Here is a 60,948-nt window from a genome sequence, read left to right on the forward strand (position 1 = left end):
CTGTTCGCTCACTGTCTGGTTTTCATCTGCAGCTTCCTTGGCTTAGCTCCTTTTTGTGAGAAGGGTCCGAATGACCGTCCGCTCTGCCAGTGACCTTGAGCAAAGGTTGGAATGATATCAGAAAGGAGATTTAGAATCAGGAGCCATGACATAGAGTAGGCATCTGAGTTCGTGGGGGCCCGGCTGCAGGAACAAATAGGGCCGTTTAAGGATCCCCCACAACTGGATTATATTCCTACCAGATAAAATGGAAATCAGCGGTCTATTTGATTTCTGATAAGTCAGCCTCACTGTCCACATGACCGAGCAAGGTAGGTCCAGGTCCGGGGCAGGGCTCCTCTCCCCACCACCATTCAAGGCCACAGGCTGAGGGCAGCTCTGACCTCTTTAACGGACGACTTCCCAGACCGCCAGGAAGGGGAGCAAGGGAAGAGTGTGGGCGGGGCATCTGGGAGGCGCAGCCCCGGGAGTGCCCCACGCACAACCTTCCCTCGCGCTCCGCTGGCCAGGAGCCGGTCACCTGACCGTGCAGAACTGACCGTGTGTGAGGAGTCATGGGAAATGCCTTCCACCCCGTGCCACAGGGAGGAGAAAGCTGACACTGGTGAGCATTCACACATCTCTGGCAAACGAGAGATGGGGCAGGTGGTGAGGGGTCACAGGCAGGGAAGTTAAGGCTAAACCAAGAGCTGCGTCCCCACGACAGCAAAGAGGCAAGCCTTGCCGCAGCCCTTGTCCCGGGGGAGGGTGGCAGACAGGGGTGAACAGCCAGAGGACCCCTTCTGACCCATCAGGATGTTCCGATGGGCTCAGGACGCAGTTTCAGAAGCAGGCAGGTGATGGAATTAAAGCCAGATCCACTTTGATCCTTCTTTCTTTCAGTATGTATTTCTAGTTAATATTTTATTGATTGACTTGAGAGGGAGAGACAGAGAAAGAGAGTGGGGGAGAGGCATCAGTCTGTTGTTCCACGTGTCTGTGCATTCATTGGCCGATTCTTTTTTTTTTTAAACATCAGAAGCACTATTTTCTCTTTTTTTTAAGATTTTATTTGTTTATTTTTAGAGAGGGAAGGGAGGGAGAAAGAGAGAGAAAGAGAAACATCAATGTGCGGTTGCTGGGGGCCGTGGCCTGCAACCCAGGCATGTGCCCTGACTGGGAATCGAACCTGCGATACTTTGGTTCGCAGCCTGAGCTCAATCCACTGAGCTACGCCAGCCAGGGCCATTGGCCAATTCTTGTACGTGCCCTGACCAGGAATCAAACCCACAACATTGGTGTAACAGGACGATGCTCTAACCAACTGAGCTACCTGGTCAGGAGGATCCATCTCTCTTCTAAGTATGTGACTCTGAACCAGGTATTTCAATGAGCCTGAGCTCCATCACCTGTAAAATGAGAGAAGAGCAACGGTTACTTTCTATGATATCCCGGAAGGTTGCACCATATAAAAGATGCTAAATTCTTAGCATGGTGCCTGGCGGGGGGGGGGCATCCTCAGCAGGGGGTGACCGCTGAGACTGTCCCCATGCTCACCGCCAGCGCCTCTTCTCTCTGGCAGGGGTGCCCCTCTCATTTCCCACCCTGTCCAAGTTCCACCTTCTCCAGGAAGTCTCTCCCTGTCATATGGGTGCCAAGGACTTGCCTAAACTCTCCGCCACCCAGTCGAGCGCTTTATGGAAGTTCTCCCACTAGGAATGTAGGCGGCGTGAGGTTCGGGGAATTACTTAGCTGGTCTATGCGATGCGTCCCAGAGCCCAGCCCCGGGCTGGACACGTAACAGGTGCCCACTATGACCCTTCCTGAGTGAACAGCCAGCCAGTCCGGGACTCGCTCACGGCAGAGGGGCTGATGAAGGAATGGCCTTTCGGGTCGCAGAATCGCATCGCCCAGAGGTTACTCTCCAATTTTCCGTGTCAGTTAGTCTCGCCTTCCTGATGAAATTGACTTCGCAGGTAGTCGGAATGATCTTTTTAAAATGTAAATTGGATCCTTTTATTCCTCTGTTTGACCCTCTGCGGAAACTCCCCATCACCCTTGAGATAAGACCAGAACTCCTCACTGCAGCCTGCGGGCCCGCCAGACCTGGCCCTGCCCCCGCTCTGTTTTCCTTCCCCCTTCCTTCTCCGTCACCGCCCTCCGGCCCTCTAACACACCAAGACGGTCCCTTCTGACGGGCATTGTGCTCGTCACCCCCCCACCCCGCTTCCCGAGATGCTGTCCCGCAGGACACCCTCAGAGCTGGGCCCTCCACCACGCGGGCGCAGCCCAAACACCGCCCTTGCAGACTGGTCTTCCCGGGAAACAGCTGAGCTCATGCTCCTGCCTGCAGCCACTGCCCGCCTGGGGCTGGGCTGTCCAGGCTGTCCTGTGGCCCCAGGAGGGCTCATTCCAGCCCGCACCTCGCAGCCGGCCTCTCGGTGCGTGAACAAGGCGCCGCGTGATCCTCGTGGGCCCCCCAGGGCAGGTCCCTTTCCGCCATTCTCGCTGGTCTCGGACCACCAAGCGGGAACTCAGGACTCCTGAGGGATCGGCCCACCCCCGTCACAAGGTCACGGGGTCCCCTATGCCACCCCCGAATGTGAGACGCCCTGAATCCAATCACAGGCTGTTTGTAGAGTGTGTCTTCCTCTCCGGCCTGTCGAGGCGCTGAGCAGAGCCCGGCTGCCTGGGCTGGCGGCAGCTCTAAAGAAAAGCAATCTTCTTCTCTCTGGGAAACCCTGGGGGAGTCGCGTCTACCAGGCTCCGGGCGGCAGCCGCCCAGGCTGTGTTTGCGGAGAGCCGCGTGAGCCCGTTTGCCGGTGTTCCGGCTGTCGGTGGCCAGGGAAGCGATTATGGGGGGACGCACGGCACCAGCGGCCCTCCTCCCTCCCACGGGCACACGGCACAGGCCGCTCCCTCTCCTGGGACGGGCCGTCGCCTCTCATTAGACGACATCAGGACCTGGGACATTTCTCTGGTACGAACCCCAAGGGGCCGCTTCCGGCAAACTCGACTGTGAGCTGGAAGGCTGGCTGTGGGGCGCTTCAGAACTCTTTCTCTTCGGGGCTTAGCATGCTCATCCAGTCTGACTGCTGGAGAGGAAGTTCGCTGCTTCTTTAAAAAGAGAGACGGCGAGGAGGAGTGAGCGAGGAGAGAGGTTTTCTCCTTGAGACCCCATCAGCACTGAGGACCGACTAAAGATGCTCGTCCCACAGAGGTTCCAGGAGTCTGCGTGGGGCCTGGAAAGACAGCTGTAAGGGACACTGCTTGTGACTCTTCTCCATTGGGTCACGGTCATGACCTGAGATATTCGCACTTGATGTTCCTTCTTCTGGGACGTCCTTCCCTACCTTGAACCCCCCACTTCCTCTGGGCAGGCAGGTCAGCCTGCATTTCCCCAGACTCTGCAGGACCAACATTCTCTTCCGACAGCCATGTTGATTGTTCAAAGGCGCGGGGAGAATGCCCCGTGGGCGGGAGAACCCAAAGGCCTGCGGAACCGGGTGGGCTGCTACGTCCAGCTAGAGGATTAACAATATCCCAACACAGATGGTGCCCCTCTTATGAGGGGCGAGCTGCTAACTAGACCACTCCGAGGTTGTTAAGTCTCAGGCCAAATTGAAGTTCAGACACACATTAGAGAAGGGTCAAGTTCATATGTCGAGAGCCTCAAACTGGAAAATGAGAAAAACAAACCAGAAAAAAAAAAGAATGGAGAAGCAAGATGTCCGTGCCCGTATTCAGATCCCAAAGCGGTATCGTGGCGAGACCCTGAAACGCGGTTCAAACCCTGGTTCTGTTCTTCCTGGGTTTTGTCGTCTTTTTCTGCTTGATCTCCCTTCGCCGCCCTCTGTCCCTCCCATCGCCGACACCTGGTCTCAGGCCTCGGAGTCAAACCTGGAAACCCCTACTCCCCGCCGCTGGGAGATTCGGGAAAGAGGAAGTCAGTGGCGGAGAGCGTGCCCGGCACAGGCTGGCCTTTCGGTCAACAGCCAGAGTCACTGCCAACGCACCCAAAGGGGTTCTTTGCGTTTAGATTAAAGCGCATTGAATAATCATCTCACTATGCAGATCGGATGTGTGGCAACGAGCGGGTAATCGCGGGGACAGTGCCGCACGCCTGTGCAGGACCCGCCGCCCCGGGCTGCCTGCCGTTTGGTGTTGAACTTGGAGTTCATCTCGGTTTTCTGCCCGGCAAAGAAATGCCTCAAGTTCATCCACCAAGTAGACGCTACTGGGCACTCCAGGGGAAATTACCCTCCCCAGGATCTGACAGAGGTTGTACAATGTGAAAGATACAAATCACTCAGTGGAAAAAAACTTTTTTTATTTGCTTTTCAGTGAAGATGAGTGAGAGGGCAGAGTTCACGAAATGAATCCTCTTCTGCCCGTCACTGCTGCCGAGGGTCCGCCCGTCTGCCTTTGTCTCGGGCTGAACCAAGGTCCCCAGTTCTCGGAAAGGAGACCACGAGTGATCGATTCCATCGTAGCGCCCGGCGCCCAAGGCTAAACGTAGTATTGCTCACCGCAGGCCGACCCTGACCTCAGGATGAATGCCGTAAACCAGAGAGGGAGAAAACGTTGGCAGGCCCGCGGAGGGACCGGCTGAAGCCAGTCTCCCAAGAATTACAAAAGGGAAAGGCTGGCCCCTGCTGGTAGGAAGCAGAACGGCAGCCCGCTTCGGGCGCCCAGAGAGCCGCAGGTGCACGGGGTGGCAGTGGCGTTTTCATTCTGAGGCCCACAGTGGGCAGGGGGAGCTCTGTGGGAAGCACAGGCCTGGGTTTTCTCACGTAGGATAGGAGCTGCGTTTGGATTTGCAAAACAGAGACTGAATGGGAAGAATTTGTTTTGGCCCTGGGTGCGAATCCCCCAGGCTGGTTGCTTATGGACATCAATGCCCCCACCCCATAAATGCCTCCAAGTCTGTAGTCTGCCAAGGCTGGGATGGATGGGGGGTGCACACTGGCACCCCCTCCCCTCCCCTCCCCTCCCCTTACAAATCGGCCGCTCTGCTCTCAAAGCCCATGGCTTGCTCTCCCGCTGGAGCTCCCGCAGGCAGATCCCCCCGTAATGAGCTTCTTCATGAGCAGTGGAGGAGAACGCGGCACCCCTTTGAGGGCCTTCTTACAGCAGGAAAATGTAGGACTGGTGAGCCAGCCTCCGGACACTTGGGGCCACTGGGATGGACAGCAGGCGAGCTGACAGAGGCCATCGCCAGGGTCGCTTGAAGGAGCCACCTGCATGGCGTCCACAGTGCCGTCTGCCACATAGTTCTGGCCCCTTGCTGCCTGCACACACCCAGGATCAAGCCTTCCGCCCCCTTGTGGTGGGGCGGGGCCGTAGGAGTCGCCCCGGGCAACGCTCTCCCAGCAGAAGCCAGAGCCCTTGGCCACAAAGGTTCTTGTTCCACAAGGAGGAGCCCTCCCTGCAGCCCCTGACCCACAAGTGCCTCGTGCTGTAGCAGGAAAATAAAACCTGAGATGCAGGGGGGCTGTTTGTTACGCAGCACAACCTAATCCATCGTGACTGACTCGTCGTCAGCCAGGTTCACGGGGCGGAGAAGCTTCCTCACATTAGACGTTCAAGTCTAAGAGGTTTGCGAGGCTCCGTCAGGTAAGCCCGCCGAGCGGCTCCTTGAACCAAGCACTCAAGGCAGGTAGGTGCTGGCGCTGGTCCAGGAGGGGACCGCCCCCCCTCTCACACACCGTGGCACTGGCAGGGAATGTTCAGATGTGTGTGGCGCCTGGGCCAAGGACAGGGGAATTGGGGGCATCGCTAGACACTTGGCGGAAGCTTCATTTGTTTTCTTACCGTTATGGGATTATAATTATGCAAAGTGGAACACAAGGTTTTTAGAACACACTGATTCTTTAATCTGACAAACCCTCCATTTCAATGTTTTAATTTTTCATTAGGAGACTTGGGCTTGCTTTGGTGGAGACTCTTTTTTTTTTCACTGCGTTTTAGGCCTGAAACAGCCCCACGCACTTCCTGATAAAGACTTGAAGAGATTCGTGGTCATCGCGTTCAATTCTCCGTAGCGCCCACGACAAAACTTGTATGTACCGATAGTGATGAAGTTTTTAAATTACCTTGATGGCCATTCCAAAAGTGTTGAAATTATACTTAAAGAATCTAAGGGCTCTTTTGATGGTTAAAATATCATATAATGATGCAAATATTTTTTTAAATTCAATTCAACGTTTCCACGGCGAGTATTTCCAAAGCGGTGAAACTCCAATTTGCAAAACACAAACGTTAGTCGTCCCCCTGCAGCCGGGTCGGACGCCACTGAGACAGACTCCTTCGCCACAGATGGACAGACTTGCCCAGGATGATGGGTGCTGCCAGGTCGGGGGTTCCACCTGGGGCCGTGCCCTCCCGGCACCCCGCCCTACACTCCTCCAGCCACCAGGTTCTTCTCCTAAGGAAAGCCGGACTCCCCCTGCCTGCAGACGGACTCCATTGGCCGCCCTGCCGCTGACGTCATCGTCCTTCCCCCTCCTGGCTCCACCCACGCGGGCCAGCTTTGACTGTCTCCAGGCCGCCCGGCTCTTTGCTGCCTTCCACTGGGGTGTTTGTTAGCTCTGCCCGGAACATTCTGCCCTCAGTGTTCACCTCCCTGACCCCTCCTCAGGCACCCATGGCTCAGGATGCCTCCTCTGCCCCCTGATGGAAGTAAAGCCTCCACACCCTCATTGTTGTGCCTGTTTCTTCAGGTGTGACACTGGAATAAAAATAAGGCTTGCTTTGAGAAATACATGTGATACAACACAAGGAAACGCCTGAAACAGAGCCTGGCCTGGAATAAGAGTTCACTGAATCAACTGTTGTGCTCTTTACTCCCCCTCTGTGGCCCGCAGCACAACCATAAACAGATATTTATGTATTTGTTCTCCACTAGATTCTGAACTCTGCAAGTCCAGAGAACGGGTTCTTTCTTTCTTTTCCTTTTCTTCCTTTTTTGGGGGGCAGAGGTCTGCTACTGAGCACCCAAGGCCTGGCCCAACCCTTGGTACCAATACGTATTTGTTGAACCAACAAATGAACAGATGAACTCACTTGTTGAATGACTAAATGAACCCATCCCATGAGCATGCACTTGGCCATGCAAATTCTACACAGCAGCGAATCCGTGCACCAGTCATTGGAGGGGGAGTCTGAAAACGCTTCAAGGGCTAATGTAAAAAAAGATTTGGCCTATTTCCTCCTGCTGCCCACCCACCGCCCGAGCCCTGTGCCGCCTTTCTGCCTCCGCCATTGTCTTTACCCCTTCCTGTTTCCGCATCTGCTTCTCTGGCGTGTGTTTCTCTGACCCGTGCGCAGCATCTGTTGGCAGGACGTGCTCGGTAAATATTTATAGAACAAAGGCTAGGATGGATGGGAGGGAGGGAGGGTGGGAGAGTGGGAGAGAGGAGGGTTGGCTGGATGGAAGGAAGGAAGGAGGGAAGGAAGGCTGGGTGGTTCAAAGGAAGGAAGGAAGGGAGAGTGGAAAGAAGGAAGGGTGGTTGGATGGATGGATGGATGGTTGGATGGATGGATCAATGGATCAAAGTTAGGTGAATGTGGTACCCCACCTTAGCATGAGGATGGATGTGGTACCCCACCTTAGCATGAAGGACAATTTTTTGTTGATTCAATGACTCGCTCATCCTGAATCTCCACCCCGATGCTTCCCTGCTCCAGTGGACCCAGAAGTAGACACTGTCCTCGTAGTTCCCTTAAAACCTGCACCCAGGTGCGGTTTGATGGGCCTTGGACGTGCGAGGTGCGCGCAGACCGGCAGCCTCTGCGTCCGGTCCTCCTGGCCAGCCCTGGGTGGAACGGCCTCACGCTCCAGAGGGGAGTGCGGGCTCTTTCCCTCCCCACACGGCAGGCGAGCCCCGCAAAGACGCTCTGTCTCTAGAAACAGGCTTCTCCACGTGTTACAGGCTGGAGCGACTCCAAAGGTCTCCGCCTCAAAGGGTCCCGCTGATGGAATTTACATGAACCTTTTTTTTTTCTTTTGAGAAGTGAGGAAACAAAACTAAAATGCTTCTTGGTTCTATGTCAAAATAGAGGCTTCTAGATAAAATAACGGCAGGAGAATTTCCTGCCACTCAGGAAAGTCAACCTAAATAGCTCAATCAAAGAGAGCAAAGTGTGGTGGGTTTTTTGTAGAAGAGTTGGAGGAAAACCCAGCTTCTCCTAAACTGTTGTCAAACCCTTAGCAACTGCTCAGGGCACCTCTGCTGATAAAAACCACCAGAGCTCTCTCTCTCTCCTTTGCATCAATATTGAACATTAAATATAACCATGTCTACCACAAGTTAAATATTAACTTATCTCATAATACCTCTATGGTGCTTCCAGAGCAAATTCCTTTGGACAGGGGCAAAGAGTTCTGTGCATTTCTGAAAGAGGTCGCCCAGGGAGGCAAACTCGGGAAACGGGCAAAGGGCCCACTCACCATTCTGTGTTTGTGAGAACATTTGAATGACACCTGACGTGCTTTCGATGCGGGCCACGTGGGGGAGCCAGCCATGACCTCCCGCTCCTGTTGGCTGTGTCCAGAACGTGTGTGTGACTCTGAATCTCCACGTGGGGGGCTCTCCAGGGACAAAGAGCCCTGGGGGTGCGGGTGAAGGCGCCCCTGGGGTTCTGTGTGGACACCCTGCTTGTCTGAAAGGGACATGATTTGTACTTGGATGATTGCCTTTCGTTTGGCTACCTGACGTGGGAGTATCTCTCTAGTTGGAGGAGACCCCAACCCCGCCATGGCGGCCGAAGGAGATGCGATTCCCCGCTCACCCATGGTTTGAATCTGGATCGGGCTCAGAGTAAGCGGACCCAGAGCGCTGGTCTGTAGCCATCAGCACAGACAGCCGTCACGGAGCCGAGTCCGGCGGTGGTGGGGAAGGGCTGGACCTCGTCCAGCTGAGGCAAGCCCCTCTTCCTAGCCCTCACGGGTGGCTAGCAGTGGTCCTGAATGGGGGGCTTCAGGTGGGGGCGCCAGCCACAGCCATCTATGCAGTCTCTTCCAGGGCCAGACCCTGGCTGTCCCCTCCCCCACCAGCCTCCCCTGGTCCCTGCCCCCAGCCTTCCTTTCAACCCTGGGAGCACCCCGTTGTCCTCCCCTGTGTCACGCTCCTGCTTCCATCTGCAGGGGTCAGCTTCTGTTGTTTGCACGCCCGTTGTGTGTCCAGCGGGTCCCTGACCCCTGACCCCTGACCCCTGACCCCTTCTTGCCAGCCAATCCCACCTTGCTTTGTCCAGACAGAATGGGGTGTGCAGAATTAGAAGGGTTAGGGTTGGGGGAGACTATTGCCCCATTACCCAAGTCATGGGAACCACTCTCCCCATACTGGTTTTTTTTAACAGACGGGGATGTTGGAGACCACCTGTCCCGGAGCCTTCCTTTGGCAGGTGAACCCCAGAGGAGGCGGTGCGTGGTCGCAGTTTGCCCAGCTAGTTACTAGCAGCTTCTATAAGCCCCTCTATCGCGGCTACTCAGTTGCATTGTCTCGGCGGGCACTGGGGTGCGGCCGGAATCCATACATGCGGGGCCTCTCGCTGCTCGCCAGGCTGTGCCCCAGCGCTCACACGACGCCTTGCTGACATGCCTGAAAACCTGAATCCTGGCCTAGAAGTGAAACCCTGGTTAGTGAAGACTTGTGAAGACTCGAGAAGAGCGCCGTGAGCTACTTTGAACGTGAACAAGTTAAGCCCCGAGCCGTGTCCACTCGCAGTGACTGGAGTCGCACGGGGAGGACCCTGGAAGGGGGAGTGCAGGTGCGTGGAGGAGCAACGCACGGCTTGGGACGGTCACAGGTGTGCACCTTCGTCCTCGTCTTTGTCCTCAAGTGCTGCACAGACGTGGGAGAGGAGCCGGGGGCAGGGAATGGAAGGACTGCCCTGAGCCATCTCTCTGTTTTAGTGACTCAGTCGTCCTGACCCTGGCTCCCAGGAGGGGGCCGAGGAAAGAATGGAACCCCAGTGTGTGTTTCTGAGTGAGAAAATACATGGATTCGTGGGGATTTTTTTTTTAACAGAGAGGGGAAGGAAGGAAGGAAATGAGAGAGAAACTTCACAGGGAACCAAACCCACAACCCAGGCCTGTGCCCTGACCGGGAGTCCAAGCGGCGACCTCTCGCTGTGTGGGAGGACGCCCACCCCGCTGAGCCGACCGGGTCAAGGCCAGAAATCCTCTGGCCGCACCCAGCGCTCAGAGACACAAAGGATGGGAGGTTCTAGCAGAGGCCTGCAAAGAAGAGCTCAGAAGTCGACGCCCCTCCCCACACCCTGCGCAGCTGACCGCGCCGTGCCCACCCTTGGGGGGTCGGCAAACTGTTTCTGTAATGCGCCGGACAGTAAACGTTGTAGGCTGCGCAGGCCACAGAGCTCCAGCTGCTGGTTCCGCCCACGTGGCGAAAGCAGCCACAGACAGAGACGCAGGAGTGGGTGAGTCCCCATACAAGGACCCAGAAAGCACAGCGGGCGGGGTCTGGCCCCCGGGGCCGCCGTTTGCCAGCCCCCACTGCGGGGTGGGGCTGCAGCCCCCGGCAGCCGCCGGCTCTGTCTGTCTTCCCAGCCGCGCTGAGCTCAGCCTCGAGCACTGCCAGACCGCGACACCGCCTCTCAGACCCAGAAGGGGCAACCAACCGCATCAAGAGACCGCACCCCAGTTTTTTATAAGCAGCAGCAGGCGGAGAGCCGCACTCGCAGGAGGGCAAACCTCTCCGACACGTCGGCCCTGCTGACACCATCCTCGCCTACCAGGAAGACAGAGGTCCCGACCCCGCGCCCCACCCGTGGGTCCCGCCACCTAACACACGGATAACGCCTCGCCGCCGCCCACGGAATTGGCTCGCCACACCTCGTGGCCCCTCGCAAGCCCTGCCGCGTGAAACACCGGGCAGCAGCCTCCCGGCCACGGCAGGCGCGTGACTTGTCATCCCGGGAATGGTCTCACTGCGCGGAAGTGTCTGTCATCGCGAAAATTGGTCTCTTCCCTTTCAATTTAATTCGTCAACAACCCAATCGGAGCCGGAATGGATCTTCCAACGCCACGGCGCACCGACCAAATCCTCATTTAAAACGAACCTCATCATCCCACGATGAAGTGTTTACGTTAAAAACCACCCTCTCTTCAGTGGGGCTAGAATACATGCCAGCCCCACTGCCCCCCCAACACACACACACACACACACACACACACACACACACACCCCACGGGCACACCTGCAGCTTTGTGCAGCTAATTAAGGAGCTCCAGAAAGTGCATTCAAAGGGCCTTGGCAAACAGATGCATGCCCCATTAATTAAGCAAGCCCCACCGATCACCCACGCTGTAATTGGAAAATTGTGCGCCCCCCACCCCGTTAGGGCGATCACGGTTATTTGCAAATGTTTTCTGATAGTTTCTCAAAAGAGAACGTCTTCGAGCAGCGGGCTCCGGCCCCCTCCAGTAGGGGGGACGCAGGGCAGGTGTTCGGGCGAGGTTCGGGGCATGAGGCGGTCACCCGGCTTCACTAATTAGCTACTGTGCGCCGTGTCTCCCTCCAGAAGACTGTGCTAATGAGAAAAGGAAGTTTGGGCATTCGAATCTTTTAAAACAAAAGATTTTATTTATTTATTTTTAGAGAGAGGGGAAGGGAGGGAGAAGGAGAGGGAGAGAAATATCGATCCGTTGCTTCTTACATGCACCTCGACTGGGGACCTGGCCCGCAACCCAGGCATGTGCCCTGACTGGGAATCGAACCAGGGACCGTTATGCTTTGCAGGATGACACCCAACCAACGGAGCCACATGGGTCAAGTGGAGGACTTCTTATTTCTTGCAGCCGCAGGTCCCGTCTGTGAGCCGGGGGCGGGAGGAAGACACCTACTAGGAAGGGCTCCTGGAGACTAACGGGGCCCAAATACAAAACACTCCAGCAGCCACTTCTACACGTGGGCCTCCCAGGCCAACCGCCCTTCAGGGAAAAGACGGTGCTGAATTGCCTTTCTTGGCACAGGACTGTCTGCCTGCACCTTCCCGTCCAATCAGATGTGCCCAGTTCCAACCAATCAAAGTGGCTCTATTCTGACCAATCAGGATAGTGCCTTTTGAACCAATCAAACTGTTAGGATTTGGAGTCCTAATTTGCATGAGGATGGGCCAATCAGAGACCAGGGGTGGGACTTCCCTGTCCATAAAAGCCAGCTCCACCAGTGGCTAAGGGAATGCACTTTTGCTTTCCTTCTAAGAGGGCGTTTCGTTTCCCACTGGCTGAGCGGAAAGCCTGGAGATGTGTGTGATCAGGACACCGCAGGGCTCAGCAGAGCCGTGTAGCCAGGCCCGGCCCCAGGAGACGCCTCAGGCTGTGCCTTTTTTGCAGCCAGGCTGCATCCCACTTGAGCTGTTCCACTGGCGTGTTTTCACAGCCCTGCTACTACGCTAGGTAAACCCTTTCTCACCGCACCCCAAATTGGGGATTTCTGTTGCCACGGAATTGGCACCCACGACAGCAGTGGATACCCTCAACAAAACACACACCCAAAGCTTAACTGGGCGAGTTGCAGAATGACAGTTGAGCTGACTTCTCGGATTCGCCCGGCCTCAAATGGAACAGCGAAGGCACTGGTGGGGAAGGAGTGGTACCCCGCAGTTAAAATGGGGATATGTGGATGGACCAAACTGAGGGTGAGGACCCCGAACCCTGGGTCTTTCTGGGCCTCACCTGCACAGACAGGAGCCGCAGCACTTCCTGTCCAGACGACTGAGCGTGTCTCTGGACGACCCTGTGATGGCAGCCCCCCTGCTGACCTGCCTGGCCGCGCCTGTACCCCTCGAGACTTCCTCGGTCGTAGTTACCAACCATTGTAACTAACACAGGGACCCCTCTCCACCTACCCCCCACACTGCTGACCACTCCAACGCTGACCCTTCCTGTAGCGCTACCCCTGGGTGCTCCATGGAACACATGTATTTACACTCAGCATTCGCTGCCTGCTCTCCCACTGGACGACAAGCCTCATGAGGACAGGATACTGGTTTCTTGTTTCCCCTGTGCGCCCCAAGCCCCCAGAAGAGGGCTGCGGTGGGCGTTAACAGAGGCCGTGAATGGCCAAACCCCGGCCGTTTCGTGTGCTTGGAAGCGCAGGCATTTTGACGTCTGCCCCGCCCCCCCCCCCCCCCCGCTTCCGTTTCTCCAAGTCCGGCGGTCGGCCTCTGCGTGTCGCCCCTCGGGCCTGTGCGGCCTCCCTCTGCCCCGGAGGGTGAGTCTCCACCATCTCCACCTGGTTACTGCCCAGCATCCTAACTCCCTGTTAGCTCCCGTCCACCCTACGGACGAAGGACCCCCCTGCATCACTGCTCTGCTTTAAACCTTCTATTGTTGCCCTCACACTAAAGTCCAAACCGTACAAGGGACCACGGGCCCGGGCAGTCTGGCCCAACCCTTACCGTGCCTCCGCACCTGCTCATCCACTTCCGACGCACCCCAGACCTCCTCCCTGCTGGCCAGAACGCTCTCCTCTGCGCCTGTATGCCTGCTGCCCCCTTGGCTGAAAGTGCTCTCCCCTGCCTCTTTCACCAGCCTTGCTCCAGCTTATCCTTGGGGGCTTGTGCACCTCCTCCTCCAGGAAGCCTTCCCTGACTACTCCTCAGGCTGAGCGAGCTGCCCCTTCTCTGTGCTCGCACATCACCCGTGCTTTCCCTGTCAGCTTTCTGGCTTCGCTGTGAGACCGTGCGTGCCTTCAGGATGGACGTTCTGTCTTACCCTATAAGCCGTGTCAGAAGCAGCGCCTACATGTCATAGGTACAAAGTAAACAAGAAGGGAGGCCAGGCAGGCAGGGAGTTGAGGAAGAGAAGAAAACCCCTGGGTCCCAAAGGGGCAGCTGTGCCCTAGTGAACGGCGGGGCAACGTGTGAAGGAGTTGCACCTCCCCACCCAGCTGAGCTCGTGCACGGCCGTGTGACCTGCTGTGGCCCGTGAAATGTGAGTGTCGCTCCCCTGTCACTGCTGGGCAGAAGTGCAGGGCCAGTCTGTGGTCTCCGGGCTCTCCCGCTGTCTCCAGGGTGCCAGAAGCAGGTGCTGAGACCGAGCCCCTGTGGGCCCACGCCCTGAGTGGGTGTGGCGAGCGGAGGCCCAGCTGACCCGGAGCGGCCTTGCAGCGTCCATGGGAGGGATGCTCAGCCCTTTTAAACGGCTGAGCTGTTAGGGTGTCTGGTTAACCCCACACAGTCATGTCTGTCTGACCCACGTGGCTGGTCTGAGGCAGCAGGAAAAGGCTCCTTCTTAACCTCTTGCTCCCTGAGAACATCAGCTGACACCTCTCCTGCTGCGACTTTTAGTCCAATGTGACGTTTCCCAGGGCCTCCCTGGGTCCGTGCAAAGATGCTGTGAGGGGAACAGCTCCGATAACGTTATCCCGTCTCCTGCAAACTCGGAAAAAGTTACAGGACAGTCTCGCCTGAGATGCACTGGGGGGGTGAGGGGTGCATAGAAGAGCTCAGCCCGGACCCGGGTCGCTGCAGCCGGGCCCAGCGCTCACAGCCTGTCCCCAGGAAATAACACAACACGGGCCTAAACACAGCCTGAAGTTTGGGGCTGTGCCCCAGAAAGGACTCATTCTCTTGCTGCAGAGGAAATACGGCAAAACCGTTAGAACCGTGGGCTCCGGAGCCTGGCTGCCCAGGGACCCTCACCGCTTCTCTGTCTCTCTCTCTCTCTGTTCCCCCACCCCTCGGTGTGAAGGTAACAGTACCTACTCCACGCTCTCGCGGTGAGTGTTACGTAACCTCGTCCACGAGGAGAGCTTGGCACGTAACAAGTCCTCTCTCTCCGTCCTCATCCTTACCAGCCGCGCTCTGGGCGGTAATGCCAGGCTCACACCACTGGGTGGCACTGTTGTGTCTGGCCTCGCTTCCTTCTGGAGACACAGAAGCTTCATCTCCCAAAGTGCCTGGTTGGGCCAAGACGGAAGGTGGACCCATAGAAAGACGATAAAGTCTGGGGGCTCCGAGGAAAATGAAACACGACCTCCTTGTCACATCAAAGGTGAAAAACTGCCTGGTTCATTCATTGCTGCCCCTTCTTATAGCTGTGTCTCCACGCCTGGGTGGTCCTCAAGCTTCAGAAGAGCCTGCAGGGGCTGGAAATTGGGGTGTCGGGCCCCGCCCCCACACACCACGGTGGGGGGTGCGGGCAGTTGGGCCCGAGAGTCTGATGGGGGAGGGTGGTCAGAAGCCACCGCCATAGAGCAGGGCTTTCTGGGACTTCAGTGCACCTGCCGATCACCTGGGGCCCTCGCTGCGCTGCGGGCTCTGACGCAGCGGGTCCGGGGCAGGGCCTGGGAGTCTGCATTCCTAACACATTCTCCAGTGATGCGCATGCTGCTGGCCCGGCCACCACGCGTTGAGCACCGAGAGTCTCACGCCCGACCCACTGCCTGGCGAGTGGACGCAGCACGCGCTTCCAGTGCCAGGCGTGCGTCACAGGAGCCCCACGCGGCCAGTCTCCGGTCCCTGTTCTGCGAACGAGAAACAAGCCCGTCCCGAGTGTGTAACGGCCCACGGGCAGCAGAGCCAGGCGCCACGGGGCTCTCTCGCTGCATCGAATGTTCTTATTCTGTGTTGAATTAAACACGACCCAGCCTTACTCCCTCACTTCCCGAGGGAGAAAGAGGGAAGGACACTTGGGCAGCACAGCGGAGTGATGAGGAGGGCAGGTCTGGCTCTGCCGCTGGGGGGCTGTGTGACTCTGCTGGGCCGCTCAACCTCTCTGTGCCTATTTCCTTCATCCCCAAATGCGGAATAACAATGCCACCTAGTGCGGGGAGTTGTCACCAGGACTAAGTGAGGTGCCTGAATAAGGTGCTTCCCGCGTACGTGGCACTGGGTAAGTGTGTGCTCAGGTGTTGCCTGGGCCCGGGCTGTCCCTCCAGGGCTGTGAGAACAGCAGGAACCGAGGAGACTCCACTCTGGGCTTCCAGGAACTTACCATTGATCATTCATCTGCGTGCATCCCCCCAAGAATGTCCCTCCCGTGGACCCACAGAAAAATAACGCTGGTGGTGCCCCTCCCAGTACCTGGGCCAAAGTTCACAGTTCACGACGACTGTAGTTTGGTTCACTTCCCCCGGAAGAAGGCTGGACAAGGGAGTGCCTGCTACTACGTCCGCGCAGTGGATTGCAACTTTTGGAGGCCCAGAATCACTGGGGTGCCTGTTAGAAGTATACCTGCCCAGGGCCGCCCCAAACCCCTGCACTGAACCTGCAAAGGGTGGGACCGGAGCTCCCTCAATGTGGCCGCACTGCCCTGACTTCGGCTCAGAGAGGCCGGAGCTGGAGAACAGGCAAGGTGGAGAGGTCCCGTGTTCCTGGGCCACACACCTCCCGGCCACCAGCTGCAAAACCTCCGTGGCTTTGGTGTTATTTGTTCACAGTTCCAGTGGGTGGCAGAGTCGGGGCGCAGGTGGCGGGCCCCGGGCCAGCTGACGCAGAGGAGTTGAAGCATTCTCCTGAAGACAGTGAAGAAAGGTACTTCGGGGAGCCATTCCCTGTCCCCCTCCAGTACCCGCCCCCGCCCCCGCCCCCGTGTGGGAGGGGAGGGCACTGCTGTTCCGCACTGGCGCTTAGCATCCCGTTCCTCCACTTACAGCAGCCAAAAGAGAGCTCAGAGTCCCGAGGCAATTAATTCATCCCAGGTATTGAGCTCTTTCCTACCCAGCGGTGCGCTCGGTTGCCTGCAGGTGCCTGCCGAAAGCCTTTAGGTCAGAGAAAAGCGTGGCCAAAGGCAGCTGCAGCTGTTTGACCACTTCCTTCGGGTTCCCTCTGAGGTCCCCTCATCCGTGGGAGGCTTTCCTGGCGACCACACAGCACCCTTTCCTTCGCATCGCCCTCCGGCCCGGCCGTCTGCACCCGGGAGCTCTGCGTCCCCGGATTTCCCGGGGATTCCGCGCTCCCTCGGGCGGGCGCGGGTAGAAATCCCGCCGGCGCTGGGGGCTGCACTGCCGGGCTGCGGACAGCAGGTGGCGCCCCGGACCCTGGCAGCCGAGACCCAGAGTAACTGAGACTTTCCTAGAGAGAGAAAGTGTCCGGTGCACCGAGGGGCAGAGGCGGCGAGACTTGAACCAGGAGCCCGGGTGCGTGTTTCCTGGTGCTCTCCGACTCCTGGCCCCGGCTGCAGCGCCGGCAGGGGACCCAGGAGGAATTTGAGAACGTGTCGGCTGGAAAGGCTGGAACGGCTCCTGGCAGAAATGGGGACAGGCATCCAGGCACCCACGCAGAAGGGCGGAGCCCAGACCCCGTCCTGTCCTGCCGGGTCTTCCCCCGAACCAGGGCCTGCCCTCGGGCCCCCGGACCTGCTCTTCCAGGAGGGGCGCCTCTGTGGCAGATCCCTACCCAGGGGGCAGCGTCCTGGGCGCCCAGGCCCCCGCCGGGGCCTTCTCCACTGCGGAGTTGCTCACGCCGGCCTTCCTGGGTCTGCTCGCAGCGGCTCGCCCCTCGGGCTGCTATTCGGTTAATGTTTTTCTTAAAACCAACGCGCTTTTGTTACAAATAAAGAAAGAGAGAGAGAAGGGAGGAAGGAAAAGAAACCCCAAAGGGGAGTCACTTGCTCCCAGGACGGCAAACCAAGACTGACTGCTATTTCAGCCTCTGCCTTCAGCGTGAAGCGTCCTGACCCGCCACACCAGTGAGGGGACCCGTCCCCCCCAAGCACACCGCGTGCGCGGGCCCCGACAGTCCTGCCTTCTCCCCCGCTGACGCCCCTCCGCCCCACCCTCCGCCTGCAACGGCCCTCCCTGTGGGACAGCACCCGCGAGCACCCCGCTCCTGGCTGGGTGGGTGCCACCCGACTCACGAGTTGCTTAATAAGGTCCATTCGATCTTCAAACATGCTCCCCTCGGTTTTGTTTTTCGCTTCTTCAAGTGAAAAATAACGGGGGGAGGGGGAGGCTCGTCTGCGTTTTCAAACGAGGAACAGGGCTGTAAAAAGAAACACACGACAATGACGATTTCTTAGAAGTCTGGCTGTTTCCCCGAAGGAACTCGTCTGCCGCGCCATCGGGGGTGTACTTTCCACACTTTAGGCAAAACCGGGGTTCCAGTCCAATGTCGCACACACACGCACACATACACACACACGCACACACACACACGCACACACGAGTTCTGAAGGAGCGGAGGCCCAGGCAGTGATGGGGGAGAAGACGGGAGCCAAGGAGATGGGCAGCTGCACTTCCGCCCCGGGCAGAGCTGAGGGATGCTGAGTCGCAGCCCAAATTCCTGGACACGCTCACACACACTCTTCCCAAAAGGGCGAGCTCTTTCTTACCCTGGAAGTGGGAGGGGAAGGGCGGAGCCCCGGCTTCCTGTGAGCCTGGCTCCCCCAGCCCTTAGGAAAGCCCCACAGCTGGCTTCTCAGGGCCAGGCACGCCCCGGCAGCTGCCCGCCCGTCTCGCCCGCCCCCTCTCGGGGGCGTCCTCGTGCCTCTGCCCCCGGCCTGCTGCCTGCTGTGGAGGTGCACAGGGGCCCGTGCGGCTGGCACAGGGGCCGGGTCGGCAGAGCGGGACCTGGGGGTGGACGCAAGGGGTGAGGTGGCCGTTCTTCAGAAGGGGCCTCCGGGAGCCTGTGGTCAGAGGGGTTTGCCTCTGCTTCTCATCAGAGAGGGGGGGCTGCACGGGCGTGTGGCAGGGCCGGCTGCATGCCCTTCCCCGGGCTGTGCCCCAGGGCCGTGGGGGGAGAAGGCACCTCCTGGCCAACACAGTCTCCCAGAGCGTGCGCCAGTCCGTAACAGGTGGCCCAGGGTGTCGCCCCCTCCAGAGAATGCCCGGGGGACCGTGGCCAAGTGGGAGAAAGACCCTCGTTGCTGTGTCCTGCGACCCTGGGCTGTGGGGCGGGGGGGCCGCTTACGCCCTCTTGCCTACAGAGCTTTAGGTCCAGGAGACCCAGGGATCGGTCCCGGGAAGTCGCCTGTCACCGGAACTTCAATGTCTTTTCCTTGAGTCCACCTGCTGGCCCCAGAGCAGGCACAGGTGGGAGTTAGTGGAATGGAAAGAAAAAAACTAGTTTAATATCGACCGAATTGGCCAATACGGAGATGGAGAACTTACTGTGCTCTAAAAAAAACCCAACTCCCAACGGCGTGTGGGTTCGGGGTCACATCAGGCAAAATCACAAGACACCTGTGCATTCGGGGTCCGGGATTTGGGGTTCGGGGTCATGCCGGGAGCTGATTGCCTGGAGGTCGGATAAGGATAATGAATCATTTCTTCGGGTCTTGTGGATGGTTCGGAGGCCTCTCCTGGCGTCTCCCTGTCGGGTCACGTGGGAACAGAGTGGGGGCATCCTTCTACCTTCCGGCCCAGGAGCCAAAATGGAGCAGAGGTCAAAGGTTATCGTCAGAGGTTGGACCGTGTGACCCCTGCCCAGGCTCCGGTGTCCTGCCGCCTCCGGGGCTGCTGGCCGTCCAGGGGCACAGAAACGATTTCCAGATTTAAAACTAAATGTAATCGAAGTCGTAGGGACCCTCAGTTTCCCGCGGAACCAGCCTGGTCCGTGTTTGGGTACAGGAGAGTTCGCGTTCACCCTTCTGGTCTGCGGGCAGTCTTCAACCGCGCAGGCCCGCTGTGCCAGGCCGGCGGCCTCCTTGCCTAGTGGGGGCGGGGGGGCGGCGTCCGACGAGTTACTCAGCCTGCCTCAGTTTCAGTTTCCTCGTGTGTGTGGTGGGCGCGGTGCCCACTTCACAGAGTGGTTGGTGGGGGGGGAATGAGGTCGTTTGTGCAGAGGCAGTGGCTGGACAGCGCCCAGGACACCTGCCGCTGCAGTGCCTGGTGCATCGCCCGGCTCCTTCTGGGGGGGACAAGGGGGGAGGCCAAGCCTGCACGGGTGCTGGGAAGGCCAGACGCAGAATGCGAATGCAGGTGTGTGCGGGACACCTCCTGTCCACCGCAGCTCCACCCAATGCCCTTCCTCGCCCAAGGTCGCTGCGCCTTCTGCCCGCCCCTCAGCCTCCCACTGCTGGTGGCGGTGACAGCCTCCCTCCCATCCTGTGGAGCCAGGACCTTCCTTCTCGTCCTCTTCCAGAAAGGGAAGCGGGGGCCGCGGTCGTCACCATTGCCCTGCCCCGCTCGCCAGAGCCCTCAGAACACCCTGCCTAGGACGGGCGCTCACGCCCAGTCTGTCGTCTGGAACTCCCCGGGCTCAGACCCGAGGTCCCACAGTGCTCACAGCTTCTGTTTGGCCGTTTGGTCGTGAAAGCATCTCACCAGCCAGGGGTCAGGCCCGACTGCCGCGTGCACAGCCGAGTGCCTGGAGTCTCTCTCCAGCTCAGCGGCCTCCCCCAGGTGCCCGACCTCTGCAGCCCCTCCGCTGAGCTCCAGCGCCAGGCGACCACAGACAGGAAGTCGACGGCAAGGTTGCTGGAGCTCTTGCAGCTCTGCGATCTGGAGACTGTTCTGACCGAGGAGCAGTGACGACCTTCTCGTGACTCCCCAGCCCGTGCAGACTCAAGCTCCACCTCCCCGCCCCCCGGGCCCACAGGGGCCCCATGCTCGGGCCACCGCCCCCTCGCCTCCTGGCCGGCTCCTCTCGCTCACCCGGATCACCCAGCTCTCTGCCCGCGGGGCGCCTTGCTTTTCTGAAAACACATTGACACTCCCTCTGCCTGGAAACTCTCCCCCAAGCGTCCCCAGGGCTCCCCGCTCCCCCCAGGTCCCTGTTCCCACATCAGCTCGTCGGAGAGGCCTTCCCAGCAGGCGGCCTGTCTGAGGCAGCCCCAGCTCCCCTGCACTTTGGAATTCTCGTGGGGCTGGGGCCCGCTTCTCCTCCACTCTCCGTGCGTCTGCGTGGAAGGACACCAGCCCGACCCTCTCTCTCTTGGCCAGTCTCCCTACCAGTCACTCCCTAGGTGCTCCGGGACAAGTGTCTGGTCGATGAGTTTGGGCAAAGACACTGAGTGGGCTCAGCGCAGCCCCCTTCCCTGGGGAGCTGGTGCATCTGCAGAGGGCGTCTTCCTCTGCTCCTCCCCACCCCCACCGGCACCCGCACCTGCACCCCCACCCCCATAGGCGGGGGGAAGGAGAGGAGGCCTGAGGCGGTGCAGCTGCTGGCACCGGCCAGCCCACAGCTAAAGCATTAACGGGCTATGTCCAACATTTCCAGTTACAGATTTAAATATCTGTTCGGCTCCTCTGCGGGTCTGTCAATTGGTTACAGATTCAGATGTGTTTCTTTCTTCTACTTCTGCATAACAAATCACCCCAAACGCGGTAGCTTAAATTGACAATTTACTATTTCTCATGGGTCTGGGGGTTGACCAGATGGTTCTCTTTGCTCCGCGGGTTGTCAGCCAGGGTGCCAGGCTGGCTGTGCATTCCTGACCGGCTCCGTTCCCAGGGCGGGTATTGGGTGCTGGCCGCTGGGGGGAGCTTATCCGGGACCGGGAGCTGGGGTGGGGGGGCCCTCGGCTCTCCCCCCAACGTTTGTCTGGGCTTCCTCTCAGCCTGGTAAGTGTGTTCCAAATAGGACTGCTCCGAGTGCAAATGTTCCAAAAGGAAGGACGCAGAAGCTGACAGTCTTCTTTTCTTTTTAAATATATTTTATTGATGATGCTATTACAGTTGTCCCATTCCCCCCCCCCTTGATTCCCCTCTGCCCTGCACACCCCCTCCCACCCACATTCCCCACCTTTAGTTCATGTCCGTGGGTCATACTTATAAGTTCTTTAGCTTCTGCATTTCCCATACTATTCTTGCCCTCCCCCTGTCTATTTCCCCCTACCATCTATGCTACTTATTCTCTGTGCCTTTCCCCGCTCTCTCTCCTCCTCCCACTCCCCTGTTGCTAACCCTCCATGTGATCTCCATTTCTGTGGGTCTGTTCCTGTTCTAGTTGTTTGCTTAGTTTGCTTTTGTTTTTGTTTTACCTGTGGTTGTTAATAACTGTGAGTTTGCTGTCATTTTACTATACATGTTTTTTATCTTCTTTCTTAGGAACTAATCTTGGATGCCCTGGATTTGGCACAAATTAAACGGTGCACTCGCTGCCTAAAATCCCAGGGCGGCTTCCCAAGGCCCTTGAGGTAAAACGCAACATCTGTGACTGGCTCCTCCCACCGAGGGTGCTCCCCGCCCCCCCCCCACCCCGGCCCCAGGGCACACTGCCTCCACGGAAGGCCGCCTACTGGCCTGCCTTCCCTTCCTGGGGTCCTCCGGCTTCCGCCCAGCCGCAGACGGAGCTGACGGTCTGGTGACCACTGGGATGGACGTGGGTCAGTCATATCCCACAAACACAGGTAAAGCTGGCCCTTGTTCTGTGCGCGAGAGGGCCACAGGGCCCCCCGAGCCAGCGAGAAGGGCATTTAACTAACTCCTCAGAGAGGCCAGCGCATGATGTCTAGAGCAAGTCACCCTTGAACAGGGACCTGAGGGATGAGCGGGAGCTTGCGGAGCAGGGAAAAGACAGCAGGAGGGAGGAACAGCGTGTGCAAAGCCCCCGAGGCAGCGGCAGCGGAAGCCGGCCTGGCGGAGGGAGGAGGGGAGGAGTCAGCAGGAGTCGGGTCCAGCCAGGGCTGCAACCCAAGCTAAGGAGCCGGATTCTATTCTGGGCACAGGGAGAAGCTCCCGGAGGGGCTCAGGCAAGAGACTGGCTGGTGAGGTTTGCGGTCTGAGATGACGCTGGCCGCGGCGTTGATGTCGCGAATACCTTCTCCCAACACCACAGCAGTTGTAGCGCCCGAAATCGAGAGAGAGAGAGAGAGAGAGAGAGAGAGAGAGAGAGAGAGAGGCCGGCAAGAATGCGGGGGAGACCCACGACTGTCAGAGGGAGAGACAGCGGCGGCCGGACCAGGGACGAGGGACGTGAGGGAGACCGAACAGTTTGCGAGTGTGTTGAGACGCGTGCGTGGCCCAGGCCCAGCTGTGCTGCTGCTTCCTCCCCCGAAGATGCCGCTCACAGAGGATCCAGGAGCCCGCGCGCCCTACGGGCTGCTGGCTGAGGGCGTCTGGGGTCTGCTTCTCCGTTTGGTGGCGTGGACTGAGCGACGTTACATGTGCACATCTGTGTGCTCTGACAGCACCCGAAGGCAAGGAGGGCCCAGGCGTCAGGGTCACGAGAACCTGCCATCACCTCTCGCTTACTTTCACAAAACAGCAGCAAAGGGGGGGCTGGTTGCATAAAAGGGCGTATGATTATGGCATCGATGTTCCCGGACTCAGACGCCTGTTCCACTGCCTCACTTATTGGCTTTGTGGAACATTCCAGAACCTCTCTCAACTTCTATGTCCTCGTGTGTAACACGGGAGCGATCATGACAGCCACCGCTGGAGTGTTCGCAGGCCAGGTCAACCCCCCTTCTGCCCCTCCCGCTTCCAGAGCTGAGAGATGAGACCGGCGCCAGACGGGTAGAGATCAAAACGTCGTGCTGGAGGCTGACAAAGCCAGCCCGAGGATGTGGCTGGGGTGCGAAGGCTCGTGCCGTCACTGGCACGGTGACAAACCACAGGCAGCAGAGAACACACACCCGGGCCCCCGGCGGGCGGGCGGGGGTCCGACCCAGCCCTGAGCCCTGAGCCTTCTCGGAAAGTCACAGGGGGTGGGGCCAGGTCACAAGTCCCCCTCCTGCCCTGGGGACTCAGGGCCTGGGGAGCAGCTGGCTGAGCTCCTGCAGGCGCAGTGCTGGGGTCGGAGTAGCAAACCTTCTGCCCCCGTGAACACAGGAGAAGAGGGAGGGTGTGGCTCTCTCCACACCGTCTCACGGGTGGTTGTGGAGAGCGGAGAACAAACAGGTACAGGGTCCGGCACGCAGACCCCGCAGAGGTCTGGGGGAGGACCGGGAGAAGCCGGGGAATGGGGAGTCTGAGGCTGACAGGCGAACACCCTGGCCCCCCGGGTTAGTGCCTGGCAGGGGGCAAAACCGGGAACACAAGGGCCTCGCCCACAGGGCGCCCTCTCCTCCCCTGGCCTTTCCTCCCCGGAGATAACATCTACGCCTGCTGGTGTCATGGCTCCAGGCCCAGCAAAGCAGCAAAACCCGGTGGGCAACTCCAGGATCCATTGCAATGAGGAAGGACCCTCACCCTCCCTACCCCCGGCCAGTCCGCGGGGACCAGGACCTGGTAAGTTCCGCTGACACCCTCCCCAAGCCCTGCCCTGAGACCCGCCTGCCTGCAAGGGACAGAGGACAGCCTCAAGTCAAAGGACCCGGGGCGCATGCCCTGCTCTGGGGAGCAGCCTGAGCCACCCCCCATTTCCCTTTCCCTTCTCCTCCCCCACTTCTTCCCTCACAGGCACGCGTCCCCTCCACGCTGAGGCAGTGGGCCGCCGGCAGCGTGCCCCGGGCGGGTCCCCTGAATCCTCCTCCTCTGCGACCTCCCGGCGAGCTGAGGCAGCCCGGCCCAGGCCCTCCTTGGCTTTTCCCTGCGCTCAGCCTTTTCTCGCCCACTCTCCGGAGGCCCATACTCTCCCTCGAGGATGTACTGATAAAGCTCTTACTCATCCGCTCCCAGCCCTCCCATCCGTAATTCTTCGCTGCGTCGTCGGGGAAGCAGAGCCGCACTTCCAATCAGAGACTCATCCCCGGCATCGGCCAGCCGGGGCTGCAAGACCGGTCCACTGAGGGAAGTTGTGGTTGAGAAACCGCATGAAGCAAGGGAGTTTCTTAAAAGGGGATTTCTCTATTTCCCCTTCTTTCCTTGTTCCCTATACTCAGGAAATCTTGAGAGTTTCCTAAAGGGAAACGCTGACCAAATAGGCGCTGGCAAGTCTTCTAGCAGGAGGGGAAAAAAAAAAACAAACCCCAAAGCTGAATCTCTCTGTGAACAGCGTCCAGGGCCCGCTCTCTTTCTGGGTGTGTGCAGACACTACTTGGTTTTAGGGTGGGGTTTGGGGGTGCCGTTGTGTGCCTCTCAAGGGAGCCTCTCCTCCCGGCTCACGATGAAGCAATTAAGAATCACTGGCAGGGAAGTGACTGGAAGCAAAGGGGAACCGTTCTGGGGAAAGTCCTGCCTGATCACACAACCCTCAGCCACTCCATTTAAGGTGAGCACTGCGGGAAGGCAGGAAGCAACCCCTGGAGTGGACTCCAGGCCCAGGCGCACGCTATCCGCAAGGCCACACTGACCAGGAGCTGTCCCAGGGAGCCTCAGGTGGCCTGCCTGGGGGAGGGAGGCTGCAGGTGGTGTAGACACCCCCCCCCCCCCCGGAAAAGCCCAGGGGAGCAGGAAGCTATTGGTATTCGGCGACAGCGGCTCTCTTCCCTGTGCTGAGTCATCTCGCAGTGGGGCACCGGGGGACCACACCTGCCTGAATTTCTGAGGCCTCCGGAAAACCCCAGCAGCCCTCATCCCTGGGAGCTTTTACCTTGGGTAATCCCTCCTCCCCCTCCCCCTCGGCATTTCCAACAGCTCCACCTTCCCAACCTCTCTTTCTCCTCCAAGGGCAATCTTCACAGATGGGGGGCCCACAAGTTCAGTGTGGTTGCATCATCCACGCAAAGCTTTTCCACGGCAATGGAGCCTTAAGTGTATTGCTAATTTAGCGATAATAATAGCTAATGTTTAGTAATCACTTACTGTGTCCAGGTATTGTTGACTGACTGTGAAGTCAATCAGGAGACTTCAGCTAGAAACATCACAAAGATTTGCCCAGGGGCCACCCTGGCTGGTGTGGCTCAGTGGATTGAGCGCTGGCCTGCAAACCCCAAGGCTGCCGGTTTAATTCCCAGCCAGGGCAGATGCCTGGGTTTGGGGCCAGGTCCCCAGTTGGGGGTGCACAAGGGGCAACAGGTATCCCTTACACACATCAATGTTTTTCTCCCTCCCTTGCTCTCTCTCTAAAAACAAATAAATAAAATCTTTAAAAAAACACAAATTTGTTCAAAGGTCTTCTAGTCTGCAGACCGGAAACACAACCAGGCGGTACCAGAGGGTCCCAAAGAAGAGAGACAAGCCGAGGGTCCTGACAGTAAACACAGAAAAATCAGTCTGGTGCTTCAGCTTCTGGGTTGGTCTGAGGCGGGGACCCTCTAGAGGACTGGGGGTCTAAATCACCAACACTCTTTTTCTAGACCCGCTGGGGTAATGGGAGGGTTGCCTGGGGGTTTGATGTGTATCCGGGCATGGACACGGGACCGGAAAGTTCAGGCACGTAAGTTTCGGAGCTAGTTAAAACAAGAATAGAATTGTTCCTCAACCTACTTGATGTTGGCAATCTCACTGCCTGACTCTTTTATTTCTTCACTCTCTTCCTCAGTACTGTATTATTTCCCACAGCCATAGGAAGTGCTTTTGTTAACCACATTACGCAGACAAGGAATTAAGACACAGAGAAGTGAACTCCCTGGTCCCCGACGATCTACCATACCTACAACATGCAGCCCAGAGATAGGACATCGATCCTTTATCTTCCACAATCTGTTTCCACGGACTCAAAGGATGTTAAGATCTTGGAAAGACTTGAGAGACAGTGCAGTGCACCCTTGATTTTACGGCCAGATAAACAGCCCTGCGGGGGGGGGGGGGTGCACGTGTCCAAGTCCCTCGGGAAAACCATGGATGAGCCCCTCACCCCAGTGTCTGAACCTCTCCCACAGCACATCCTCCTCCTTCGCTCCCAGAGGACACAGCTTTCCCGGATTTTTCTTAACCCTTTGTTTTTCAGTTCTCCATACTTATCATTCCCATTTTCCCTTTCCTGTTACCATTTTTAGTAAAAACAAACATCAACAACAACAACAAAAACAGAGGAAAGGGAAAGGAAAGAGAGAAGGAGGACCCTGACTGGTGTGGCTCAGGGGGCTTAAGCACTGGCCTGTGAACTGAAAGGTTGCCGGTTCGATTCCCAGCCAGGGCACCAGGGTACATCCCTGGGTTGTGGACCAGGTCCCCTGCTGGGGGCATGTGAAAGGCAATTGATTGTTTCTTTTGCACATTGGTGTTTCTCTCCCTCTCCTTCTCTCTCCCCTCTCTCCTCTCTCTAAAAAAAGAGTAAAATAAATCTTTAAAGAAAGAGGGAAAGAGGGAGATGGGCAGAGGGGGAGAGAGAGACCAAAAGGTTGGGATGGAGGCACCGTTGATGGTGACAGGTTAGACCTCAGTTCCTGGAGTTCAGGAGAATTCCGGGCCAAGAAATCGGGTGCAAGGAGTTTACTTAGAAAGTCACAGAGGTGAAAAAGTTAGCTGGCTGGGCTCCACGGACTCAGGAAACAAGTTACAGGGGCCAAAGGAGGGCCCTGGCAGCTGAGGAGAAAGCAAGCACAGGATCCGCACCTAAGAAAAGAAGAGGGTGGGGGCCGTGGCGGACTAAAGGCGCCAGCGTGCTTGAGAGGGACACAGAGAAAACCATGTATGTCCCTTGCCTTAAGGATTTCAAATCTGTATTTTAGAGGTGGGGATTTTAGGGGAGAATCTCAACAGAACAGTCATCAGCTTTCCAGGTGTGTCCTTTCAGGGTCCTGGTCGCCACTGATTGGTCGCGCCAGGGGGTCATTAGTCATCGAAGCTGGTCCTCGCGTCAGCCACGGCGCCGTTTTATCTGGTCTTGCAGCTTTCCTGCGCCTGGAGCTGAAACACAACCGCGGCCTAGATGTTATCTTCAGTCCGACCAAAAGTCTGTCTCTGTGGTCAGCAGACCGGAAGCCCTGTTCCTAAGATTACGTGATGCTGATCAGATGCTACTGTCTCGAAGGCTGAAGGCGGAAAGGGAGGGGTCCCGCAAGAGGGGTCGTAGGTGGCTGTTCCCGCCCCCTGGTTTTCCGCGGAGGGGGTCTAAGCCGCCTGAGTGCGCCAGGCTACGGGAGGGAAAGTCGCCCTGCGGGGAGGATCCTAGCCTCGAACACTTGTTTTCCCAGTTTTGCCCACTGCTAGACACCAGGGACTTTCCGCCCGGGTGACATTCCGTTCTCGGCCCGTCGTTCCTGCTCTGCTCACGCCTGCCTGCCTCCGCTGTCCGAACTCCCCGCCTAACAATGGACGAGAAGGTGGACCCCGCAGCCCCCGGAGCCCCGGGGGCGAGCTCAAGCCGTCAGAAAGCCAGCCGAACCCCTCGCCGGGCGCTGGGCCGGCCCCGCCTCCCGGCTCTGAGCCCCGGTTCCCCACCAGTGACGCCAGAAGTCGCCAGCCACCGGGCCGCCCGGAAGCGCCGCGCCTCCCCACGGAAGGCCGCCCAAGCCCCTCCCGAGCCGACGCCTTGCCCTCAACAAACATGGCGGCGGCGCGTGACGTCGCCTTCCGTCGCCTCCGCCCGGTCCCCGCCCCCAGCGGGCGGGGCGCATGCGCGGCGGCGGGGCCCGGCCCGCGGCGACGGCGACGGAGGGGCGGAGGGCTGCCCTGCCCGCAGTTGCCGAGCCGCGGCGGCCGAGGCGGGATGGTGTAGCCGGGCCTGCGGGCGGGCGGCGGGGCGCGGGCGGGGGCGAGGCGGACGCCTCCTGACGGGCTCGGGGCCAGCGGCCGCACGCTGAGGGGGCGTCGCCGCCGCCGGCCCCCGGCGCCGCCGCGGGAGGCCGCGCCCGCCATGGCGGCCCGGCGGGTGCTGGACGAGTTCACGGCGCCCGCCGAGAAGGCGGCGCTGCTGGAGCAGAGCCGCGGCCGCATCGAGGACCTGTTCGGCGTGAGCCTGGCGGTGCTGGGCGCGCTCGGGGCCGAGGAGCCGCTGCCCGCGCGCATCTGGCTGCAGCTCCGCGGGGAGCAGGAGGCGGTGCACAGCGCGAAGGTGAGTCTCGCCGCCGCCCCCGCCCGCCCGCCCGCTCGGCCCGCGGCCTCCGCTCGGCCCCGGGCCCGGGGCGCCCCCACCCCCTCCCGCCCCTCCCCGCGCGCGGTGGGGAAAGCGCAGCCCCCAGAGCCCGCGGACCTGCGTGCGCCGCTCTCGAGCCACGTGACCCCGGGCTAGCGGTTTAACCCCGGGGCGTCTCAGTATCCCCGTTTGTAAGGGGCACTGGCGGAAGCAGCTCCCTTGCCGGACCGTCTCCCAGAGCACAGCACCGCGGCCCGCCCGCCCGCCCGCCCGCAGCGAGCGCGCCGCGAATGTCGCCTGTTGTTAGCATCCGTCCGACCTGGCGGTGGCGCGCGGGGCTGGGAGCTGGGCCCGGGCCTCCGCTCCAGGGGTGCGGAGCCTTTAGGGGGCTTCAGTCCCTTTGGGAACCTGACGGCAGGACCGTCCAGGAGAGGTGGGATGTTTAATAACGGTGTTGGAAAGAGCATCGCTCCTTGTGTTGCTGTTCTGTGCAGGTCACGTCTTTGTTCGTGGTCATGGCACATCTGACGTTGCGGTCCGTACTCGGGAGTAGCTAACGAACGCAGAGCTCTGTGCAGTGGGATAGATTTTGCTCTCCACGCTTCCTTCTCTCTTTACATTAACAGCTGGGGAAACCGAAACTTTTGAGGAGGTGACTCACCTTCTCTCTAGATCAGCATTTTATCTTATACATCCTGGAGCCCTTCGTCTACTCCTCCCCCTTCCCTCCCCAAACCAGAAAGCAGCAAGAGCCCCCCACCCCCGCGGCCCCCCGGATCCCGGTCCCCTGGTTTCTCCAGGTTTCTCCAGAGAGCAGGTGCGGCAGCCAGGTGTTTCCAGAGCTCTAGCTCCCAAATGATGGGCCCTGGGGGAGGCGGCCGTCGTGGGGGGACCCTCCCTCGGTGGCGTCTTGCTTCAAGAATGTGGTGCCCAGGGAGACTGCAGCCGTAGCTGCCGGCTGGAGGCTTGCTTTCAGCGCGTGCACGGGAGACGGGGCACTGGCCTGTGAGGTTCTTCCCCACAGCTTCGCCTAAAAACCGTGTGGGTGTTGGGTCGGGTTTGCTTTCCTGGTCCTAATTCTTTTACACCGTTTGTCTGCTTTGGACAACTGCTCCGGCTCCTCCCCTATCCTCAGGCGCGACAGGCTGGCCTGGCGTCCTACGATTGTTCCCCGGGCCGTCTCTGCCCCCATTAACTGCTCCCCCTTTCCCCTGTCTTTGCTAGTGGGACCTGCATTCCGGGTGTGCGCCCGCCCACCTCCCTTCGCTCCTCTCCTCCCCTCCCCCCCGCGGTACCACTTGGTACCACTTGCAGTACCTTTTGCTTTAGACTAATCCTCAGAAAGTCACTTCCCGCCCTGGGGCCTCCTGTTGCCTCTTTTCACTGGAAACTCCTCCTGGGTTTACAGAAGGGGGCGTTGGCCCGCCCCCACCTAGCTTCCCGATCCTCCGGTTGGGCCTCCGCGCGGCTGCCTGTCTTGCTTCGCCCGCTCCCAGTTCACCCTCGCTCGGGACTCACCCCACGCACGGGAAGCGCTTCTGTTACCCGATGTAAAAAAAAAAAAAAACAACGCCTGTCTCGCCAGACCCTCCCCCTCCGCGGGTCCCTGCCCCACGTTTAGCATGAGCTGATTGGAAAAGGTGTGTCCCGCAGTATCTCGGGGGTGTGTCACCTACCCGGCTGTCTGTCGTGTGTTACTCACAACCCAGCCCGCCCCACTTGTGAGAAATTCCTTTTTCCCCCCTTAAGACTCGAGTAAGCCTTGAATACCACACTCAAGGGCTTTTTGTTAATTCGTTTTGGAGCTTGTTTTACATTCTTTCGAGAAAGAGAACACCATTAACTTCACTCTTAAAATTCAGAACAACAAAGCAGACTTCAGCATCTGAAAGGCATGGAGTTGCGCTGTGGAGGGGTTTAGAGGAAGGGTCAGAGGAAAGACTGTTAAAGCAGTGGTTGGTTGAGTGGGACTCGAATAAGACAGCATCCCCTGTCTTGGGTCCTGTCTGGCGGTTTACTCTGTGTCCTTGCTTTCACACTGAACTCACCGCCTCCTGCCAAAGGCTGGAGGAGCACATGGAGCCATAGTTAGTGCGGCTGCGTGGACTGGAGAGGGGGGTGGGGTACAGAGCGATACTGTCCTGGGAGGTGACAGAGGCCCGGGCTCTCTTGAGTGGCCACTGTGGTCAGAGGGGACATTTGTTGGAGGAAGCAGCACTTGAGCTGGGCTTGAGGGGCCTGGAACATTCCCAGGTGGAGGTGGTTTCCCAAAAAGCACCGCAGAGGGGCTGGATGGCACCGTCCGGGGACCCGAGGCCAGTGGCAGCCAGGGCTGTGTCCAGGGCCGTGTCCAGCAGGGAGTCAGCGAGGGTCCTGACGGGGAGGGTTTGTGTGAAAGTCCCAACCCAGCAAGGAAGGACACTGGTTAGAGGTCCCCAGGAGTGGGGTGACAGGATTTCCCTGGGACTTAGATGTAGGAGTCACGGGAGGGGCTTTAAGCCGTGGAATCAGGAAGGATGGTGGAGGGCACCTTGGTGGCCTGTAGCCTGGTGGGGCCGGGGAGCTGACACTGAGAGGAAATGTGCCAAGAAGTGCCCTGACTGCTGGCTCCTGACCTCAGGGAGCCCAGGCTTACGGGGCAGAGGACAGAGGCTTGGCAACACACAGCACGGTGTGGCCCCTGGAGCCACCGACACTGCCAGGGGTGTCCAGGCCGGCCAGCCAGGGAGAGGCGGGGCAGGCCCGTAGGAAGGAGCAAGAGGGAGGCTATCGGAGCCTCCTGTCTCTGGGCCCAGCTGGTCTGCGAGGCTGTGACCTGGGGGGAGTTCCCAGCCGTGTTCACAGTGATGCAGCATGACTGCCTGCCAGAGGCAAGCACGTAGTGTCTGGAAGTGGAGGGAAACCCGGAGAGGGCGTCGCCCACGGCCCCGGGGGAGGGGCCGGTGGCAGATAGGGAAACAAAGGAGTTTGTGGGCGAGTTTCCGAGAGGAAGTGGAAGTCTGCTTCCTAGGTGCTGCCTCATTCACTGAGAGGAAAGAGGCCGAGCCCGGTGGGAGGGACCCTTGGCCTCAGGCAGTGATGGGGAGGGAGGAGGCTGGAGAGAGCTCTCCCTCTGGATCCAAGAGCCACCCCTGCAGGTGCCGCCTGGGACTGCGCAGGGCAGTGGCTGATGGGACGGGAGGGAAGCCCCGGCGCTCCTGCCCTGTGGGAGGGGGCGGGGCCCCCGCGGGTGCCTTACCGTGCAGTGTGGGCCCAGCGGTTCTGATCTGTGCACAAGGCAGCCAGCTTATGTTTTGCATGCTGTGAATGAATTATATCTCTGTAAAAGTTTTTGCATTAATAATGATCCTTGAAGTGTCGCAGGTTTGATTCCCAGTCAGGGCACATGCCTGGGTTGCAGGCCATGACCCCCAGCAGCTGCGCATTGATGTTTCTCTCTCTCTCTCTCTCTTTCTCCCTCTCTTCCCTCTCTAAAAACAAATAAATACAATCTTTAAAAAAAATGACCCTTTTAAAGTATACATATCCCTCCCCCCGCCCCGCAAAAAAAAAAAAAAACAATCCTGGACCACGCGTGCTGAGCAGAGCATGCTGGTGGACCAGGTTCTGCCGTCCGCGGCCCTCCAGGCCCTCCACGTCGGCCGCCGGGAGACAGGACGAGGGGAGAGGTACGCTCTGTTTCACTGGGACGATAGGGCGGTGGAAGGCCCGGTGCCCTGTCGCAGTGACTGTCCCCGGAGAGGCGCCTGCTCCCGCCCAGAGGGGAGGGCGCCAGCTTGAAGACGGCCCCGGGTCAGGACAGATGCGGAGGAGCTGTCGGAAGAACCCAGGAGGAGAACCGAAAGGGGCCCGGGAACCAGAGGGAGGGCCCAGGGAGGCCCGACGGCGCGCACTGGTGGTGTGGATCGCCCCGGAAACTCTCTGGCGGATGCCGGTTGCCCCCCACTCTGGGTGTGGGTGGAGCCCACACACAAGGACGAGAAGGGCCCAGGAGCTGCTCCTGAGGGTCAGCCTCATCGGAGCCAGGACAGTCCCCAAACACCAAGGCTTGCCTTCTGGTTTCAGGGGACTGACCGCCGGAGGGGCCAGTCTGCCGAGGAGGCAGGTCCAGGCAGGGGGGTCGTGATCCAGTGCGGACAGGGGCCAGGCCTTAGGCTGGGTCCCTTCGAGACTCCCGAGGCGTGCAGCTAGAGGACAGGCTCCGGCAGTCCTGGAGAATTCTGGAGCTGGTAGCTGCGGAGGCATTGCGAGGCGGTTCCGAGTCCCAGGGGCGGGGCCTCGTGGGCCTGGGGGCGGGGCCAGGCTTCCTTTCCCGGCGGAGGTGGTTGTGCCGCGCCTCTGAGGGCCCCCCGGGACCCTCGCCCTCGCCCTCGCCGGGAGCTGGTTAGGCAGTGAGCCGGGGTCCTGTCCGGGAGGTTGACAAAAGAGAAGGAATTGGAAGTGAATGGGGTGGCTCCTCCATGTACACACAGGTTGTCCATGAACTTCAGGGTGCTGAGTTTGTGGGCCACAGCTGCCTACCCGTGGCTGTGCGGCGTGACCTCACGCCGTGCGGCGTAGCCGTGACCTCCCAGCAGCTCAGGCCTGGAGAACAGCGGGGAGAGGACCGAGTGGCGGCCTCGGGCTCTGCTCCGGGGAAACGGCGCTTCTCCTTTGTGCGGGAGGGGCGGACAGGGCGTTAGGGGGAGCTGCTGGTCGCCCTGTCCCCGCTCGAGCCCCGACTTCTGCCCTCGCACAGCAGGAGAGAAGAGCACGCAGTCCCAGTAGAAGTAGCCTGTTCTGCTGTGACTCCGGGGGGGTTCCGTTTCCTTCTCGGTTAGGAGAGCTGGGTACCTGGTTTCTTTCCTGTCTGTCCTTTTTTCTTTTCTTTTTTTTAAGTTTTTATTCACTTTTAGAGGGGAAAGGAAGGACAGACGGAGAGAAACATCAGTGTGTGAGAGATACAACGATTGGTTGCCTCTTGCCTGTCCCCCACTGGGCACCTGGGGGGCCCCACAACCCAGGCATGCTCCCTGAGGGGGAACCAGACTGCCACCCTTTGGTTTGCAGGCTGGCACTCAGCCCACTGAGCCACACCAGCCAGGGCATCTGTCCTTTCGTTTCGTTTAAAGTTTTTTTTTAGTCTTTTTTGAGGGGCGGTACCCGGTTTCAGGAATGACTTCTGGAACAGTAGGCCTGTGCTCGCAGGAAATAATTCGCAGACGTAACACTGGGTGGTGACATGGAGTTTTTGTTTTGATTTTACCAGAAAGAACGTTGGTGGCCTTTTTGCATTTCCAAGAATGAAAAAAAAATTTTTTAACTCACCGTGGTTGTGAAAATCATCTTCTTAAGAAACAAGGGCTTGTTCAGTCTCTCTTTCTGGTTAATGTTCTGGGGTTGCACCGGAATGTGAAACGAGGGGACCCTCGCACGCTGGTGCTGGGGCTGAAGCGCTGACTCCCACGACTGGCGCCCTCCCCCTGTGCCGCCCTCTCACCACAGCAGTGCGGCTGCCTGACGTGAGCAGGCTCGCGTTCAGAAACAAAATTGTGGGGGGTCCTCATGTCATTAATTAAAGAACTTTTATTAAAAATATTGTGTCTTATGGAAACCAGGAAATCCTTTTGTTGACAGACACTGAATTATTTCTTTTTGTGGTTACTTTAAGAGGTTCCTTTCAACTCGAAGGTTCTGCTCCGTCTCGGTGCCTACAGAATCAGTACTTACGTTAGCTGGTGGGTGTGCCCGAGCCGCCGGAGCTCGCCTCTGACCTTTCCGCGTGGGAGTTGCCCTGCTCGCGGCCTCCCCAGGTCGGCACGCCCCGTCTGTGAGTCACGGGGTCTGCCCAGGGTTCTGGAGCCTGCGTGCTCGGCTCACAGTGGTTTTGTTGTTAACCCTGATGTTTTAAAAATTACTAAATGAAGTTATTACTTTGTTACAATACACAGGCTAATAAAAGCATAGAAAGGACATCTATTTTAAAATTAACATTAACTTGGCTGGCATGGCTCAGTGGATTGAGCGCTGGACTGTGAAGCCAAGGGTCGCCGGTTCGATTCCCAGTCAGGGCACATGCCTGGGTTGTGGGCTGGGTCCCCAGTAGGGGGCGCATGAGAGGCAACCATACACTGATGTTTCTCTCCCTCTCTTTCTCCCTTCCCCTATCTCTAAAAACAAATAAAATCTTTTCAAAAATAAATTAAAATTAGCATTAAAATGATCAAATCACATGAATTTTTCTAAGGATTACTTTTATTATATGAATTTGTGTTCTTAAGCAAAAAAATGCTTTTGAAGTATCAGTTTCTGTGACTCTTGGGGGTTTGGGGGGTCCTTGAAGCGCTGACACATTGTAAGTATCAGATGTTCAGCTTCTTTATTTCCTAGGAATTCCAGGAATGTAGATTTATGTAAAAGCTTGTTATTCTCTATAAACCAATTAGAACAGAGGTTCTTTAAGAAACACTGTAATCTAATTTATTAACATCCTTGAGATGGGACTGTATTTCACATTCACACCATAAGAAATAAAGGCTTTTCCCACAAACACGCAGAGAACTTTCGGCTTTTGTTCCCCACTGCCGTAGCCACAGGTCCAGCGCAACCCAAAAACACAAAACTTGCCTGGTTTCCCAGGGCTGCGCAAGGCGGCTTCGGGTGGTGCTGAGCCCCGCTCTCGCACAACCAGGAAAGACTGACACCAGGTTTTCCTGGCGTCTCTCCTTCAGCGGAAATAGGTCCCTGCCATCTGCCGGGCAGCTCACCGCCCGGCCCGGCCGTGAAACCAAGTCTTGGAGACCGGGTTCTGGGGACGCGGGTGCAGCGGAGACCCGCCTGGTCGTCCGTGCTCGCTGGTCCCGGAGCCGACTGGCGTGGGAAGGGGCGCGTGGCCGTGAAGCAGGACAAAGCCGGAAGGAAGAAGCGCAGGGAGACGGCAGGTGCCCGTGGTCTCTGGGCGCCCGGTTCCAGGGCCCAGGCTGGCGAGGCCCCGGACGACTCCGCCCCCCCTCTGAAGCTGTCCAAGCGCGGATGAATATTTTCCAGGGGTTCATAAACACACCCCCAAACAGCTAGGGAACTCACGAATGAGGGAACCCTCAGGAATGCGTGGGTGGTTCAGAGAGCACCTGAGGACCCGAGGTTTCCCGGCACTGGAAGAAAAGCGAGGTCGAACGAGACCGCCGGGTTAGGTAGATGCACACTGGCCGGTGTCGCACCGACCGCGAAGTGGCCGCCCGGGGCTCGCCAGCGGGGCGCGGCGAGTCCGAGGCCAGTTTCCCAGAGAGTGAGACCGCCCGGCGGGCCGAGGGGTGTGCCTCTTGGTGCAAAGGCCATCCTTTTGCCCTATTAGGAGTATTTCATAACTTTTCTCGATTGTGTGCAGTTATTAAAATGGAACACAAACCCTTTCGGGGTCATTTCAGCCACTTTCTTAAACAGTGTCACTGACGTCATTGTCACTGGACTGGATGCCGCTGGTGTCCCCAGACTTCTGATTCCTGCTGGGACTTCCGTCTGGGAGACCTTTATTGGTGGGCGCGGGGTCTCCCAGCAGCGGCATGGTCAGCGTTGTGGTCCGAGAATGTGCGCCCTCTTCCCCCGGGACGCCAGGAGAACCTGCCCGGGGCGATCCTGCAGGCTCTCGAGTGGCCACTCGGGCCCCTCCCGGTGGTAGCTGCGTCCTCCCGGTTCCCGAGGGGGGGGGCGGGGGGGGCTCCGAGGAGCTGAGGCTGGAGAAGAAGGTAGACTAACAGGGGTTTGTTTGGCCACATGAAAGGGGGTTATGTATGTGTCACACGCCCCTCCTTTTTTCTCAGAACCCCGAGTAACGTAAAGCAGAATGCGAACATTGCAGGGTGCGAAGACGGTGCTTGACCCACATGCTGATGTTCAGATACCAGCGCAGCTGAATGCAAATAATGGCTGTTTGGGTCCACAGAGTCTTTCTTATCAGTCCAGCTGGCGGCCAGAGCTCTCCTGGCACACGATAGTGCTGTGTACTCACTGTTCACCTCTGAACCCGAGGGTGAAAGTCAGCTGCTGCTACTTCGCAATTCTCAGGGGACGATGACTCGTCTCTCTGGGGGTGTGAGCGCGCGTGCACACGCGCACCGGGCTCAGTGCACACAGAGCTGCTGCAGCCGGCTGTCAGCACGGCGTTCCCCCAGACGGGGCGGCCGCCTGGGCCTCGGTCGTCTCCGCGGCGGGGTGCCATCGCACAGCTCCACCAACTCCTGGTGCTGGCACACCGCGGCCCGGGCTTAACAGGGCGCTCCCGGAGGGGCAGGGATCCACACGGGGTCTGGGTAGCCCCGGACCGCACTTGCTGGGGGAGGCTTGAGAAACTCGCGCAGCGAACTGACTTGTTTGCGAGTAACAGAGCAGATCAGTTTTGGACCTACGTTTTCTAGGAGCTCCGATGTATGAAATTGACTATAGTTGATAAAAACATAGGGACTTCTGTGATTATCATTTTAAAAATCACCTGTGGGAAGTCTGTACTTTCTACCCAACTTTGCCACAAACCTAAAACTACTTAAAAAAATAAAGTCTACTTTGAAAAATCAAAGGGGGGGGGCGGGTTTCACCGATCTTGGCAGTTACCTGTCTGCCTCAGCGTGCACTTTGATTTTACATTTTCTCTCCATCGCACAGGCTTCAGAACATCCCAAATCATACAGGTAGTTACAGGTGTGGCTGTTTTTGGACAGCTCTTCTTGCAAAATATTCTTGATTAAACTGATCTGGAAAAGTAACAAATAATAGAAAATAATTGGTTGAAAGGTGAGTCACTCAGTCTGCCGTGACTGCCAGGATTCCTCATCTCAGACCGAATCCGGTAACCTGAAGGGAGGGCCAGCGCCGTGGCTGGCGCATCGCCGAGGGGATGTGCGCACCTTCCTGGTTTTTAGTAAAATTCAGAAGTCCGGAGAATGCCAAAGGAATGGATGTGCGTGGCTAGCCACAAACTTCAGTAGCTCTAAGGTTTGCTGTCGTCAAGAATGGCAGTCCCTCAGGCTGCTCCCCAGCTTCCCAGGGGCAGTGACTTTTCGCTGTTTTTTTAGAGAGAGGGGAGCGAGGGAGAGGACATCAATGTGTGAGAGATGCGTCAGCTGGCTCCCTCTCACGCACCCCCAGCCAGGCACCCGGCCCGCAGCCCAGGCCTGTGCCCTGACTGGGAATTGAACCGGCGACCCTTTGGTTCACAAGCTGGCCCTGAGTCCACTGAGCCACACCAGCCAGGGCTGTTTCCAGCTGTTTGTTCTCACGGTACCGAGACAGTTAAATAATAACAGACTGCTGTTTCCTGCCGAGTTTGGGCGTCATTCACTTCAGTTAGACGGCACGCGGAAACTGCCCCCGTTCTCCCGGCCCTTGGGGGCTGGCTCTTCGTGTCCCCTCGGAGTCCACACGCTGAAGCCCAGTGCGTGGCGCGGTGGCGCGGAGAGGCAGGGCCTTCTGGGGGAGGTGGGGTCCCAGTGCCCCGAGAGAGGTGGAGAGCGCCTGCGCCCCTCTCACCATGTGGGGGCAAGCACGGGGTCCGCCGCCTGCAGGGGCGGCCCCTGACTTCGGCAGCCTGGTCTAGGGCTTCTTCCCCCCCCAAAACTGTGGGGAACACATTTCTGCTGTCTGTGAGCCACCCAGGCTGCGGTGTTTGTTGTAACAGCCTGAATGGACAAAGACCAACGCAGTGGTTTTTTTCTTTTCTTTTTTTTTTTTATTTTGAAGATTTTATTTATTTATTTTTAGGGAGGGGAAGGAGAAAGAGGGAGAGAAACATCTGTGTGTGGTTGCCTCTCAGGCGCCCCCTACTGGGGACCCGGCCGCAGCTCAGGCCTGCGCCCTGACTGGGGATCCAGCGAGGACCCTTTGGTTCGCAGGCCGGCGCGCAGTCCACTGAGCCCACCAGCCAGGGCTGTTGCCTTTTGTGGTTGTTAAGCAAGAAACAGAGTTTCTGTGTAAATGACTTACACAAATACAACAGCGCCCGATACCGCACTACATTATGTTTTCTCTCTGGCACAGCTTTTAGTTTTTCCTGGAATTTTCATATACTTGTGAAAGTTGCCTCGAACACACCCGATTTACGAGGCTCCTTTACGCCCGCCACTCATGGAGCCCCCTTGCCTGGGCGGAGGCCTCTCCGGCCCTTCCCCGCCCCGGGGGGCTGGGCGCCCAGCCTGTCGCTGCACAACTGTAACCTTTGGACTTCTCTTTGCCACTCTTGGATCACATTTACTTCGTCACCTCCCACATTTTTGGTGGCCTTTGTCTTAAAGTAGTTTCTCGAGGAGTGACTCGTGGGACTAATCTTCTCAGGCTTCGGCGTGTCTAGGAGTGTCTTTGTGCCGCTGTGTGTTCGATGCGGGTTGTGGAGGGTATGGAATTACAGACTGAAAGTCATTTTCCCTGAGAGTTTTGAGTGTGTTGTGCCTTTTCCCCCGGATCACGCAGCACTGCTGCTGACTCGGGCACACGTGGGACAGGCCCGGGCAGCCCTGCGCGTGTGAAAACCAGCCTGGCGTTGGAGTCTCCGCTGGCAGCTTGTCGCCTGCGTCCAGGCCAGTTCCCGGCGAGAACGGAGGTCTCGGCATCCTCTGTGGGACCCAGTCAAGACCAGGGTCCCATCGCATTCCCGGTGGCTGTGACAAGGCATCCCGTGGCACATGGAGAACCAGGGAGATGTGCGTTCTGGAAGACAGCAGACCCCACTGCCGAGATGGCAGAGATGCTGGTTTACCTGAGACGTTATTATGAGGGTCTGTTACGAAAATTCCCCGGCAGGCAACTGTCGAAACCAATAGAAGGTTTCAGCAGAGAAATAGAAGAGCCAGCTGGAAAGGCTGGCACTGCAAAATGAAGGACTCTAGGTAAGTAAGTAAGCCCCCGCGTGGGCTCAACTTCACAGTGGAGATGACTGGGGGCGGGGTCTGCGAGCGTGCAGAGAGCACCGCGGGGGCGGTCTAGCCCGAGCAGGGGTGGCGGAGAAAGCGCAGCGGGAACGCTTGCAGAAACGGTGGCCGAAGGTTCCCGGCTGGCAGAAATGATCGGCAGGAGGCACAAGCATCACGCTTATGGAGCTCAGAGAACACACACAGAACGAACTCGGACTTTCACCGCCAGATGCACCTTCGCCACGCTGCTGGACTCGGAAGGCAGTTAAAACCGCGAGAGAACGCATCGGGAGAGAAGCCACGTGGGCGAGAACAGCGGAGAGTGCAGCTTTCCCGTCGGAAACCGCGCAGGCCAGAGGGGCGGCGTAGTGTTTCGTAAGTGCTGGGAAGAAGAACTGCTGACCCAAAGCTCGCTCTCCAGCGAGGTTATTGCCCTTCGAGAATGGAAATGAAATAAAGCGTGATAAAGCACCTACTGAAGAGAGATCGATGCCAGCAGCCTGCTCCAAAAGAATTGCTAAAGGAAGTTCTTCAGACTGAAGTGATAAAGATCCGGCTGAATATAATAGATTACTTTCCCCTCTTGGGTTCTTGAAAGTGAGTTCATGGATAAAGGCGAGTTTTATGACATTGTCTGATGGGATTTCAAATGTACACGCGTGTAACGCGTGAGCTCCCCGTGACCGGGAGGGCAGGCAGGGAGGAGAGGCACCGAGGCCGAAGGAGCCCCGGCGAGGGCGGGGTTCCACAGTCCTGCCGTGGGGTGTTCGGTCCCGGAGGGGCGGGGTGGCACGGGGGTGCCAGGGCCCTTGAAGAGAGAGCACCTCCTCCTCCTCCTCCTCTTCCACTCACTCGTCATCGTTGGGAGAATCCGGACACCAGAACCAGACAGACGATGCAAAGAAAAGGAAAGCTGCACGCCCGTTTTTCATGACTACAGAGGCAAAGGATGTGGGAATTCCCGACAGGATATTTGAAGTGTACTTCATCAGCACGTAAAAGAATTCCACCTCACGACCACGTGGCGATGACCCCAGGAACACAAGGCTGGCTCGGTGTCCAGAAGTCATCCGTGTGACGCGTGGGACCGAGCTCAGGAAGTGAACCCCACGACTGCATCGGCTGGTGCAGTGAAGTGTGTGGCAAGTTTCAGTCCCCATTCAAGTTCGCGTTCCTAGAAAAGTGGCGTGCGGGACGACTTCCTCAGCACCACAGAGAGCATCTACTTGAAAGGCTGGCGCACCTGGCGGCATCAGACTGGAGGCTCCCTGCCTCCGGGCGAGCAGCCAGGCCAGCGTGGCTGCCGTCCCTGCCGTGAGGCAGCACGGTGTTAGAGGGCCGACTAGCGCTGTGAGGCAGGAAAGTAAAGTAGCCGGCTTGTAGACCAGGGGACAGAAGGGTGGAGGAGGTGACTATCTGAGTAGAAAATCCCAAGGAATCTGCAGGGGAAAATGCTGGAACTAGAAGTAGGTGCGGCGAGGTCACAAGGTACGTGATCGGTGTACAGAGTCAGTTGTGTGTGTGCTTACTAACAGTGAGCACGTGGAAACCAGGGTCAGGACCCAGCGCCATGCCCAGTCACTCTGGAAGCGAAGTGCCAGGTTGTGGAACCAACCAGTGTGCCTCGGGCTTGCATGCCCGGCACCGTAAAACACCGATGAGAGAGGGCAGGGCCAGAGAGCTGGAGGGACGCGCCGAGGTCCTGCATCAGGCAGCTCCGCGGACGGCAGTGACCCTGACACCAGGTGCACGTTCAGCAGGGTTGCCAGGCGAGACTGTCGGTAAATGTGTGTGCAAGGGCACAGGAACTGAAGTAGCTGAAAACAGCTGCAACTTCGAGTGAGACAGCGTGGGGCGAAACTGACCTCACCGGCCTAATTCACGTGCACGAGGGCTGCGCCCCTGGCATCTCGCCGACGTCGGGGCAGAGCGGTGTGGGCTGTGGTGGCGCGGCCCGAGGACCTGCTGGGCTGTGTTGTTTTCTCCTGCACGCACAACACGCGTGCGTGCATGCCCGCCCGCGGCAAAGCTGTGTCCACAAGGTTGGCACGGGAAGAGGGGAACAGCAGTAATACAGTGCAACCGCGGTAACGACACTCTGTGACGAGAACTGTGCGAGCGTGGTCTCCCTGGAAGCACCTCCCCTTCCTGTGAGGGTGGGGACGGCACGCGCCTGCGTGTGGCCGGGGTGGTCTGGGCGAGCGGCGTGGCTTTGTGCACGGCTGCTGCTGGCCACCTCTGGTGCCGCCGCGGGGAGGAGGGTCCCGGAGCCCTGCGGGCTGACCTCAGGTGGCTGGAGCTGCCCACCGTGAGCGGCGGGTGACGGCAGTGCTGGGTGCCAGTGCTGGGTGCCGGCAGGGGTGGGGGGACGGGCTCTCCTGCTGTGCCCGGGCGCGGCTGTTCTGGAACACGGCCACGGCCCTTTCGGGAAACCGAACGCACTCTCCCACCCGACCAGCAGCTGCCCGCAGGGACGTTGACCCCAGAGGAGGGACAGGAAGTGCACTGACACCCAGTGCGTGACTGTTCTCCACAGCCGGACGCATGAAGGCCCCAGCCAGGCACGGCCAGAGCACCCCTCGGTAGGGAGATGGTGCGCACCCCACAGTCTGCCCACACCCGGGAGCAGCGCCCAGCGGACGCAGGATTGCACTGCGGGTGTGCGCAGGGCACGGGTGGGTTTCAGGGGTGGCGCGTGCAGTGAGAGGGCCCGCCTCAGCGGCCACGTGCCGTTCGGTCTGTTACACGACGTCCTTGAAGTCGCGAAGGTGTGGCGGCGGAGCAGGTGGGTGGCGGCAGGGCGGGGGGCGGGGCGGGGTGAGCGGGACTGTGGGGGGTGGCTTGCAGGAAGTCTCCGTGGAGGCGGGGTGATTCCGAGTCCGGGTCGGAGTGGTGTTTTGGGGTCTGCACGTGCGCGTGGGGCGCAAGGGCGCCGAACCCGCCACGCCCTGCTCGGGGTAGGGTCCCTGGTCCTGACACCGGACGATAACCGACTCAGATGCAGCAATCGGAGGAAATGGTGAGGAATAATACACAGAATCTGCGTGTGCTGTCTCTGCAACTTCCTGTGAACCTGTAGGGTTTTCAAAGTAAACTTCCGAAAAAAAGCTTCAACCCGCAGCCCGAATGCGGCGCAGGTTCAGACCAGCGGTGGGCGGCACGAGGTCGGTCGGGAGGTCCCCGCGACACCGCCAGCAGTGCCGAGTGCCGCCAGCACGTCCAGGGTGAGGGGCGGGGACGGCGCGTTGTGTCTGATGCAGCGGCTGCGGGTCTGATGCAGGCGGGGAGGAGGGCAGGCCTCTCTCAGCCTGCCTGCGGCCCGCGGCGTCTTCGCCCTCCGGCGAAGCAGTGCGCCCTCTTCGGGAGCGCCGCCCCAACTCGGGAGCGTAGGTCAGGCGTCCGGGCTCACTCCTTACAGGCTCCTGTTCAGAAGTCTTCACGGACGGTTCGAGTGTGGCGGTGTTGCTCAGTTCACTGTACGCAGGGACAGTGTGCAGGGCACTGTTGTCAGAGCTTGGCGCTCGTGGTTTCGTGGAATCCCCTCAAACAGAGGACTGCACCCCCTCCATCTCTTTGCAGGTGCAGGGGCTGGGCTTGGAGAGGGCTGGGGCGCCGGAGCGGGCAGCTGGCTCCCGTGCCCGAGTCACTCACGAGGTGTGTCCCACTGTTCGTGTGTGCGCTGCACGTGCTTGCTCGTTTCACACACACTCCCGCCCCTTCGGTGTGAAATCTCCCCGGACACCCCGACGGCACACCCGAAAACGCAGTGCGGGCCAGGGTCCTCTGGGTCTTCTCTGTGTGCGGGACGGTACTTATTAAACAGCCCGGCCTCTCTTAGAACGCAGACATCAGGTTACATAGGTTGTACGCTGTTCCAGCCAGCTAGAAGACCTTTTTGCTAAATTAATCGTTTTTCTTTTTTTAATGTCTTCAATAAATCACTATGTTTTATTTGGAAACTAATGACAATAGTGAAGCAGGAGTCAAGGCTTGTTCTGGAGTGACCTGTTTGGCCCGATTGTCTCACCTCTGGAGTGTGTCACACTGGCGATGAGTGACAAGCAGCAGGCAGGGGTGTGTGTCCTTTCTGAGTGTGCGTGCACCCGGCCGCGGGGTCCCCGATGTGTGCTGGGCGTGGCCACCCTGAGGTCACTTCGCAGGGTGCACTGCTGAGCGCACTGCCTGCCTCCTGGGCTCAGACCCGCGTTTCCAGTGTCTGTGAAGGCACTTAGCAACTTGTATGTGTTCCTTGGGATTCTTCATTGAAAGTGTGGGCCTTTTCCCACATGCTTTTGGCCAGAGGTGTCCAACCCTTTGGCATCTCTGGGCCGCACTGGAAGAAGAGTTGTCTTGGACCACACACACATAAGAGGCACCGCGACACATAATCACAAAAAAATCTCAGGACGTTTTAAGTAAGTTTCCGACTTTGTGCCGGGCCACACGCACAGCTGCCCTGGGCCCGCGGGCTGGACAGCCCCGCTTTGACATTTGTAGTCACGCAGGTAACACACAAATGTGCGTTGGGAAGAGCCTTTGTAACCCGTCTGCTGTCTTCCCTGCAGGAGTATATCAAAGGAATCTGTGAGCCTGAACTGGAGGAGAGAGAGTGCTACCCCAAGGCCATGCACTGCATTTTCGTCGGGGCGCGGAGCCTGTTCCTGAAGAGCCTGATCCAGGACACCTGCGCCGACCTCTGCGTCCTGGACACCGGCCTCCTGGGCATCCGAGGGAGTGCGGAGGCTGTGGTCATGGCCCGCAGCCACATTCAGCAGTTTGTGAAGCTCTTCGAGGGCAACGAGAACCTGCCGGGCAGTCAGAGGGAGTCAGAGGTGAAAAGGGAGTTCAAGCAGTTTGTGGAGGCGCACGCGGACAGCTACACGATGGACCTGCTGCTGCTGCCGCCCTCCCTGAAGAAGGAGCTGCTGACCCTCACGCAGGGGGAGGGCGGCCTCTTCGACGTGGGAGACGACGCGGCCGCCCACGCAGCCCGGGACCCCGAGCAGGCGGAGCCCCACGGAGTGCCCGAGGACGGGGCGGCCCTGCAGCGGGAGGCGAGGAGGACGGCCGGGTCCCCCGTCACCGAGCTCACGAAGCAAATGGACGACGTTTTGTCTGGCCCACGGGATGCGCTCTTTGTCCCGATCAATGGCCTGACCCCCGACGCGGAGGCGCTTTGCAGAGGCCGGGTGTGCCACAAGAGGCGGTCCTCCGACTCGGAAGAAAGGCACACGAAGAAACAGTTTTCCCTGGAAAGCGCTCAAGAGGCGGAGCTCCTGCAGGACAGCAAGGCCTCGGCTGGGAGTGCGGCCGTCGACCTGCCCGACCCGCCTGCTGACCCTGACCTTGTCGGGCCGGATGGAAAGGACACTACTGAGGAAATGGAGCACAACATCCTGGTCAACTTCTTCAAGACCATGGGCTATTCCCAGGAGATTGTTGAGAAGGTCATTCGGGAGTATGGGCCGGCTACCGAGCCGCTGCTGCTCCTGGAGGAAATTGAGAAGGAAAATAAAAGGTCCCAAGAAGACAGAGAGTTCCCGCCGGGCCCCGTGTCTCCGGAGACCAGCAGGGCCGGGGGCAGAGGTCTGTGCAGCAGCGGGAACGGGCCCACGGGGGATCCGGCCCCAAAGAAGACACAGGCCCACGCGCAGCAGAGCGCGGCGCACCGGTCTCCCCAGTCTCCGTTCAAGGTCGAGTCGAAGCCCTGCACCTCGAACTGCAAGGTCAACGCTTTCAGAGTGGCGCCGGGGGGGCCGAGACCAGACCCCTGGGGCTCGCACCCGAGCTACCCGGGGAGCGTGGACCTCGAAACAGACGGCCCTGCCCCCTCTGCCACCCCTCCGAGCCCCAAAGAAGTCAGCTTTGTCTCCAGAGGGATGTCGGGCCCCCAGCCCAGGGTTCCCGCTCCCCCCGAGAACGGCCTGTGGCAGCAGGGAGAGCCCTCGCTCCCAAACGCTCCGAGGGCCGCCTCCGAGGGCCGCCCCGGCTGCGGCGGCGCTGCTCAGTCCAAGCCGAACGGCCAGCCCTTCTCCCCGCCGGCGCTGCGGCCCCCGCTGTCCCCCTCGGCCGCCGACCACGTGGACTGCTCGGTGACGGGCGTGCAGAGGTTCCGCGACACCCTGAGAGTGCCCTACAAGCTGGAGCTGAAGAACGAGCCGGGGAGGACCGACCTGAAGCACATCGTCATTGACGGCAGCAACGTCGCCATCACGTGAGTGCGCCCTGCCCTGCCCTGCCCTGCCCGCCGGGTGCGGTGTCCACTGGGGCCCGGGCCACAGCCCAGAGTCGCGGGCATTTGTAGGAGCCGTGCGCCCAGGGTCTGCTGGGCTGGTCCTGGCCTCGCGCGGGGGCGGGCGCACGGGCACCGCTGGCTGGTAGAGCTCTGTCGTCCGTCCGTCTTCTAGAGTTGTGCACTTCGCTCCCCCTGGGGAGCCCACGCCCCGGGGGCAGGAGAGCACAGGAAGTTCGTCTTCCCACGTGGCGTCGCCCAGTGGTGCGCGATGCAGACAGAGACTTGAGAACCACCAGGTTCTCAGTACCGGGAATGCCACCAGGGTCGGGCGCGAGGGTGGAGCTGAAGGCAAAAGGAACTTTCGGTCCTCGTCGGCGGTGGCAGGCCGCGGCCGCGGCAGTGATGTACTCCACTCACTTCTGACAATGGGGTGGCCGCGGTCTGCTTCCTAGGGAGCCTCGTCAGCACAAGCTCCCTCGTGGGCCTCTGACCGCACGGCAGTTCCTGTGTGTGTTTTCAGGAGAGACAGCCAAGGGGTCATTTCTGTGTGGCCTGTCTTACCCCTGCCGGGGGCCCCGCTGTCTTCTGTGAGGGGCTGTTCAGCCTGGCGGCTGAGAAGGGGGTGGCAGCCCTCGGCCGGGGGCAGCTTGCGGCCTGCTGAGACCGGTTCGGCAACTGGCGGGGGGGTCTCCCTCCCCGTTTACGAAGTCAGTCACTCCACAGACGTGGAGACCTGCGTTTCAGGGAAGGGGCGCCCGAGCGTGGGCTGGAGCAGAGGGGCGGCGGCGGTTCTCTGAATGGCTGAGGTCTCTGCTGCCTCTTTGTGGGCAGTGGGGGAGGGGGTGCTGAGAGATTCATTCACACCCTCATCTTATAGGGGTGCTCGGTGAGATTGCAGATGAGCTTTATTATTGAGATGTGTGTGTTCAGGTGTTTGTGTTGTTAAATCTGCAGCATTTTCAGATAACTGCACAAGAAGGTAGCACGGGGCACAGGGAACCCCGTGTCGGGTGCACTTCGGGTGCCCGTGGTGGGCCAGTCGCCCGGGCAGGGTGGTCGCTCTGGCTCCTGGCCTGTCTGCGGCCGCATTTCAGCCATTTCTCCCCTCCTCCACCAGCTGCCTTCCTCCCAGGCCATTGGCTCAGCTGTTGTCACTTCATCTACAAATATTTTTTTTTAAGATTTTATTTATTTATTTTTTAGAGAGGGAAGGGAGAGAGATAGAGAGAGAGAGAGAAACATCAATGTGCGGTTGCTGGGAGCTGTGGCCTGCAACCCAGGCATGTGCCCTGACTGGGAATTGAACCTGCGATGCTTTGGTTCGCAGCCCACGCTCAATCCACTGAGCTATGCCAGCCAGGGCTTCATCTACAAATATTTTAATGTCTGTCTGTAAAATAAGATGATTCTTTTGAGTTTTATTTTTTGAATGAATTATTGGTGCTATTCTTTGCTGAAAGAAGAGCCAGCATTCCACGTTAAAGTTAGGAGAGGCAGTAAAAATACGCATGTGCTGTCTTCCTTTCCAGACAGCACTGTGTGTCATCGCTGCGCCTCCTCTGTGGGCGGCTCCTTGGGGGCGCAGCCTCCACATCGAGCGCGCAGGGCGGTTGCGGTCACCCCGCCCGAGCTGGACGCCGGAGCTGAGCGGTGTGACGTGTAGGTCCTGATTGGGAGTGGCCGGGGCCCCCCTTCATCTGCCGTGTGTGGGGAGACGCGCCAGACCGGCTCCCGGAAGGAGTGGAGGCTGGTGCAGTGGTGACAGTGGTGATGACGACGCTCTTCTCCAGGCCTTTCTGGAGCAGTCGCTGCTTCTCAGCTCTCAGCGGGGTGGCAGCCGGGACCCGGGGCCGTCTGTCTGTCCTGACGGGTCGCTCTGCACATCCGCCCCCGGGGCCCAGCGTCTCCCTCCCCCCTGTCCGGGGACAGCCCACGCCCACCCCCACCCCGTGTTGCCTTGCCCCCGCGGCGCGGCGCCGTCCCTGGACCCCTCCGCACCCGTGCCGGAGGGCGGCCGCCAGCCGACCGGCGTTCGTCTGTGTGAGACCCGCTTGTTTGGGAGGCCGTCGGTTGTCTTGGAATTCACAGACGCCCACGTGTGAGAGCACCACTTCCACAAAGGAAACAGGGTTACAGTTTGGTGTGGATTCACTGGAGAATGTCAGCAATTAAAATTAACGCGTTCTGGAAAGAAATGGCTCGTTGGGTGTGGGGTTTCGCTTTGCAGTGCTGACGTGTTTGGGGACGAGGTGTAGGTGGTGGCTGTGCGGACGAGTGAGGGTACTGGATGCGGCCGAGTCGTTCGCTTCAGAGATGGTGGTTTTGTTGTGTGTGTCTCGCCCCAAACTCTGCAGAAGTGGGAAGAAGTCAGCCCTTCCCCTGAATGAGCTGTTTCCTCGGGAACCCAGCTGTCCCTCGCCTGTCTGTTCCGCGGAGCGTGGCCGCGTCCGTGCGCCCGAGCCACCCCGGAGTCAGTGCCCGTGCAGGGTGGTGCCTGGCCGGTGGCAGCCTGTCGAGGGAACGAAGAGAAGAGGAAGTTGTTGGAGATCAGGCTTTGTAAAACGACTTTTCACCACCCACTTAGAATTTGCCATTGAAATGAGGTATCATTTTAGGTTAAACTGTCACTGAGGCCACACGTGTAGTTCAGCGAGTGTGTGGGGTCTTGAAGCCGAAACTCTGGCGTGTCAGGTGCTGGGCTTCATCTGTGAAAGCATGAACCTCGCAACAGTTCTGACGCGTGAACATCACCTGTGAGCCACATGCTGTAAAACGGTTAAAGACCTGGTCCAGGACCTGACACAGGGCGCACTTCGGGCCTGTGCTGCCCCCGGGACTCGGGGCGGGGTCCTCGGGCCCAGGGGCCCCCGGGCACAGCGCTGTGAGCGGCTCGCGCCCCGCGCCCCGCTGAGCCGGCCTGGTGTGTCTGACCCCGCCGCTGGGGAAGTGGTTAAAACGGAAACCGGAGTCCTTAACCTTAAGCAAGAGGTTCTCGGAACCCTGCCCCAGCGCGCCCGGGCCCACCCGCCCCCGGGTTCTGCAGAGCCCTGGTCGCGGCGCCCGCGCGAGGGCCTGCCGCTCGCACACGGCGTGAGAAACCCCGGCGCCCGCAGCGCACTGCTGACGGGCAGACCTGGGCCGGGGTTCCCCTCGGCGCTGCCAGTGAGTCAGAGGCCGGGCGAGCGGGCACTGCTCGCGGCGGGAGGGCGCCTGCCTCCTCCGGGAGGGCGCGCAGTGCCCCCCGCAGCCGAGGGGCGCCCCTCCTCGTGCCGGAACCGTGCGCGTTACCCGGTTCTCCCGCCGGCTCTCCCGCCGGTCTCTCTGGACCAGGGTTCCAGGGCTGCTTTCACTGACGTGGGGGCCGTGGGAGGAAATTCCTCTTTCCTGGGCAGTTCAGGAAGGGATTTTTACTCTTTCCCCACACTGCCCTGTCTGGCTCTGTGACTGTCACCGGCTTTTATCAGTTCTCTGTCATCTGTCACCCACCTCCTTTCCGCTTCGGACACCCTTCTGGGGGACTGCCTGCTCCAGGGCGAGAGACAGCCTGGTGCCCGTGTGTCTGCGGCCGGGCCTGGGAGTGCCCGCGCCCCTCCGCACGGGGGTGTCGCTGTGGAGGTGCGTGCGGTCGGGCGCTGAGTCACGGCAGGGGCTGGCCGGGCTTCCCTGACGGCGGCCGGGCCGCAGGGGCCCCGAGACGGCGGGGGCTGGGGCAGGGCGGCCCCCCCGGAGTGTTTTGAGGTCCACTCATCGAGCGGTTGGGTCCACGCGGTTTCCTTCCCTGGCTGTGTTTGCCAGGCGGGTGTCTGTGTTCTCCGCGAGAGGCTTTTCGGGGCGCCGGAAGCGACTTGGTGTTACCAGGCTGCTGTGACCTCGCCTGCAGGCCTGTCCCGGCTGTGATGCCGTTAGAGTGGTTTGTTCCTGTAAAAACTTAAAAAGAGACCCCCTTTCCCCTATAAAAACTACCTCCAGTTTATCTTCCTGTAACAAATGTCCCATTGCTACATTCTTGCCCTATTTTTGATGCTCCTGGGTTTTCTCACCAGGAGTGGGTGCATGTGTCCCAGGTGAGCCTGCCCCAGCCTGTGTGGGCACGCACCCGCGGCTCACCGAGGACCAGCAGGCTCCAGCCTCCAAACGGCGCTTCTGGGCGCACTTCCGGTCGCTGGATGTTTTCCGCGTGTCCAGCCCACTCCTCCTCCATGAGAGCACAGGTCCCTGGGGGCAGTCCCACGTGGGATCCGTCCCGCTGTGGGGTCCCAGGAAGGGCCCCAGCCCCGGGGGGAGGGGGCCAAGTCGGACTCCGGCTCACCTGCCCTCTGGCAGCGCCGCCTGGGCACGTGGCCGTGTCCCTCCCGGGCTGTGTCCTTCTGATCGCCTCCCCGGGCCCCGTGTCTGGGGGCGCAGGGCAGGATGGCACTTTTCGGGGGTGGGGGGAGGAGGGGCCCGCTGCAGGAGAGCGGCCTGAGGAAAGGCGGGACCTCCGGGCCCAGATCCAGAGACCCCTTCTGACTGGTCAGGTGTGCGGGGCGGCAGGGTGCAGCCAGACGCTGGGTCTGCCTGAGACCCGGGGCCGCACTCCAGGGTCCGTCCTGCGGGAGCTGGGGCTGGCGGGGCCGAGAGCTGACGGGGCAGGTCCCCTGGCCGGGAGGGGAGACAGGCCTGGAGGTGCAGGGGGTCGTGCCCCGGCGCGCGGGGGACCCCGGAGCAGGGTGGAGTAGCGCGGCTGCGGGGGGTGGGGGGCGGGTTTCTTTCTCATCTCACGGGTCAGCAGACGGATTGCCACTGACAAAACTTCAGACATTTCTTCAACCTTCGCTTGCACTTAACCGCCAGAGAATAAAATGTAAATATTTTTTCTTGTTTCTTTTAAAATTTGTTACCAGACTTCCGGGCAGCGGGCGTGTTTTAGCCCCTCTGCCCCGGGTGGTTCACCGCCTGTTCGAGCACACCTCTTCCCGCCGCCAAGGCTGCGGCCTGGAGAGCCCCTCGGCCGCTGGTCTGCTCCCCACCCCGCCTCCTGGGTCTGTCCCTCCGCTTGGGGGTGCCGGCCTTGGGGTGCTCCCGGCCACCTCAGCTTCAGGGACAGGCCGCCTGGTGGAATCCGTGGAAGGCTCCTGGAGGCCGGGGACCGGGCAGGGGGCTGTCGAGTGGGCTCTGTGGGCTCTGCGTCTGCAGCCCAGGAGTAGACGGTGCGGGGGCAAGTGGCAGGCCCCCTGGCACCCCCGCTCCCGCCTGAACCCAAACCGTCTTGTCGCCCCCACAGCCACGGCCTGAAGAGGTTCTTCTCCTGCCGCGGCATCGCCATCGCCGTTGAGTACTTCTGGAAGCTGGGGAACAGGAACATCACCGTGTTCGTGCCCCAGTGGAGGACCCGGCGCGACCCCAACGTCACAGGTGAGGCGGCGGGGTGGCTGGTGGCTGGTGGCTGCAGCGCACACCCTCTGGGGCACAGGCAGCAGCTTTGCGGAGGAAGTGGCGGGCATGTCGTCCCCGTAAAAGCCCCCGCAGAGGGGGAGGGGCGCGGCCACCCCCCCATCTCTGGGGGGGGTCATGCCAGAGTGCCTTCTGTGGCCCAAAAGTTTTCTGAAGACCTCATGACCTTTCATCCTTCCATTAACCTGGGTTCCTGCCTCTTTTTTAGTGAGTTTCCTGGGGCGACACTGCTTAACAAAACAAGCCTTGGGGTGTCGGGGGCACAGTTCAGTGGCGCATCAAGTCAGATCTCTCCCTTTAAAGAAAAAACTTCCTTTTCCATAATGCTTCTTTCAACAGTATTTTTAAAATGGTCACTTGATAAATTTGGAACCCTGAAATAGAATGTTGTTTTAATGGGCTGCTCGATTGCTGATATAAAGAGTTTTTGCGAATCGCACGGTTCTGCAGGGCCGACCCTCGGGCCGCGCACACGGGCCTGGACTCGGCGTGGACCGTGGAACACCAAGTCCAGAGAAGCCCGAGGCAGTCTGTCGTCACCTGGCTGGGGTGGGAAGCCCCGTGGGAGGGCCCTTTCGGGCAGCCCCCCCCCGGGGGACCCGAGCGCCCAGAGAGGAACAGTAGATTGGGGGGCGGGATGGGAGGGCAGGACCTGCCCACCGCACTGACTGGGAAGTCCGCCTGGGCCCCTGCTGCACAGGGGGCGGGTGCCTGTGCTCCCCGAGGGGCAGCTTCCCGCCCAGCGGTGCCGGCGGCGGGGCAGGCCCTCGAGCCGTAGTCCCTTCGGCCGGTCGCCCCCGGGCGGGTCCGGCGGGCCTGGTGCACTGCGCGAGGCCGGGGCGGCGCGGCCCTGTGTGGGCGCAGGCGCGCGGACCCGTGCTGGGCGCCCTTGTGCCGTGGGCGGGGGCGGGGCGCAGGCCCTGAGCCGTGGGCCGCTGTTCTGCCCGTGCCTGGTCTTCGGGGGTGTGGCTCTGGCCCCCCTGCCCCTCTGTCAGGACGCCCCCGTGCGAGTCCGCAGACGTGCCCACCAGCGGCCGCGTGGCTGGGCGGTGACCAGAGGGAGCCCGGGACTCGCTCTCGGTGGGGACCCTGCGGGCCTCGCTGGGGCCCCGGCAGGGCAGCAGGCAAGTGGGTCCTCCCGCTGCCTCTCCTGTCGTCACTCTCCCCGGCCCGACGGGGCCTCGGCCGCCGCCCTCGTCCACTGCTGCTGGTCAGGTGGCCGCCCGAGAGTCCTCGACAGTAGGGCTCCTCGCGCACAGGTTTGCGGCTCACTCTGGTTTGTTCAGGGAGCCGACACGCTGGACTTTGTTGTTTGAAAACTGCTTGTCCGTTTTTATGTCGCATCTGCCTTAGTCCATGTTCTGCTTGATTCTCCCTCCAGTGAGTTAGCGACACAGTCTGCCCGAGGCGGCAGAACCAGGGGTCCCCCCCAGTCTCCACGTGAAACATTTGGGGTGCATTCGCTTACTTAAACGGTGGGAAGATAGTCTTTGTCTGAATGTGTATCCAACTTGTTCCGTAAACAGAACAGCACTTCTTAACCCAGCTCCAGGAGCTCGGAATATTGTCTCTGACTCCCGCTCGGATGGTCTTTGGAGAGAGAATTGCCTCCCATGACGACAGGTATGAAGGCCGCTTCCCGTGCTGAGGCGGGCGGGTGGGAGGAGCCAGCGCCCGCTCCTGGGCACGCCGTCCAGACCCCCGTCCTGGAGGGACTCGCTGCACTCGGTGGGGCGGAGCACTTTCTTGTGTGTGGTCCCTAATGTTGCGTATTTAATCATCTTTGCTGTACGGGTGTAGGAACTTTTTAAATAGCTGTTAGAATTTCTCGGTCTTTTTAAATAAAACACAGCTGGGAATCCATGGGGAAAAGTAGGTATTGGATTGCAGCCTTTTTTGGTGCTTGCTAAAAGTACCATTTTTTGTCTCAGCTTCCTTGGTTCTCAAGCGTTGCCCATCTCGCAGCCACTCTCGTGCCCGCGCCCCCAGTGTCTCCTCCGCGCAGTGGGAGGGGGCCTCGGCTGACGGGGGTGGGGGCGCTGGGAAGAAGCTGAGTCCACAGGCTGGTGTGTCACTCAGAAAGCGGGAGCCAGTGCAGCCTCTGTTCCCCCTTTACGTCTGTTTCTGAAAGCTTCGCCCAGCACCAGGCAGGCTCGGGGGCAGGGCAGGGCCGGGCCCTGGGACGCACGGCTCAGACCCGCTTCTTGTGCTGAGCCGCCTCCACCTGCAGCCGAGCCCAGACCTGACCGGTGGCACGCAGACCAGTGCCCCGCCCTCAGGGGCCGAGCCAGCAGGAGCGTTGTCCATACCTCAGGGGGTCATGGGTTCGATCCCTGGTCAGGGCACGTACCTCGGTTGTGGTTCAATCCCTGTTTGGAACACACAGACAGGGGAGGTTACAAATAGATGTTTCCGCCCCTCTCCCTTCTTCTCTCTAAAATCAATACACGTGTGCTCGGGTTAGGATTAAAAAAAAACCAGAAACCAGCAACCTTGCACGGTCCTCCCAGATCTCTCACTGAGAGGGTGTGAGCACGGACACCCCCAGCATGACACAGAGCTCGCCCCACTGCTTAATTCAGACCCTTCATTTTTTTATCACCATGCATCTTCTTTTACAGAGACCTTATTTATTTATTTTTAGGGAGAGGGGAGGGGAAGGAGAAAGAGAGGGAGAGAAACATCCATGTGTGGTTGCCTCTCGAGCGCCCCCCACTGGGGACCTGGCCCACAGCCCAGGCATGTGCCCTGACAGGGAATTGAACTGGCGCCCCTTCGGGTCACGGGCCGGCATGCAGCCCACTGAGCCGCACCGGCCGGGGCGTGTACCCCTTCATCTGCTGGGCTTGAGTGGATCCGTGGCTTGAAAGACAGAGTGGGAGCTCCGGACGTGCCGTCCTCAGCCAGGGCGGGGGAGGGGTACCTGTGGGAGGGGCCTGCGGGGCTGACGGCCACACAGCCGGCCTTGGCACCTGCCGTACGGAGGCCCCCCGCGTCATCTCGCCACCACCGCTGACTGGCGAGACGCAGCTTCCAGAAACGTGTAAATGCGGTGTGAGAGCCGGGTCTTCCTTCACAACCACGAGGCGATTTCAGAGGTGGTCCGCGTTTCCGGCTGGCCTGCTGCCGGCAAGGGTGTGACCGGCCCGGCGAGGAGGGCCCCGTGGTTCCGTGCAGCGCCGCCCGCCTGCCCGCGGTCACCTCTCTCCTGTCTCCGCAGGTTTCTGCTGCACTTGGCGGACAAGACCGGGGGCATCATTGTAACGAATGACAACTTCAGAGAGTTCGTGACCGAGTCCGTCTCCTGGAGAGAAATTATCACAAAAAGGTAGCGGTTTCTCCTTTGTCCTTGCTGGGGTGACTCCATCGTTCGCCACGGGCTGTGTTTGCATGCTGTCCTGTGCTCGCCGCGGCCCTGCAGGGAGCACGATGGGGACACCAGAGTGGCCGGCACTGCAGGGGGTCCGGTCCCTCCAGCTGAGTGGCAGGACCCAGCAGCGGAGCCAGCAGGTGCAGGGGGGCGCTGTGGGGGCCAGGGTCCCTGTCATCGGGGAGGACATGCCTCTGTGTGTCTGCACCGTTCCCTCTGCACCTGCAGGTGCCGCGGGAACGGCCTCCAGGTGCCAGGGGAGGTGTCGGCAGGCTGTCGGGCCCCGTGCTGACTCGGCCATGAGTAGGCCGGGCCCCCCCACCTCAGCACTCAGTTCCCGGACCCCAGCAAGATGTCCAGGAATCCGGCCCCTAGAGATGCCGTCCTCCCGCAGGGAGCGCCGGGCCCCACAGCCGAGGCTTCCCCTCGTTCCCCGCAGACGCACACATTCAGACCCCCATCGCCAGCCCGGCTTCTGGCCGGCCAGGTCCCTAAGACCCTCTCCAGCTCAGAATGCCGCTGCAAGTCCCCATTGTCACCTGCACTGCTGGCCAACTGGCTATAGGTGGGAGGGTCCCACAGCCCCTCCTTGGGGTGGCCCACGGACCTCAGATTTTATGTGTTTTGTTAAGAAAGGGGAGGGAAGGAGAGAGAAAGAGGGAGTGAGACATCAACTGGTTGCCTCTCGGGTGCCCCCAACTGGGGACCTGGGCCACAACCCAGGCCTGTGCCCTGACTGGGCAGTGAACCAGCGACCCTTTGGTTTGCAGGCCGGCGCTCAGTGCACTGGGCCACACCAGCCAGGGCATCGGATCGCCGGTTTATTGTAAAAGCGTGTGACTCAGGAGCAGGCAGGGGAAGCAATGTGCGGGCAGGAGCTTCTGGGCCCCTCCGAGCACCCTGCTGTCACTGCGGGGGTCTCTGGGAGCTGCATGAGCAGGCTGACTGGTTACCCCCCCAGCCCCTCCCCTCCAGTGGTCGTGTCTCCTGGCGGCCAGCCTTCACCTTGGGCGCTTCCGGAAGTCGCCTCGTGGCCATCACAAGGCCCTCCCCACACCGGGAGTAGGAGGGTGTCCATAGCTGGGAGCCAGGGGTCAGGAGTGAGGACCGCAGCTCCGTGAGAGCTGTGTTTTGGGTCCCTGAGTGAACAGCATATACGCTGCTTAAAGCCACAGTGTCCTGCTGGGGCTCAGTAACTGGGATGCTGTGCAGACGGGCCTGCCTCCGAGGGGAGGGAGAGCACTTCACCCTGGGGCTGCCCCTCCGCACCGAGAACGTGCTGGAACGCCACCCAAAGCACAGTCGGGGCTGAGCGAGCCGGCTCCGAGTCTGGTGGTGGTGGTGATGCCCTGATCATGCCTAGCTGCCCGAGGGTCCGGGCGCTCGGGCCTGCAGGACGAAGGTCCAGGTGACCAGTGACTGACAACCAAACGCAGGGTCTGCGGCGTGCCGGGGCGAGCTCACGTGCGGCCCTCGGAGCGTGGACGAGCGTGTCCGTGGCTCTGCGCGAGCCGGCACGCCTAGGCGGTCGCCAGGCGGGTTCCACAGTTGCCCCGTGTCCGATACTTGCATTTTGCTAATCACAAGGGGATTATACAAAAATGACATGAGTGCCCGGGGAAGAGTTAGTTACTGGATGCGTTTTTCACCTCGCAAGGACCCTCAGAGCCCCCACCCCGGGCGGGAGTGCGAGCCGCCCCGGGCGGTTCTCGGCGGACACGGCTGTCCAGAATCGGGCCCTGTGCTGTGCACCTCTGTGTCCTGAGCTGCGTCTGTGAGGCTTGCTTTTTAAAGGGACGCTGGCCGTCACGCTGACGGTGGCTGCTTGCGTCCCGGGCCCAGGGGGAGCCGAAGTCGCTGTGCAGGATGGGGAGCCAGCCCTACAGCTCCTCACCCCCCTGTGCGTCTGGGGGAGACGGGAAGGGCGGGGCGTGGGTGTGCCTCTGCCCTGTGGGCAGCGAGCAGCCTTGTGGTTTGGTAGGTGCCTGTCTCCCGGGAGGCTGACGGCTGCTGGTGTCCGGGGGCCGCAGCCGGAGTCAGCGCCCCCAGCCCCACCGCCCCCCTCTGTTGCAGGCTGCTGCAGTACACCTTCGTGGGGGACATCTTCATGGTCCCCGACGACCCCCTGGGCAGGAGCGGGCCCCGGCTGGAAGACTTCCTGCGGAAGGACGCGCCCCTCAGGTAGCGTCCTCTCGGGGGCCGGGGGCCGCGTGCGGCGGACCCCCTTCTCTCTGTCCTCTCTGTTCGCCCCTCCCGGGCGGGCGCCGTCTCCGGGCCCCGGGCTGGCATTTCGCTTTTTAGAAAGCCGTCTCAGGTATTCGGTGCCGGTGCTGTGCCCGTGGGAACCAGTCAGGCGCGCCCCGCCGGAGACCAGACCTGCGCTTGTGGCCCTTGGATTTTGGTCTTGCTGGCCCCGACCCAGGAGGGGTGCGGGCCGGGCCTGCCTTTGGGTCTGCGGGGACGGAGCGGGTGTGGCCGACGGTCGCTTGTTAGCGGGGCCGCCGGCTCGCGGTGCGCGCGCCTGGGTGTCCCCCACGTTCACACGCACAGTCCTCTGCCGGGAATCACCGCCCGAGGAGCCAGCCGGACTCTCTGCCCGCACCCCTCCCCCCCGGATGGAGAGGCCAGTGTTCTGCACATTTCTGAAACTGGTTTGAAACTTTCCATTTTCTTTCTCGTGGTTTGGGTTTTTTGTTTGGGTTTTTGTTTTGTTTTTGACTCAGTGCTAGTGTTGTTCCTCTTCCCAGAATGCTCAGGTGCTGGGCATGGGTCCCGGCAGTGTCCTCTGTGGCTGACCGGCGGTCCTGTGACCCCGCAGCGGGCCTGCTGTCTCTCGGAGCCGAAACGGGCAGCCCCCCCAGCCTGCAGGGCGGGAACACCTTTCAGCGGGGCGTTCCCACCCACGGGGAAGACCCTCTCTGGGTCCCAGGCTTGCGCTGGGGCCGGGGGAGGAGACCAGTGCGATTCCGCCTTCCTGGTCTCGCCAGTCATTTCCCTTGGGAGCCCTCGGGCTTCACTGTGTGGGGGAGGCCCAGTGCCCAGAGGCACCCGGTGCTGCTGGTGCGCCGGGGCGTGCAGCCAGACTGCGGGCGGGGGGGGGGTGCGGGCCTCGCAGGAGCAGCAGCAGGCCAGGTGACAGCTCCTCTGGAGGACCTGCCTGCCCAGACCGCGGGGGTCTCGAGTCCTGCCCTCCGACGTCGGGGGCACCTCTCGTCCACCCGACAGCCCCACTCACCTGACTCGCTTCCTTCTGTTCACAGAGACGCCCTGCTTGCCGCCCTGCCGAGCCCGGGCGTGTGCGACCCCGGCTTCAGGGGCCCCGGCGGCCCGGCTGCCGGCACCGGCCACCAGCCCCCGGCACGGGGTCAGGGCGCCCCGCCCGGCCACTGGCTCCCGCCGCAGCCCCGCTTCCCCCTCCTGCCCGGCCTCCCGCAGGGCCTGCCCCTGCCCGCGCAGCGGTCCTCCGCCGAAACGGGCGAGCTGCGCGAGGCCCTGCTCAAGATCTTCCCGGGCTCGGAGCAGAGGCTGAAGATCGACCAGATCCTGGCGGCCCACCCGTACATGAAAGACCTGAACGCGCTCTCGGCCATGGTGCTGGACTGAGGGCCGGCGCGGGCGGCTCAATGTGAACCCCCACCTCCCGGCGGGGGCGCTGTCGTCTGTACAGGAGAAAACGGGGTTCGTGTATGACAACCTGGGTTTTCAAAGCCAGCTTTTTTCTATATATAAATTATGCTGCTATTACGGATTTAACATTTTCTGTAAAAGGAAAGTCTACATTTTCTGCCTGTACAGAACTGTTTAATAGCAGTTACTCTTGAGTGTATTGACATTTTTATGTTTTTTAAACTATTTTCCTTAAAGCTGAAAATATTGACAAATGGATATAATTAGCCTTTCTAAATAAAAAAAAAAAAAAAGAAGAGCTGCTTTCTCAGGGAAAGCAGGACTTCTTACAGTATATTTTCTTGCGATGACTGTGTCCCGCCCACTCACAGGAAGTGTGGGCATGCCCCCCCCCCCGCCCCTGCCCTCCCCCAGAGTCAGAGTCCGCAGGAGTCCTCGGCCTTGCTCCTGTGGGGTCCTTCGCCCGAGCCACTGGTGCGTGTGGCCCGGGTGTGTGGTGCGGGTGCCACTAGGTGGCACCTCGTGCGCAGCCGTGGCCAGAGACGGCACGGTGGGAGGACAGGGCACCAGCACCCTTCTCCCCTCCCGCCCGCACAGGGCGCGGGGCCTCTGGGCCCCCACCCAGCTCTGGCTGGCCGGCCGGCCGGGCTGGGCACGCTCCCCCGACTCGACTCGACTCCAGGAGCCGGCTCTCAGCCTCGGAGGGTCACGGTGGGCAGCCAGGAAGCTGAGCCAACAGCCCCATTGTTACGGTCATCTTGTGTCCACAGCCATGGGAGGCAGCCCATGGGAACTTCGTGCAGCTTTGCCAAAAAACGGTTTTCTATTTTCACGATGACCCCAGCCAGTAAACAGCTTTAGTGGCTTCCACGGGGGCCTGCCCCCGTGTCGTCCCTGGTGTCCTCGTGCGCGCCCTCCCGTGAGCCCCCTGGGCACTGCTGTCCCAGTGCTGCGTTCTCCGTGTTGCCCAGACTCCGTGCCGTGCCGTGCCATGCCGTCCTCTCCTGGGCAGGCGCCTCCGGACACCCTCCCCGTTCTCTGGACTTTCAAAGGGCTTTGTACTTGACACCTGTCCCCTCGCCAGGCCGCGTCCTGCCCGCCCGTGGACCAGCGCTCTCCCAGCCCCAGCCGCGGCCGGCTTGCCTCCCCAGTGGCCCCCGGGTGCTCGCTCCCTCCAGGTGGCTAGACTTCTAGTTCCCTTGTAGTTTTTCTCTCGGATGCCTTCCGCGGCCGACGCAGAGCTCGCTGGCGGCTTTTGCTTCGGGGCAGGCGCCCAGCCGCTCAGCCGCGGGCTAGGCAGGAGGCAGAAGGCCCGAGGGGGGCGGCAGCCCTGCCGACCCAGGACTTGGTTCCAGAGAAGGACCGGGCGGCGGCCCCACAGCCACAGGCCCGTCTGCGAGGGGGCTGGGCGGGCTCTGGCCTTTGACCCTGGACCTTTGAATCGTGTGGGCGAGCCCCGCCTGCCCCTTCCTGTGGGAAGGCGGCCTGCAGAGGGCTGAGCAGGGGGAGCACAGAAAAGCATTAACTCCTTATCTTGATGAGCCATAACAGGAAACGTGATTCACAGGGCTTTCTGAAGTTCACCAAGCTTAGTTAAATTTAGTCCTTAAAACCTCAGTTTTCAACTCCTTTTGTTCCTAGCCTCCTCTTGACACTCGCTGAGCTCACGATCGTTTCTCGGTGGCGCACCTACCTCGGCCGTCCCAGCCCCGGCCCGCCGGCTCCCGTGAGCGGTGACTCTGCGTCCTGCAGGGCACGGCCGCCATCCCCCGGCGGACGCCGTCCGCTGCTCGGGCCGTCGGGTCCCAGAGCGAGCGGGTGGTGGTGCTCGCCTTCTCCCCAGGCCCCCGGCCTCTCCTCTGGGAGGAGGTGGTCCACCCTTTGTCGGCCTGGGTTCGAGACCCTGGGGGCTGGGGGCTAGGAGAGCAGTGAGGAGGCACCTTGGCGGCCCTGGGTGGCTGCTCAGCGTGCTCCGGCCAGCGCGCCTGTGAGCAGAGGAGGGGGCTGTCCCGCTCGGGCCGCGGCCCCAGCGCGGTCCCGTCTGCATCCGGAAACCCAGGCGCTCCCCGCCGGGTCCCAACCTGCCTCCCACGCACCCCGAGACAGGCCTGCGTCTGGGCAGCCCTCCCCCCGCCGGCCCACGGCCTCGCCCCCCGGCCCCCTTCCTGGCCTCCCCCCTGTTGCCCCCCTACCGGTCGCTCAGCCACTCGGGCTCTCGCTGCTGCTGCTGCTGCTGCTGCTGCTGCTGCTGCTGCTGCTGCTTCGTCTGCCACCGCCGCGCTGTTCTTTGCGTGTCTCAGACCCCGTAGAGTCGAGTGACTTGACCTCCTCTAAGCACCGTCTTCGTTCACTGCCACTCCCCTCCCTGCCCTGCACCCCGGTCCCCGGTCCCCGGCGTGCGGGTGGGCTGCCCTCGGCACCCGCGTGTGGCGGGGCGTCGCCCCAGTGTCCGCCCCCACTGACCATGCACTTGCCACCGCTGACCTTCCTGTCCCTGGGACCAAGCCGCAGGGTCCCTCCTGGCCGCTCTTCCCTCCTTTCCCTCCTCTGGCCCCAAGGCCAGTCCGTAACGCCTTTCTCCTCCTCGACGGGTGCTCTCGGACTGGCTGTGGGCTCGTGGGGGCGGCGGCCCTCGCTGACCGTGCGGGTCCCCGGGCAGAGAGGCTCACTCAGCGGCTCCGGGGGGAGCCGGAGTGCTGCTGCTGCCGCAGCCTCCCCGGGCGACACCC

The 60,948-nt window shown here is 60.2% G+C and overlaps 1 protein-coding gene and 1 long non-coding RNA gene across 2 annotated transcripts; both read left to right on the forward strand.

The window, feature by feature from the left end:
- The first annotated feature begins 23,581 nt into the window (after positions 1–23,581).
- On the forward strand, positions 23,582–25,795 carry LOC123805994. The gene is made up of 3 exons (XR_006783405.1): positions 23,582–23,735; positions 23,961–24,065; positions 24,237–25,795. It is a non-coding gene; the product is annotated as an uncharacterized LOC123805994 (long non-coding RNA).
- Positions 25,796–28,216: 2,421 nt separating this feature from the next.
- N4BP1 (NEDD4 binding protein 1) lies at positions 28,217–58,553 on the forward strand. The gene is made up of 7 exons (XM_045818495.1): positions 28,217–28,656; positions 44,120–45,768; positions 51,053–51,183; positions 52,749–52,845; positions 54,443–54,550; positions 56,666–56,773; positions 57,853–58,553. The coding sequence occupies exons 1-7, from the start codon at positions 28,459–28,461 to the stop codon at positions 58,193–58,195; spliced, it is 2,634 nt and encodes an 877-aa protein (XP_045674451.1). The 5' UTR covers positions 28,217–28,458; the 3' UTR covers positions 58,196–58,553.
- Positions 58,554–60,948: the final 2,395 nt, after the last annotated feature.

The sequence above is a fragment of the Phyllostomus hastatus genome, unplaced genomic scaffold, assembly GCF_019186645.2.
Source record: "Phyllostomus hastatus isolate PE091 unplaced genomic scaffold, TTU_PhHast_1.1 phas_scaffold_345, whole genome shotgun sequence".
In the NCBI taxonomy this organism is placed as follows: Eukaryota; Metazoa; Chordata; class Mammalia; order Chiroptera; family Phyllostomidae; genus Phyllostomus; species Phyllostomus hastatus.

Coding starts and splice junctions, on each gene's coding strand:
- N4BP1 (XM_045818495.1), top strand. CDS start 28,459: ATGGCGGCCCGGCGGGTGCTGGACGAGTTCACGGCGCCCGCCGAGAAG. Junction 45,769..51,052: donor GGCAGCAACGTCGCCATCAC/GTGAGTGCGCCC, acceptor TCGCCCCCACAG/CCACGGCCTGAAGAGGTTCT. Junction 52,846..54,442: donor ATTGCCTCCCATGACGACAG/GTATGAAGGCCG, acceptor CTGTCTCCGCAG/GTTTCTGCTGCACTTGGCGG.